General features: G+C 35.0%; 1 protein-coding gene across 1 annotated transcript; it reads right to left on the bottom strand.

Annotated features, from left to right (window-relative positions):
• Nucleotides 1-20,046: 20,046 nt before the first annotated feature.
• Nucleotides 20,047-69,543, bottom strand: LOC149531601 (mediator of RNA polymerase II transcription subunit 15a-like). The gene is made up of 11 exons (XM_089810613.1): nt 69,363-69,543; nt 61,164-61,275; nt 60,430-60,550; nt 59,118-60,233; nt 38,455-38,522; nt 38,012-38,086; nt 36,380-37,717; nt 33,496-33,840; nt 21,166-21,360; nt 20,805-20,893; nt 20,047-20,723 (listed from the first exon to the last, which is right to left on the bottom strand). Exons 1-11 carry the CDS (start codon nt 69,419-69,421, stop codon nt 20,519-20,521), a joined length of 3,723 nt encoding a protein of 1,240 aa, XP_089666739.1. The 5' UTR covers nt 69,422-69,543; the 3' UTR covers nt 20,047-20,518.
• Nucleotides 69,544-72,089: the final 2,546 nt, after the last annotated feature.

Raw genomic sequence — 72,089 nt, 5'->3', positions numbered from 1 at the left:
CCTATTTTAGCTTCTAGTTTTGGTAGCCATTGGTTAGGAAGTTGAGAACTAGTGTTCCCCTTTGTTTATGTTTGCTAGTTCTACCTGGTTGGATGGGTATGCACATTTTTCCTATTTTCAAGATAGGAGTTTGGGGTTTTGCACTATAATGTTGGTCATTTTTTCATATGGTGTCCAAACCCAAATTTTATTGAATTTTTAGAGTTTTTATGCCCAAAGAACAAATGGGTTTTAATTTTGAAAATTTTAAGTTTTGAGGTTTTTTGCCTCGACTTGTGTGCTGCCCAAGTTTCTTAGGTTTTCTTGGCATGATGTTGGTCATGGACTTGGATTATCTATAGGATGTCAGTCAAACTATTGTTTCACTTTTATGTTTGCATTAGGATGCATGCCACATTCATACCCATGACTTTTTGTTTGATTGAGTGATTTTATACTTGATGTTATTATTTCTTTTTTACCTTTGTTATTGTTTCATGGATGCTAGGATTTGTGTAGAATCTATACTCTAATATTGAGGCTAGTTGAGTGGGTTCATGATGTTTGGTCTTGTTGCATCATTGAGATTCATGTAGAATTTATACTCCTATATTGAGGTTGGTTGAGTGAGTTCGTGATGTATGGTTTTATTGTCTTTGGGATTCATGTAGAATCTATCCTCTTGATTTTATTTTTGATTGAGTTATTTTCTACATTGTGGTCTCATCTAGTCCTTGTGTTATGATCTTTGTCCTAGTGATGCACCACACATGAGTATGTGCATATACATTTGTTGGGTGAATTGCGAGGCCTAATCTTCTGTGGTACTTCTAGAAGTTATGATTATTGGGGTTGGATTTGGAATGTGCATGCCTATAGGAACTCATCATTGGATGAGCATGGGTAGGGTAGGGTAGCATATGGAGGGTGATTCTCTCTCACAGTTTGGTGATCATTGTACCTAGAGGGTTGGTAGAGGAAGTTCTAATTAAGTGATAACTAAATAAAAATACTAGGTGGTAATAAATTTAAGATAATTAAAATTGGATTATGTGCCTTCCATTGGGGAGAGCAACTAGCAATACTAGCTTGGGCTTTTTGATGCCAAGTGACTCTCCATGATCTCAGCCCCTACTTAGTAGCCCATTGAGTGTATGATCAGGATCTATACTTTATACATTTTCTTTGTCCTTGGTTTTTGTTATCATATTGTCTAGCATGAGTCTTAGCCATGGACATTTTCTTTATGTGTGTTTTTGGTTGGAGCATTACCTCCATCAACATGGTGGGAGTAGACCTATGGGTTCCATGTGGTTGGGAGGTGTAGCTACCTTCACCACTACTATAGATCGGTGTATAGAGATGGTCTTTTGTCCTAATGTAGCCCTTATTAGATGTTTTCACTTGGTACTTCAAGTTCTAGAGTATGTTTTGTTATGATTTATGCTTTCATTGGAATGCTTGCATATCATGTTTAGATAATGTTAGTTTATTTGACACATTCCCTTATTATGATGTTTAACATATGTTAGATGAAAAGTTTTATTTGTAGGATTATCTTATGCTTTACTTCTAGTATGTTGAATTTCCTTATTCTTATGTTATAGCACATTTTAGTAGTGACATCCTCATAAGATAGCTCCAATGATCTAGTTGGTGGTTTGGATGTTACATGTGGGGGATTGATAGGACCCATGATGGTCTCATGATGCTATTAGTGGTTGGGAGGAACCACACACTTAGTTTTTTTATTTTAGTACATTGTGATGTTATTTCTATACACTGCAATGTTGCTTTCAGTTATTTCCCTTTACTATTATGTTAGATGGTTAGATGCAATTTTTTTCTTTTAGTTATTTCATTTGAGTGTCTTTTCCTTGATAATTGATTTAGTACCCCTTGGTGTGGAGGAAATTCATTTCCTAGTTTTTTACCTTTATGTTTTTTGGCTTACTGATTTGTATCCTTGTGCAAAATTATACTTTCTCATGCAAGAATGCAAATGTTTGTGTGGTTTTTTGGGTTTCCTTGCACAGCTTGTGGTGAATACTCACATGAAACCCCACACTAGTTTCGGTGTTTTGGATACTGGGCCAAGCATGTTCTTACATGAGATGGTCTTTCCTTGTGTGGCTCAATGTACTTTGTCATGTGAAGTGATACTTCCTCTCATGAGATTGGTAGTTGTTATTCTATCTAATGAAAAATAGGGGGCCTCTCCACTATTTCTCAAAGAATGAAAGTTGGAATTTTGAGTACCCTTTACAAGTGCAAGTGGTTCCATGATTTGACAGATTGAAGATTTTGTGTTCTAATGTCATCTTTAGTGTTTGTTCATGAGTTTTTGTGTGTCAGTTTTGTAGAGGTGTTTGGAGATTTTTTGGTTGTTGGGATTATGTTTAAGTCTTTCATTGTGATCTTTGTTATCCCTATATTATGTTTTCATGTGCATTCATAGTTGTAAAAAAAATATTGGCTTGTATTGAATCCTTGTTCCAAGGATCTTTCGGTGAGGCATTACATTTGGTATCAGATCCTGTGTTCAAACATTGGGATCTCTATGTATATTTTTCCCATATGGTTGATGATGTGTTTGTGTGAGTGCAAGTGCCTTGGTGAGATCTCATGAGTTTTTTGCTTTGGTATCTACTTGTGATATATTTGCATGTTCAATATATGTGACTAGAGTAGTGTGAGGAGAAAGAAGTGAGTCTTTCCTTGTTTTGTAGATGGAATCGATGTGTCTTGCTTGGTTGGTTGCTTGTGTGACCCTTTTGGATGGGTCATTGATTGGTGTCCATGTGATTACCTTGAGTGCCTCTTTTTGTTCTCTTTGTGCATTAAGGTGCATTGTTTCCCTATTTTCTTGTAATTGTAAGTAAATAAATGGATCTTATTTGTAATTCTTTGTTTTGTCATTATAGTAATGAACTGGTTCCCTTCATTGAGAAATGAGTGTTATTGTTAATCATTGCAAAGAAGTAGTTGTTGTATTAGATCCTTTGGGTTAATGACTTAAGTCCCCAATATGATTGCTTCATAAGCTTATGAAAATTGTATTAAAATTGATGGATATCTAAATTTTGTATTGCATGTAAAAATAATTAAGGAAATTATTGTAGTCTACATATGCATGGGGTTATTGATGGTATATTGCTTGATGTGAGTGAGTGTGTTCTCTAATGTTGCTAGGATGATGTATTCCTTAACATTGTGTGGTGATTTATCCCTCTTGGGTGACTATTCATATTCATCACATGTAATGTGATTTGTTTGATGGCTTATTTTATTTGGTTGGACATATTTTCCTCATATTATTGGACTAGCACTGGTTTTTAGTATTTTCCTTTCTTGGACTAGTCGTCAAATTTTATCTATCACTCTCTTTGTGGATATTGTCACACTTGAATTATTGTTTAAATGAGCTCTTTTATGATTTACTATTAGAATTGACAATTCCTCATTTGGGCTTTTTGTTTTGGTTCATGACGACTATTTTGAATGTGTTTTAACTAGTGCCCATTTGTGTGTTGTGACTCTATCATGTTCATCTTGAACATTTGGTAGTACGTACAAGGAATGATATCATAGAAAATAGACTAGTGTGGCTATCATAGATGTAAAGATGTTAATGTAATTGGATGGTTTAAATGGTGATTAAACTTGATGTTTTCTCAAAAGAAATTTGAAATGATAGCTACTTGTTATATGGAAAGTGACTCTTGCACCCTTTCTTTGAAAAAATTTCAATTTTATTGTGAATTAATGCTTGTGTTATGATTAATTGATGAAATTATGAAAGAGAAGTAATGATGGTTTCATTGTGTGAATTACCTTTCATTTCATGTCTTATCTTATTTTGAGAATGTGTTCTCTTTGGTTATTTTGGACATTTTGTCCATTGCATGTCTTGGTAGCCAAGATGGTTTGAGTTGACTATGATGTTGTATCTTGAGTGGTGATTCAAACTCTTAGGTATTATGACTCTCTAAGATCCATCATGTAGTAGGCCTTTTCGTTATCTTTCTGATGATTTTTTAATAGAGTTAATTAGAGTCTAGATGTGAAAGTTATGGCCTCCAAAGTGAAGGCAATTTTTGTACTGATTTAGAATTCCCTACGAGAATCAAGTGGTCATGCACTTCGTCACTTGGTTCATTGCATTTTCTCACCTAAGAAACTTCACATGAGACTATGCTAATCCAAAATTCCCTACGGAACAACAAACAACTCTTTCACACTTTTGAATGTGTAGATTGATGTTCTAAGTACCCTTTATCAAGTAGAAGCCAATTCAATCATGACATCACATTTATAGCTATTGGAGAAGTTTCAAACTTCATGTTATTTTTAAAAGGGGAGTTAACAAGCCTTCATAATATACTAGGTATTTTTTGTGATTCATTCTTGGGTTTGTGCATTTCCTTTTCACTATCCCACCTTTGTGAAGAGAACTATGCACTATGAATGTTCCTTGCTTAAGGTGGATGTTGCCTTGTCATTTGATGATGACTCATTCATTTGGTGACTCTAGATCCTCCTTTTGGATGTTGAATTTGTCACATCTCTATATCATTTTTCTCTTGAGAAAGTAGGATAGTATGGTTATGTGACTAGCCTAGTTAGTGTTGGTTGAGTATAAGGATGGTTGGTGGAATTGTGAGTTTCCAAACGTGTCTTGGGCCATTTTAGTGTAGAGGTTGAGAGTAATTCCATCTAAGACCTAATCCTATGAAGTTTCTTTCTCTTTAAGCTTATAGCTTCATGAGGATTATCTTTGTCAAGGCTCTCTCTAACCATTGGGGTATGTGCAGGATCATGGTGTGTGCCAAAAAGTGGTGATCTAAAAAATTTGTAGTTCTAAAATATCTCAAACCATTTCAAAATCCATTCCAACTGTTTTCCCACCCACCCTAATACTAAATTAAAAAAATTAATATCTTTATAAGGTCTAATATATCTTTTGATACCAAACCTATATGGGCAACTTTAAAACATCCTAAAAATGAGCTTTTGGCTTGTTTTTATGTGATTTTTACTTCAAACATGTAGTTGATGACTTTTTTTTCACCAAAATTTGATGAAAAGAAAAGGGTTTCTTAAGAATTTTCTTATCTTTCCATAAATGTGAGGTTTGTCAAATTATGACTTTAGTAAGTAATTATTACTTATTTTCTAATGGAGTTAAGTATAAAGTTCTGACAGACACACTACTTGAAAAATAACTATAACTTTCAAATGGTACAACATTTTTTAAATCCAAAAGATGCATCACATTCTATGTTCCTTCTACTATAAGGGAAAAAATGAAAAAATGAATTTTATAGAGTTTTAAATTAGTTAAGATGGTCAGACATGAGAGTATTTTTATTCCAAAAATACTAAAGTCAAAAATTTATTATTAATTATTTATTTAGAATAAAAATACCCAAAAATATGTGTCACATTCAGGCGTAAGTCTACTACTTATACCTATAATATTATTAAAATTAAGTATATGTAGCCTATCCGATAATGACTCATTCAAACCAGGATTCCATCATTTCCCATTTCTTCTTGCACTTACACAGGTGAGGGTCCTGTTGCTACCCTTGTTTTACCTATTACTGTAGCATGGTAACTAATGATCTCTAGCACTATGGCATATCCCTGATGATAACAAATTAATCAAGTTTCAAGAATAAATGGCAAAATAATATATTGTAAATAGCTATAAATACAAAATAATTTAACGGAATAAGAGCAATATCTCTGAATCAAAGTTTGCTCAATTGAAATTGTGTACGGTAAAGCTCCAATCTTGATTTTTATTATATATTTTGCCACAGTGATCGAATTCAACTCTTTCTGATCATATTGTACATATGGGACACCTTTGGGATGCGAAATCAGCGGCAATTCTTGATTTGATCAAATATTGTCCCTGCGTTATAATTGATTTAATGTTGTAGTATCTCATCTGCTTGGCAATGTGATTTCAGATTTTCTTAATTGAAAATAGCTGGGATAAATTTTTACATACAACCATAACAATCAGTTGCTGCAAACCTACACCATGTTTAAAGGTACATATTCCATTAGGTTGGTTATAATCTTTTCACATTTCCCTGGAAACAATTAACTGTCATGCTATTTCCTTCCATGCATTTTAAAGCAGGCTATAATATCAATTGGATGATAATTTTAAAGAAAAACAAAAACAGTCACTTGAATATATAATACATAAAAATATACTTTATATCACATAAATGAAGAATTATCAAGCGTTTGTACAACTTTCCCATGTACCAAAATATGAGCTGAAACTCCCTCCTCCACTTTGTTGAGCATATTCAACTACTGTGCTCCGAGCACTCACATCCCAGGTTCTTGCCAATGCCATAATCGAGATCGGTTGTGGGAGGGTCTGCATTGCTGCATGGAACTTTTCTCTTGCTTTAGATGAGAGATCCTCATATTCCTTACTGCCACAGCACCCTCATTATTAGAAAGAATAAGTGCATCATTAGATCACAAAAAAGTTGTTCCAATCACAATTTACTCACCATGATCTAGTGGGAGCTTTGTCCAGAAGTATAGGAGAGCTATTTGGATAATCTGCTGGAATAAGTACAGGAAGTGGCGAAATAGGTGTCTGATAGGAGTGAAAATACAAGAAACAAAATTAAAAGATAATGTAAATGAATTAACGTCAAGACTTATTTCTAGTTGAATTGTGAGAGCTAAAATAAGAATTACACCTAGAAAACAGATCACTTTAAAAAAAAATTACGTTCTTGAAGGACAGCGTGCTCTAAAAACAATTTGTAGGAGATAGAAAGATTACAGAAAGGGTGGCTCATTAGGCTTGAACAGCGTGACACAATTTGCATCAAATAAATTTCAATTATCGGAAGCAGGGCTCACCACTTGAGAAGATCTGTAGCATGATTTCATGCTTGGGTTCAATGCTTCTGCCTTATAATAGCACTTCAGCACAACCCCATCTCTCCCTTCAGCTGCAAGTGCAGCAGCAGCAGCAGCATCTTCACTAATCTCAACTACAGTATCTATCAATTGATGATGAATTTCTTGTAATTCATCTTGGAGAAGAGGGATCATCTGCAGAAACAGAAACAGAAAGTACAATAAAAACATATGTATTTGAAATGATGATGTATTATTAATGGTTCGAAGATATGTGATATAATAATTCAACCCAGCAGGAAAGTTTTCTCCAAGGTTATGTACCTCTAGTTTGTTTATGTTTCCAGGTGTATTCAACAACTATGTTGGAATAAACTTTCTTTGCATGCATTTTGGTAATGTATATGTAACTTGCCAAACTATATAACCCTTGAAAACAACTTTTATAAACAAAAGATTCGTTATATTAGAAATCATGTTAGTATTTACCTAAGTTACCATATTCGCATTGGTAACTAGCAAATCGCAAGTTGGTTCGTGTGATAGTCGTATTTGATTTGAAACCGAATCCAAATCGCAATGTCTCTGTGATATTTGTAGAAAATTCGCCCATACGGACCCAGGTCAAATTTGCATCCAATTTGACCGAATGTCAAAACACGTGAACGGACCCAGGAGGAATTTGGAGTGGTTTCGGTGAAGTAGAACGAATTTGAGCGATTGTTATTTTTTGTTGAAGTCCGAGGCTATGCCCTCGCCTAGATTCAATGAAATTTATCCCATAATTTGAGAACGCAACATTACGTCGGGAGGAGATCCGCCGTGATTTATATTCATTGCACAACATTATATGAAGTTTGCGATTCTTGAAATCAGTCTTTGAAATGTTATAAATTCAAACTGAAAGATTAGAAAATTTAATTTTTTTAATGTATATTTATTAATTTTTGAAATGTTAATAATTGAATACTAATAAAAATAAATAAAAATATTAAATTTATTTTCATTAGATTTTAAATGTTAGTTTTAAATTAAGATAGTAAATGAAAATAAAAAGATATCTTATATTTTAGATAAGGTATTTATAATACTGGATTGGATTCATGATTAGTGGTGTATTTTGACATTTTGTCATGCTATTCGAACTAAATTGTGAATATATATGGTGGTGTATGTTGCTAAATTGCTATAATATTAGCATAGTGATGTATAAATTTATTTGCTACAGCATATGTTTACATATATATAATTTTTCTTTTTTTTTAAAAATCTTATATGAACAAGCCCAAAATGAACTGAACCCAGCCCAAAAAAAAAAATCGAGCGAATGTCGAACCTAAATATCAAACTTGCATAAGAACTAGAATCTGAACCAGCAACCTAAGTATTTTTTTTTTATGGAGGTCATCCACAAAGACGTTTTAGGTACCCGATACGGGCCCATGCATCCCTGCAACCTCTTCGGCTAAGAGCCAAGGACTGAGGAGCATCCACGCTGCCAAATTCGCCTAGGGCACGATCCCGGCCTCATCCCTTTTTGATGTCTTCGGACCTTGCACTTGGCAAGACTTGATCCTTGGTGGGCTCTTTGTGAGCCATTCAACTTCACCAGTAGACCAAGGGCCCATTGACACAACCTAGGTATTTACTAATAGCAAAAGTAGATAAAGGCTTCCACTAGAGCTAGGAAGAAAAAACACATAACAAGAATAACAATTTGTCTTCTTAAAAAGGGATGATTTAGATAATTTGATTTCAGATCTTAATGATGGAAAACAATGTTAAAAATAAAGGAGTTCCCAAAAAGTTATAAAATTTCCTCTTGTCTCACTCAAGAAGATTTGAGTATTCTTAATAAAGTTTACAACTCAAAGTTTGGAAATCAGACTGACAATACTGTTACTAGCATCAGAAAGGTACTTGTGCACTTTTTATAATGCACCACTATGTTGCATGGGTACACGTACCCAAGTACTAGGTACATAGACCGAAGTACCAAGTACTTAGTGGAGAGTGTCATAGCTAAGCACCTTGATAAAGGTTTCTGATTTTGTTTCAGTTTTTTGTTTGCATATCAACTTCTTGTTTATCAAGCTTAATTCAATACATAATCAGTTTGGAACTTTGACCTATACTGATTAATAGTAAAAACTTTATCGCTGTTCATATCAGAAGTTTATCATTTGCAATGTGTCATTGTCATATGACGTATGATTTTCTTGATCATGCTTAATGTCTTCCTTCTATGTTATGCATCTAAACCTTTAGCATATATTATTATTACAAACATATTGCAAATCTGAAACTGAAAATGATATTTGCAAACTTTACCACAGTTATTATTTTGAAAAACCATTGTGTAATATCCCTAACAGGATATTTGCTTTGAAACCCTTAATGGAAACTCTGAAATTTTAAACAAATAGCTTCCTGCATTAACTTTCAAATATTTCTAGCAAAACTTCAATAAACAACCAGGTAAAGCACTCCCAAAATATTATTGCATTAAATGTCCAACACAAAATACATATATCTCATTGAAGTTCTTAAATAAAACAAGCTAGAAATCCAATCGTAGATAGAGAAACTACAACAAGATTGGATAATAGGAAAGATGAACCTAGAATACAATGTGAAACACTTGCGTGATATCTCCAACCGACTATGGGGTTTCGTCCACTGTCCAAGCTTGAGGGTTTCCGTCCTCTCACCTATTGAAAGTTAAAGCTTTCGAAAAATAGCTCTCCTAGAGAAAGTGAAATCCAAATCACAAAACCAAGTTAATCCAAAATGAGTTTCATCTTCCCTTTTAAGAACAAACAGGGGACTCTTCGCATTCCCATTTTTGTTTCTTTATTTCCTTCATAAAATAAAACATTTTCCACTAGAGAAATAAAGTTCCCATGATAATAAAGTGATAATTAATGTGAACTTATTTTATAGTCACTTTATTAATTAATCAATTAAATCTGTAGGCATTAAATCTCCAAGAGAGACAGTGAAATCCAGATCAATAAACCAAGTTAATCCAAAACGAGTTTCATCTTCCCTTTTAAGAACAAACAGGCGACTCTTCGCATTCCCATTTGTGTTTCTTTGTTTCCTTCATAAAATAAAACATTTTCCACTAGGGAAATAAAGTTCCCATAATAATAAACTGATAATTAATATGAACTTATTTTATAGTCACTTTATTAATTAATCAATTAAATCTTCAGGCACTAAATCTCCAATCAGATGGACTCGGATATGCTTGTGCGATTTGTCGGAAAGCTCTTGAAGAGACTCTCCTAGTCCAACCCTGAAATGCCAAGAATGTTGAGCCTACTAACTTACTAAGAACAGTAAGTATTCGGAAACCTCACTAAACCAACCTCGATTAGCCTACAAATAAAATTGCTTAGAACAAAAACTGCTCTAACCACATAGAAAACCTAGTTTGCCCATGGGACCAAGGCAAAACGGGTTAATAGCGCTATAAAATCCACTAGCTAGAAAAGGGGACATGAAAGTCCTCCCTTGCCAAAGATTGCTTGCCCCCAAGCAATCTGCATCTGTAAGCAAGAACCAAATCCCTAGATCCTAGATTTGCCTCAAAGATGATACTCTATCTAACCACTGCATTGTTCTAGTGTAAACATCTCTAACCCTAGAGTTGTAAAACAACTCAATGTGAACCTAAACACCAATCAACTGGGTATCCAACATCCAAAATGTCTCATGTGTATATCCAACCAAAACAAATTGCCATGTACTACTATCATAAAAGGAAATGCTTTCTTGACAATTGAATACCTCCCTCCAGCTGTAACTACACACACCTCTTATATTACAAGGTGGCAAGAGATAAACAATATACCAATCTTCAACGAGAATGGAATGCAACAAACCACTCCCAACTCCTTGATCTGTAACTATACATGTAAAAGCTCCACCTGGATCCCAAGTGAAGACCTCTGTGATGTCCTCGATATCACCCACTAACTCCTATAATACATGTATCCATGAAGAGGATAATATCTACTAGACTACCTCATAAGCCAACCACCATGCTGCAAATCATGCAGTAATCCAATAATAGGTGCCACAAGAGTGAACATTTCAAAAGAGAGCAACTTAGAAAGTCATCCTATCTTCCCTCCCTCACCTGTGTAAGGATATACATCACACAACTATCCAAATTGTGCACACAAGAGGAATGCATCAAAATCAAAACATGTCCAAGAAGATCATCAGACTCCTATAACATGACTTTGACCTCATCTTCACCATGGCAGGATTGGCAAAGACCATCAATGGAACCCAACCAAGTTATACTGCTAACTCTGTCAATACTCGGTTCTCAAAGAAAACTACTCTCACATCCATCGTCCATAAGGAGATACAAACCACTTAAGAACCTCACAACTACATCCAACCGTTGCAAGACTCCTACGGATGTGCTGACTCTAGAAGTAACCCAGCTGGTAGGAACTGACACCATAACCACCCTGTAAGCCTATATTTGCATGAGACATCTGTGACATAGATGTAACCAATCCATTCAGATACATATCATTATAGTGAAAAATTGACTAGTCTCTGTGAAAGTAACCTCCCATCACCACCTGATCACGATACTTGCAACCTCTAATCCCATCTTGCGTAGATGGAAAACCATCATCCCACAACAAACGATACCAACTTTGAGCCAATCCATATCTGCGCCTCATCAAATCCTCCACGTGTGAATCAAACTTAAAGTGATGAGCACTCCTCATTGTATAGTCATACTGCATAACCTCGACCTCTGTCAAATGGTCATCATAAAGTACAATCTGCCCACTGGAAGTGCATGAATCCTGCTCAACTTGATGCGACCTCATGCTGTCATCACAAACAACCTCCTCAACGGTCATATCGAAATCTCGGGCTGAATTGGAGTGGGCCAAATCTAATTTTTGATTCAATGCAGCAATTTGATTTTCTGCTTCATGAAATGCCATTAAAGTAGCCTCAAGAGTGTCCTTGGCATTCATGAGCTCATATGTACACACATCTACTTCTACTTCCTTCTTCCTCAATGCTTTTGAGAAAATTTGTGCAAGGTCAAAGAGATGATCACGATCTGAAAGGTGTAGATAATCTGATTTCATAGTTTTCAGCCCTTCTTGTATTATTGATAGCTGTGGAAATTCCTCTTTAACTCCCCTTTGTCTCTCCTCCATCATTTTCTTTCAAAGGTGTTTTCCAAACATCCCATAAATGACATCAAAGTGTGATAAAGCTGCAATAATCTTATGTTCAGTTACTTTTATTCGACTCTCCAAATGAGGTGAACTAGTAGGTGTATGAGATAAGTCAAATGCATATGAAGTGGAAGAAAGTGTTTCATCATACATATCCACATTATCAATGCCATCCTTCATACCCAGTTGTGAAAAAGAGTTAGAGACAGCATTATAACATAATCAACAAATATGTCCAATAAACCATATGACCAGATATCATCATAGATCTACTGTCATCTCAAAATAGCATCAACATGCAAATATGATAACCTGAACAGCATAGCAGTAAGGCATCTATGGTACTAAATCAAAGTATAACATCTGACCCTTAGGTCATCTCAAAGTACAATTAACAATAAGAGTAACAAGTATCTCTCGAATCAAAATAGACATGGTACAGATTTCAAACACGAGAGGCACTACAAGTCAATTGTGTTGCATGCTCAATTGCTTAGTTTTTGCCAAAATTATAGTTTCTAGTGCATAACATAGGCAACAAGGTTAGTTTATACCCTATATTATCAATCTTAATTGATTTATGTCTAATTCTTGTCATTTAAATGCATTTGGATCCTATTAAGTTATCATTCGTGATTGAGATTCATGGTTTTTCCGTGTGAGAAGGGTAATATATGTGTTCACTAAACCATAATCAAATAATTTTAAATATTTTATGGGAATCAAGGAGATGTAGTTTACTTGCTGATTCCTTTATGTTTTTTTAATATTATTTTGAACACAATGGTATGGGAACCTACATGCATTGTATGTTGGGTGGCTTTCAATGGAAATATGTAGTCAAATTGATTCCTTCTACAAATTGGTTGCCTTCAAAGAAGCATTCCAATCCCCCTTTCAATATAAGGAATGGAAGGAAAGGATGTGCAACACATTTCCCTTAAACATTGATCAGGTCCATTTCCATTCCCAAATTAAACTAAATAGAATATCAAATAAGCATAACTTCAATCCATGAGTGCCCCTTATTAATAAACCCAAGTATTTTTAGGAATAAATCTTTCCAGGATACCTTAGCATATGCATTTTTCATATCTAGCATCAATACCATGCCCTCAATTTTCTTGTTTTGATAAAGTGCATAGCTTCATGAGCCACAAGGATAACATCTAAAACCTACCTACCCTCTAGGAACCCACTTTGTTCATCTAATGTAATGTGATGTAACTAATGCATTGTTTTAATTGTCAACCCACAACCTTTGTCACAATTTTATAAATCATATTGTATAGGTCAATTAGTTAGAACTCATCAAAAATATTTGAGGCCTTGACTACTGAGATGATTTCCACAAAGATAGTATTCAAATATTTGAGCATCATCTAATTTATCCTACACTCTTTTTCAACCTACCAACATCTCCCAAAATGTGTCAAAAGCTTTCTAAAATAGTACTTGAAATATGTTTGCATCTAGAACTTTCTTAGACCCAATAAAAGAGAGATGCCTTGAATTCATCCATTATAGAAGGATAAATTAGATTGCATTAAAAAAAAGTATTTGTACCTTTATTTTGGTTAGATTAGAGTTTTTGTCTTGTTTCCTAGTAAGGCATTATAGAATCAATTTTGCAACAAGAGCCTTATCCATCCTTCTAAAGTCTCTAAAATAAAGTCCAACTTTCCTTCCCTCTTTCAAGTTAGATATCAATTGTGTAAATTAATTTTTATGTTTTCATTTTCGCCATTTTATATGAAATTCCCATAAATGACAAAGATTGCCTTGCCAATACTCACAAGGGCATGAGACATTGCCTCGATAACCTTCCGAATTTTTATTTTTTTTAAAAACATAACGGGGAATTATTGGACACAAGGTTCCTTGGACATAAGGTTCAAACTATAGAGTGGAGAATCCTTGTATTTGGTTCAATTAGGTAATGCCCCACCAAGGAATCCTTGGACACAAGGTTCAATTACATACTAACATATTTTTTTGTTAAAGAAAGGTTGGAATGTTGAATCCTTAAGCATTAATACACATTACATATTGCAAGCAGAAGTCTTACAACATCACCAAAGATTATCAAGCATACTACTAAGTTTATGGGACAGTTACATGCGTCCACTAGTTCGTTATTGTTTAAATGATTAACATGCAATAATTCATCCAAGTTACTATGAAATAGATTTCCATAACAATGTTATTTTTAATCCCAAAGTATAATTCCTACCACGGTTAATCATACAAGTTCGTTTACCAATTTAACCACATAGGAAACCATGGATTCGTTTTTAATTACCAACCGATATGTTTGAATTGGGAAGATGTGCCTCCCAAAAGGGTATCTAAAAGTCCCATTCAAACTTTCTAATCAACGATGAATGTGCCCAATTTTTGAGATATGACAGTTTACGTCAGATACTCGTACGAGCCACGACTGGCTCCTATATAACAATTCTAATGGTTCCATGTGACAAAGTTTCCAAAGTTGAATGAGCATCCACTTGCTTGTATCACAAACTTCATACTCATACAACATGATGCTCTCTCATACAACAAAATACTTCTGTTGTGTGGTTATTTGTAGAGTACCAAAAATGCGTATATTGAGGATGTACACACTTGATTGCATACTAAACATAAATAAAACATATATATAAGAATCTAGATTATTTAACATATTAAATCAACAATCTAACAATACTAAGAGAGTAGCCATCATCAATAATAAGCATGTACAACCATATGAGGAAGAGAGAGAGAAGGGTGGACAAGCCCAAGTCATGTAACTGGAAGAATACCATCTATGTTCTCTAATCACCCAATCATGGTATAGGTTAGCAATGCCTCCCTACCATGTGGAACTTGTAGGTCCACCTTGTTGTGCTTATGGAGATAATGACCCGACCATGGTCACAAAGGACACACAAATGCAAGAGGCTACAAGCATGCCAACCAATGCATGACTCGAGATACACATGATCATGAATGCCAATACAATATTCCATGTCACTACTCAGAACATTCTATAGGATACTATGTAGGGACTCTAGTGGACTGTCATCACTTGGCTTGTGCTAGCCCAAGTGCTATATGGGTATGGTAAATCAACTCCCTTGAGAGACCTTGTACTCTATCCTTGCACTAAATTAAACAAAAAATTGGCTATCTTCTAGACACACACCCTTGCACTATCACCCTTAGGACACGTGACTCTTGTCGAAATGGGTAGATCTCTTATCTTGCATTAAGTTTTATTATCCCATGTGTTTATTTAGTTATCACTTATTTAGAACCTCTTCATATTACCTTGTTGACCACTTCTAGACTAGAAGAACTCTTAGAAGCCACTCCACGCGTCCACCCATACATACCCTTCTTGTCATACAATGACTACCACAAGGCAAATGCATTTCCCAATCCAACTCCAATTCTCAATCACTCAATTGACCTAAATCCAAGAGTTCGGGTCTAGCATGATCCCACAAGGTACGCTCACGTGTTCGTGGGTGGGAACAACCAATTCCACGCTTATCAAGGAAACATACAACGTGTAAGGGACTAGGTTCATGAAATACAACAATATGCAAAAAAAACAATTACACTTAGTCGAACACTTTGTCAAGATTTCCAATTTGCCTATGAATCTAAAAGCCACAAAGTAAAACAATGAGATGATTGGAAATAGGGACGACGTTAGCTCAACATGAAATGCTAAAATCACTATCTCTTGGTGCCACTATCAGGAATATAGGTACACACTCAAATCCTTCAACTTGAGATGAATGTACGTAGAACGTATTCAGTAAACAAGAAAAAATCAAGTGCAAATGCTCAATATAAAACTAGTTGAAGCACATATACACACATAATCATGGTTGAAGAAGAATGAAATATCATGTAGATCTCACAAACAAGTGAATATGACTTTGTTCCCACTTCATGCTAGCACCAATGGGAAAAATGCATAGCAGAAGTGCAGTACAACCTAACAACATATAATCACATAATATTGCATTTAAATTTTAAAAAATAGTGATAATTATTTATGACCATATGAGCATACATCTACTGAGAGTAAAAGAAAGATATCCACAACATAAAGGCACAATAATAATGAGTCTAATAGCATCCATTAGATATAAATATAATCCTCAATTTGAGTCTAACTATAAAATAAATCAAGCATCGCCATAAAAAATCATATCACATCACTACCATCATCATGCAATTATGATCAAACTAAATAGCAACATAATCTAACATCTTGTAGCTATGATGTATAGTCATTGAAAGTATCTCATCATGTAGATAGACAAATATTGATAGTCAAAGTATATCTTGGGTCAAAATAGCCATGGAACATAATGCAAACATTGGAGGCACTACATGTTGCAAGAGAAGATTTGATAAGTAGGAAACAAGCACCTTCCCTTCCAAAAGTATAGTTTGTTTTTTACATGATCTAGCAAAGATTCACAATCTTTGAAGTGGTCTTGTTATATACAAGTGGCATCTATGATACAATGTTGGTGCATGGTCGACCATTTGAAATCTAGGATTTTTATGTATTGAATGATCTCTAATGTCAGCCTCCCAAAAAGAGAACATTGGGCATCCTCCTACTGATCTTTTCACCAATAGCCTTCTCATAGTAATTTAAAACATTGGTTTATAGTTCTAACCTCCATAAATAAAGTTTCCCCCTAAAATAAGGGATCATATACAAATTTATAAGTGATTTGCATTTCCACTCTTAAAGGAAACATGTACTCAAATTAAGTTCCTTCTACAAAAATTTTCCTTCAAAGGAGCATCCCATTCCTCCCACCAGAATAAATAATAGGAAACAAAAGGAAGTCCAACACCTTTTCCTTTAACATTGATAAGTTGAAAAGAATTGCATTAGTGTCCCCCAAATTAGACTAAAATGAATGGAAAATAAGCACAACTTCAATCCATGTGTGCCCCTTAATAGTAAACTCAAATATTTATAGGAATGCATCTAAGACACATCCAAGATCTAAGAGGCCCTAACATATGCATTTTTTCATATCTAGCATCAACACCATACCTTCAATTTTCTTTTGTTTGATAAAGTATATATAACTTCATGTGCCACAAGGGTGACATCTAAAACCCACCCACTCTGAGAACCCACTTTGTTCATCTAATGTAGTGTGATGGTGATCCATAGTTTCTTTTGTCAACCCATAACCATATTGAGAATTTTATAAATCATATTGTATAGGTCAATTACCCTGAACTTGTCAAAATATTTTTGAGGTCTTGACTATAGAGATTGCCAAGAAGGTAGCATTCAAATCTTTGAGCAACCCTTACCTTATCCTACACTCTTTTGCTACCTACCAACATCTCCCAAAAATGTGCCAAAAGTTTTTTAAAACATAACTTAAGTCTATCTAGTCCTAGAACTTTCTTGGACACAAGAAAAAGGGAATTGCCTTGCATTCATCCATCGTCGAAGGATGAATTAGGTTACATTGTGCTCTATATAAACCAACAACAAGATGTTATTGAACATGTCTTACTAGAAATCTTTACATTCTACCAAGGGGTGTACTAGAAGATTTTGATGGAACTTTTATTCCATTATGACGATATCAATATCTAAAGAATGAATAAATAAAAGTATTTCAATGATGTCTAGAGGACTAATGGTCTAAGAGAATCTTATACACCAAATTAATCTATTTTTTGTAGCTCTTTCAATTTTTTATTTTGAATAAGAAACTATCTAATGAAACCTTGCCTCTTCAAAAAGCTCATTCATCTTGTCCACCTTTAAATCATTGTCCAACTAACTGCAAATTACATTGGTAGTGGTGACTTAATTTTGTCACATAGATTTAAATGGAAGTGCTTAACCATTTAAATCATTGTAGCAAATTCCATTGGTATTGGCGACTTAATTTTAACACATAGATTTAAATGGAATTGCTTAAACATTTAACTGTAGACTTTTGCATCCAAATTCATTCATGAGAGACGATTGAGCTATCGATTCTCCAGATTTTGGATAGCCCATTGGCTATAATTATTGACTCCACACTCGTTCGATCACCTGCAGACTTCGACTTGAAAAAAAACATATCCCCAGAATCTTCGTGAGTATTAGGTATCTTACACAATCTTAGAATTCCGATAAACAGAGTGAAAAAAGGGTACCTGCCAATGTCATATGTACTACAGACAAAATATAATGACCACCTCTTTGCCTAAAATTTATGAATATGATTTCCCAGAGTTTATTGAAATTGGCGAATCTCACAACCCTGACTGGTAAGTGCTCCCATCGAGATTTGGTCCCATTACATTGATTGTCACAGTTATCAAGAAATACATTTAAATCGGTACATTGAGAGTAATCATACAACTGGTTCAGTGGCTGGCGAGAGAACGCACCAGTGTGTGCATTGCTTGCTCACGGGAGCATGAAATGCCTCGGACAAAGTTTCCTCTTTGTTTGTCTTTGGGTTGGGAAGAACCTCCATTAAAATAGGCGATCTATGTGGCTACATTTAGTCTGTAGTCAAACGTATAGAATTATATTTTCTCCATGCATTGCGGATCCCAGCAGGAAAGAAGATTCAACTACGTGCCTATGATGTCTCCTATCCCCCTCAACCTGCTCTTTTTTGTTTCTACTCGGGTCCTGTGTAATCTAAATGAGCCCAATACCTCCGACTAGTGAAATAGATCACTTTGTGGAGATAATGCGAATGGGCACCGGGATGGATGGTTTTTAAAGAAATATTGTGTGACTATTTATTAGCGAAGTTTACAGTTGGTGGTTGATGCACTTCATACCTTGAAGGGTGACGTGCTTTCATTTTGCAATGAATAGGAAATGATGATGAAACTAGACATCCTTACTGAACAATGGGCGTGTCACAGTATACCTTGAGGGGTGACGTGTTGTTTTAATTTGCAAAGCACAGAAAATGACGACGAAAGTAGACATCCTCACTGAACGGGTGTGTCAGGTAAGTTGTCAAGCAAAAACCTCTTATTTGCATAGGCACTAAGGCTGCAAATGTTTTAAGCCATCTACATTCTAAAGAAATTGCTTTTTTAAAAACTATTTTTTGTTATTAATAAATGGAGATTTTTAAAATGGTCAGTAAATACTATAACAAAAACAATTAAAATTTAGAAACGCAAGTTGTTGAACAAATTCTAGATTAATTAATAACGTCTTAAAAATCAATTGGAATCTCTACTGCTGAGCAAGGCAGGAACTAAAAAGGATTTCCAAATCAAATTTGCGTCCACGACCAAATGTAGCACAATTGGATATTGAATAGGTCATGGATCCTTAGTTGTTCCTTCCATGGAGTTGATCCAATGGAGAAGTGAATGAGGAGGAAGAGCCAAAGACTGTGTAGGAACCAAATGTAGCCAAAATTTTAAAAAGGATCGTAGCTCTACACAGCGATCTCCACGTGACTTATGACCGAGTTCACTTGGGATGTGTGCAAATACATTAATGCTCTTGAAGTAGTGCCCCAAAATGGAGCTTTAGTAATGAGCTTAAATTTATCCATCCACAACTTTAGTGCAATACTAAGCTGCGGGTTACATTCAATGCGGTTCCAAAAGCAGTTCAAATTAAGTATATGTAGCCTATCCGATAATGACTCATTCAAACCAGGATTCCATCATTTCCCATTTCTTCTTGCACTTACACAGGTGAGGGTCCTGTTGCTACCCTTGTTTTACCTATTACTGTAGCATGGTAACTAATGATCTCTAGCACTATGGCATATCCCTGATGATAACAAATTAATCAAGTTTCAAGAATAAATGGCAAAATAATATATTGTAAATAGCTATAAATACAAAATAATTTAACGGAATAAGAGCAATATCTCTGAATCAAAGTTTGCTCAATTGAAATTGTGTACGGTAAAGCTCCAATCTTGATTTTTATTATATATTTTGCCACAGTGATCGAATTCAACTCTTTCTGATCATATTGTACATATGGGACACCTTTGGGATGCGAAATCAGCGGCAATTCTTGATTTGATCAAATATTGTCCCTGCGTTATAATTGATTTAATGTTGTAGTATCTCATTTGCTTGGCAATGTGATTTCAGATTTTCTTAGTTGAAAATAGCTGGGATAAATTTTTACATACAACCATAACAATCAGTTGCTGCAAACCTACACCATGTTTAAAGGTACATATTCCATTAGGTTGGTTATAATCTTTTCACATTTCCCTGGAAACAATTAACTGTCATGCTATTTCCTTCCATGCATTTTAAAGCAGGCTATAATATCAATTGGATGATAATTTTAAAGAAAAACAAAAACAGTCACTTGAATATATAATACATAAAAATATACTTTATATCACATAAATGAAGAATTATCAAGCGTTTGTACAACTTTCCCATGTACCAAAATATGAGCTGAAACTCCCTCCTCCACTTTGTTGAGCATATTCAACTACTGTGCTCCGAGCACTCACATCCCAGGTTCTTGCCAATGCCATAATCGAGATCGGTTGTGGGAGGGTCTGCATTGCTGCATGGAACTTTTCTCTTGCTTTAGATGAGAGATCCTCATATTCCTTACTGCCACAGCACCCTCATTATTAGAAAGAATAAGTGCATCGTTAGATCACAAAAAAGTTGTTCCAATCACAATTTACTCACCATGATCCAGTGGGAGCTTTGTCCAGAAGTATAGGAGAGCTATTTGGATAATCTGCTGGAATAAGTACAGGAAGTGGCGAAATAGGTGTCTGATAGGAGTGAAAATACAAGAAACAAAATTAAAAGATAATGTAAATGAATTAACGTCAAGACTTATTTCTAGTTGAATTGTGAGAGCTAAAATAAGAATTACACCTAGAAAATAGATCACTTTAAAAAACAATTACGTTCTTGAAGGACAGCGCGCTCTAAAAACAATTTGTAGGAGATAGAAAGATTACAGAAAGGGTAGCTCATTAGGCTTGAACAGCGTGACACAATTTGCATCAAATAAATTTCAATTATCGGAAGCAGGGCTCACCACTTGAGAAGATCTGTAGCATGATTTCATGCTTGGGTTCAATGCTTCTGCCTTATAATAGCACTTCAGCACAACCCCATCTCTCCCTTCAGCTGCAAGTGCAGCAGCAGCAGCAGCATCTTCACTAATCTCAACTACAGTATCTATCAATTGATGATGAATTTCTTGTAATTCGTCTTGGAGAAGAGGGATCATCTGCAGAAACAGAAACAGAAAGTACAATAAAAACATATGTATTTGAAATGATGATGTATTATTAATGGTTCGAAGATATGTGATATAATAATTCAACCCAGCAGGAAAGTTTTCTCCAAGGTTATGTACCTCTAGTTTGTTTATGTTTCCAGGTGTATTCAACAACTATGTTGGAATAAACTTTCTTTGCATGCATTTTGGTAATGTATATGTAACTTGCCAAACTATATAACCCTTGAAAACAGCTTTTATAAACAAAAGATTCGTTATATTAGAAATCATGTTAGTATTTACCTAAGTTACCATATTCGCATTGGTAACTAGGAAATCGCAAGTTGGTTCGCGTGATAGTCGTATTTGATTTGAAACCGAATCCAAATCGCAATGTCTCTGTGATATTTGTAGAAAATTCGCCCATACGGACCCAGGTCAAATTTGCATCCAATTTGACCGAATGTCAAAACACGTGAACGGACCCAGGAGGAATTTGGAGTGGTTTCGGTGAAGTAGAACGAATTTGAGCGATTGTTATTTTTTGTTGAAGTCCGAGGCTATGCCCTCGCCTAGATTCAATGAAATTTATCCCATAATTTGAGAACGCAACATTACGTCGGGAGGAGATCCGCCATGATTTATATTCATTGCACAACATTATATGAAGTTTGTGATTCTTGAAATCAGTCTTTGAAATGTTATAAATTCAAACTGAAAGATTAGAAAATTTAATTTTTTTAATTTATATTTATTAATTTTTGAAATGTTAATAATTGAATACTAATAAAAATAAATAAAAATATTAAATTTATTTTCATTAGATTTTAAATGTTAGTTTTAAATTAAGATAGTAAATGAAAATAAAAAGATATCTTATATTTTAGATAAGGTATTTATAATACTGGATTGGATTCATGATTAGTGGTGTATTTTGACATTTTGTCATGCTATTCGAACTAAATTGTGAATATATATGGTGGTGTATGTTGCTAAATTGCTATAATATTAGCATAGTGATGTATAAATTTATTTGCTACAGCATATGTTTACATATATATAATTTTTCTTTTTTTAAAAAAATCTTATATGAACAAGCCCAAAATGAACTGAACCCAGCCCAAAAAAAAAAATCGAGCGAATGTCGAACCTGAATATCAAACCTGCATAAGAACTAGAATCTGAACCAGCAACCTAAGTATTTTTTTTTTATGGAGGTCATCCACAAAGACGTTTTAGGTACCCGATACGGGCCCACGCATCCCTGCAACCTCTTCGGCTAAGAGCCAAGGACTGAGGAGCATCCACGCTGCCAAATTCGCCTAGGGCACGATCCCGGCCTCATCCCTTTTTGATGTCTTCGGACCTTGCACTTGGCAAGACTTGATCCTTGGTGGGCTCTTTGTGAGCCATTCAACTTCACCAGTAGACCAAGGGCCCATTGACACAACCTAGGTATTTACTAATAGCAAAAGTAGATAAAGGCTTCCACTAGAGCTAGGAAGAAAAAACACATAACAAGAATAACAATTTGTCTTCTTAAAAAGGGATGATTTAGATAATTTGATTTCAGATCTTAATGATGGAAAACAATGTTAAAAATAAAGGAGTTCCCAAAAAGTTATAAAATTTCCTCTTGTCTCACTCAAGAAGATTTGAGTATTCTTAATAAAGTTTACAACTCAAAGTTTGGAAATCAGACTGACAATAATGTTACTAGCATCAGAAAGGTACTTGTGCACTTTTTATAATGCACCACTATGTTGCATGGGTACACGTACCCAAGTACTAGGTACATAGACCGAAGTACCAAGTACTTAGTGGAGAGTGTCATAGCTAAGCACCTTGATAAAGGTTTCTGATTTTGTTTCAGTTTTTTGTTTGCATATCAACTTCTTGTTTATCAAGCTTAATTCAATACATAATCAGTTTGGAACTTTGACCAATACTGATTAATAGTAAAAACTTTATCGCTGTTCATATCAGAAGTTTATCATTTGCAATGTGTCATTGTCATATGACGTATGATTTTCTTGATCATGCTTAATGTCTTCCTTCTATGTTATGCATCTAAACCTTTAGCATATATTATTATTACAAACATATTGCAAATCTGAAACTGAAAATGATATTTGCAAACTTTACCACAGTTATTATTTTGAAAAACCATTGTGTAATATCCCTAACAGGATATTTGCTTTGAAACCCTTAATGGAAACTCTGAAATTTTAAACAAATAGCTTCCTGCATTAACTTTCAAATATTTCTAGCAAAACTTCAATAAACAACCAGGTAAAGCACTCCCAAAATATTATTGCATTAAATGTCCAACACAAAATACATATATCTCATTGAAGTTCTTAAATAAAACAAGCTAGAAATCCAATCGTAGATAGAGAAACTACAACAAGATTGGATAATAGGAAAGATGAACCTAGAATACAATGTGAAACACTTGTGTGATATCTCCAACCGACTATGGGGTTTCGTCCACTGTCCAAGCTTGAGGGTTTCCGTCCTCTCACCTATTGAAAGTTAAAGCTTTCGAAAAATAGCTCTCCTAGAGAAAGTGAAATCCAAATCACAAAACCAAGTTAATCCAAAATGAGTTTCATCTTCCCTTTTAAGAACAAACAGGGGACTCTTCGCATTCCCATTTTTGTTTCTTTATTTCCTTCATAAAATAAAACATTTTCCACTAGAGAAATAAAGTTCCCATGATAATAAAGTGATAATTAATGTGAACTTATTTTATAGTCACTTTATTAATTAATCAATTAAATCTGTAGGCATTAAATCTCCAAGAGAGACAGTGAAATCCAAATCAATAAACCAAGTTAATCCAAAACGAGTTTCATCTTCCCTTTTAAGAACAAACAGGCGACTCTTCGCATTCCCATTTGTGTTTCTTTGTTTCCTTCATAAAATAAAACATTTTCCACTAGGGAAATAAAGTTCCCATAATAGTAAACTGATAATTAATATGAACTTATTTTATAGTCACTTTATTAATTAATCAATTAAATCTTCAGGCACTAAATCTCCAATCAGATGGACTCGGATATGCTTGTGCGATTTGTCGGAAAGCTCTTGAAGAGACTCTCCTAGTCCAACCCTGAAATGCCAAGAATGTTGAGCCTACTAACTTACTAAGAACAGTAAGTATTCGGAAACCTCACTAAACCAACCTCGATTAGCCTACAAATAAAATTGCTTAGAACAAAAACTGCTCTAACCACATAGAAAACCTAGTTTTCCCATGGGACCAAGGCAAAACGGGTTAATAGCGCTATAAAATCCACTAGCTAGAAAAGGGGACATGAAAGTCCTCCCTTGCCAAAGATTGCTTGCCCCCAAGCAATCTGCATCTGTAAGCAAGAACCAAATGCCTAGATCCTAGATTTGCCTCAAAGATGATACTCTATCTAACCACTGCATTGTTCTAGTGTAAACATCTCTAACCCTAGAGTTGTAAAACAACTCAATGTGAACCTAAACACCAATCAACTGGGTATCCAACATCCAAAATGTCTCATGTGTATATCCAACCAAAACAAATTGCCATGTACTACTATCATAAAAGGAAATGCTTTCTTGACAATTGAATACCTCCCTCCAGCTGTAACTACACACACCTCTTATATTACAAGGTGGCAAGAGATAAACAATATACCAATCTTCAACGAGAATGGAATGCAACAAACCACTCCCAACTCCTTGATCTGTAACTATACATGTAAAAGCTCCACCTGGATCCCAAGTGAAGACCTCTGTGATGTCCTCGATATCACCCACTAACTCCTATAATACATGTATCCATGAAGAGGATAATATCTACTAGACTACCTCATAAGCCAACCACCGTGCTGCAAATCATGCAGTAATCCAATAATAGGTGCCACAAGAGTGAACATTTCAAAAGAGAGCAACTTAGAAAGTCATCCTATCTTCCCTCCCTCACCTGTGTAAGGATATACATCACACAACTATCCAAATTGTGCACACAAGAGGAATGCATCAAAATCAAAACATGTCCAAGAAGATCATCAGACTCCTATAACATGACTTTGACCTCATCTTCACCATGGCAGGATTGGCAAAGACCATCAATGGAACCCAACCAAGTTATACTGCTAACTCTGTCAATACTCGGTTCTCAAAGAAAACTACTCTCACATCCATCGTCCATAAGGAGATACAAACCACTTAAGAACCTCACAACTACATCCAACCGTTGCAAGACTCCTACGGATGTGTTGACTCTAGAAGTAACCCAGCTGGTAGGAACTGACACCATAACCACCCTGTAAGCCTATATTTGCATGAGACATCTGTGACATAGATGTAACCAATCCATTCAGATACATATCATTATAGTGAAAAATTGACTAGTCTCTGTGAAAGTAACCTCCCATCACCACCTGATCACGATACTTGCAACCTCTAATCCCATCTTGCGTAGATGGAAAACCATCATCCCACAACAAACGATACCAACTTTGAGCCAATCCATATCTGCGCCTCATCAAATCCTCCACGTGTGAATCAAACTTAAAGTGATGAGCACTCCTCATTGTATAGTCATACTGCATAACCTCGACCTCTGTCAAATGGTCATCATAAAGTACAATCTGCCCACTGGAAGTGCATGAATCCTGCTCAACTTGATGCGACCTCATGCTGTCATCACAAACAACCTCCTCAACGGTCATATCGAAATCTCGGGCTGAATTGGAGTGGGCCAAATCTAATTTTTGATTCAATGCAGCAATTTGATTTTCTGCTTCATGAAATGCCATTAAAGTAGCCTCAAGAGTGTCCTTGGCATTCATGAGCTCATATGTACACACATCTACTTCTACTTCCTTCTTCCTCAATGCTTTTGAGAAAATTTGTGCAAGGTCAAAGAGATGATCATGATCTGAAAGGTGTAGATAATCTGATTTCATAGTTTTCAGCCCTTCTTGTATTATTGATAGCTGTGGAAATTCCTCTTTAACTCCCCTTTGTCTCTCCTCCATCATTTTCTTTCAAAGGTGTTTTCCAAACATCCCATAAATGACATCAAAGTGTGATAAAGCTGCAATAATCTTATGTTCAGTTACTTTTATTCGACTCTCCAAATGAGGTGAACTAGTAGGTGTATGAGATAAGTCAAATGCATATGAAGTGGAAGAAAGTGTTTCATCATACATATCCACATTATCAATGCCATCCTTCATACCCAGTTGTGAAAAAGAGTTAGAGACAGCATTATGCTCACAATTAAATTCATCACAAGAAAAATCCATACCATATGTTGAGAACCTTAAATCTAAATCTAAATCAACATTAGTAATCTCATAAGATGTTAGAGTCCTCATCATGGGCTGCTTGGTTAGTCTCCTCCAAAGTAACAACCCCTTTTTTCACACCTTAGCTAACAACTAGCAAATCAATGAAATACAGTTATTAAATCATATTCATGAGAAGGCAGTTATAACAGTTATGTTCATGCAAAAGAGATTAACAATTACAATCAGTTTAATTGAATTATCATAACAATCAATTGAAGTCATCATCAATAAATCTAAAAAGAGGATTTTAGTTTTCCATGCCCTAAATTCTGAAACCGGAATCTACCTAGGGAAGCATCTGCAAAAACTCGGGTTAGTCCACATATACCACTTATGGCACAAATATCATTGTATCATAATGACAAATGCCATTTAGGGCATCAAATACAACTGTATCATCCCTTTTATTTCCTATTGCTAACTGCGACAATAATATATAGTTAAAAGATACGTTCGTATTCATTATTCACATAAATGAAAGACAAATATAACAACCACAAGGTATGCCTATCTCATGCATACAAATACATTTCATGTTCACTTGGAAAATCAACTGATTTCACTATTTTCCAAATACATTAATAGGGACTGATTTCCGATATTAATCAATCTAACATATCTTAAACTCAAGAAAATAAAATACATGTTATTAGTAGATAACTGAATGCATAACTTATCTTTATCTTATGCGTGTCTTGGCATCTAGTGGAGAGAAGCATTCTCAAGGGCTTTACCTCCCAACCTTAGACCCTTGAATATCCCCACACAATCTCAATCGAGAAAGGACCTCCCTACCCTGGAATTAGGCATGGGGCACCACTGACTAGTCATTGAGCAACTAGTAGCCAAAGTGACAAACCATTGCTCGACTTGACAACAAGAGTTCTTACAAGGATTTCAATGAGCTATCTTTATACTTGGTTTAGATGATAATACTGATTATATTTATTCTTTAATTGCAGGAATTCTTCACACTCTTTTCTCCCCTTAGCTCGACCATAAAGGTCCTCATTACTTAGGAGGAAATTTACACCAAATCTCTAGATTTCATGATCTCTTATTCCTTTGCTATATATCATGCCTTTATCGGCCTATGGCATCATAAGATAGTAGGCTCTTAATTATATTCTAATGTTGCAGAGAGAGTATACCATCTTAGATACATATCAGCTATGCCCTTGTATGGAACTATTATTTAGATCTTTTATTAATACAGTATGGTAATATCTGGAATGCATAAACAGATCAACATAATATTATTTTAGTTCAACAAATCATGTGCAGCAGTGAATCTTCCAACAAGCATCGAAGTATTCAATATGACTGATAAACATGACGCAACTCATATGAATGACAAGGTATTGAAGTAATAATTCAGGACTGATAATCATGATGTATCAAATACGAAAGACATGGCATAATAAATACAAGGAAACAAATGCATGACCTGATTCTTGGTATAGGTCTGAAGCATTTGGTGAAAGCAAAACGATCCGGCACTAACAGTTTGATTGGGTCAATGAACAATACATAGCCTAAACTTATGAGCTTAGGCTCTAGCAATGGCTTCAATCGCACCACCTCAATGTGATAAGCATCAATATCATAGTGCAAATAATTCTCAATGCTCAGAATGTTGCAGAAGAATAGAGAGAGAACAATGAATATCGTCTTGAAAAAAGTTTGATCCACAGGTATCAAAATACACATTATAAACTTATATCGGCCAAGATGCTAAGGCCTCCCGCGTGGTTTAGTTAGAATCGAGATGGACACGATGCAAATGTTGCAAGATTGCCATGCTCTTTTGAAAATTCAAAAATGAATAAATATATAAATTATTAGCCCAATGCCATGAGGTGGCGGATGCAAAATACAATAAGGTTGATCAAGCAATTAAATTAATTACCATGCCGACAAGGGAATATAAAAGCAAGAGAGGCAAAAATGTCTATCACATGTCTTGGTATAATAATGTCACTTCCCATATATTCATGCTTGCCTAAGTAATACAATATGTAGGTACATATATGCATACATACATATATATATGTATACACTAGTGATAATTTAGCATACGCATTATATATGTGTCTGTGTCTGTGTGTGTACATACGTACATAATTCATACCCGCACAAGTATGAGTATAGATGAGATTTTTATACCAAGGTATGACAAATTGCACAAAGCAATCAATACATGATAAAGGTAATATTCTTACTTAACTTATTTATAATGCTTCTTTTTATTTGTTTAAACTTTATTTGAATAGCTCATGGTCATCCTTTGTTCTTCTTTCTTGTCTAGTCATTTTATCCTTGGTCATAGTGGTTTAGGACTTCCACCTATTTGCTCATTAGTAGGTGATGCCCCCCGTACCTAACTCCTTTTTGACAATGCTTTTCCCCTTCGACGTGCTCCTACAGGGAAGAAATTCTCCATGATAATGTCATATTCCTCAATATAACCATAATTACAATAACAATTATTATTCATAAACCATCATAATGGCTAACCACCATTTCACTTTCCATGAATTCATGATGAATAACCAACTTTCCAAGATAACATTAAAATATCATCATAACGGTTAACTAGCATGCCAACTTCATATGATATTACAATGATTAATCATCTTACCATTTCACATGATCGTAACTAATTTTACTTGTCAAATGAGTTCACATGGAACTCTTCACCTGCCACCTCAAATGGATCCTCTCCCAAGATCCTTATCAACACTGGGTGTACCTCCACCATGTTTGATCACTCACTTGTTGATTCGGGAATCCGCTCTCCTCTCCTTCCCCCACAAAACCACCTCTTTTTCCCACATTCCCAGATGAATTTGCTTCTTCCCTACGAGCCAATTGTTCAATGATCGCAAGTCTTTCTACCGCTCAGTTGGTTCTAACGTCTCCACCCAGTCCTCTTCGTTTTCCCAGCTGATCCTCTCCTACTGCCACTTTCTTTTCCATAAGAAGCAGTTGTTCATTACGATGCAATGTAAATCCCTTTGCACTTCACTTTTGCAGTCCCCCAAGCTCTTCTGGCACACCCTTTTTCCTAGCCATCCCGCTTCACAATCTTTAAGAGTCAATGCCCAAGACTTTGAGACTCACTCTTAGAACGGCATTCAAACCTTTTACAACTAATGGATCTCAACCTTTCTCACATGAACAATGCTGGCTCTTCTAACCAACAAAAGATCTTAAATTGTTATCAAACTTCAGTTATATCAACAATTTTCACCACCTAATGAAGTTCACTTGTACACCCATAATGAAGTTCACTTGTACACCCAGTATAACTGATTTGTCTACATTTTATAACTGCATTTGATCTGCAAACTGATGATTCCTCTATATTTTATAACTGATCTGCTAACTGACAATTCCTCTACATTTTATAACTTATATACAAACTGAGGATTCCTCTGCATTTTATAAATGACTTGCAGACTGACTATGCCTGACCAAACTGCAAACATGCTCACCTAGACTGTACATGGGGGATATTCCACATTTGTGCCATTCTGGCATAAGTTACCTAGAATATTGTCTTCTGATATGAACAGACAAAAACTAGACTTGTGTCCCATCAGCAACATAACCATAGTGACAACAAAAACATCAATAAAAAATACCAACAATATCTTCTCTTTCTATTTTGTGAGAAATGGCCTCAAATTGATTGTGAATACCTTTGATATTCATTAAATGGTTCTACAGAGATACCTAGTCATTCATCATGATCAAGAACATATTTTTAAGATAGAAAGCTCTACCTTTAGCTACATTCCAACATGATGTTACATAACAAAGCCTCCCCTCACATTATTTGAAGGCGCGAAAAAAGATGAAACTACAACTTTGCTGAACAACAAAAAAATACCTTTGATTTTTATGGATAAAAGTTCAACAAAAACTATGCAAGCTGAAAACGAACAAATCAAGAAAAAACTTTGTGGAAGGAACACAGTTTTGTAAAGAATCATCAAAAATCACGCAGTTTAAAAAAAAACCTCACAGTTATGTAAATACTAAATCCAATTGGGCAAAACAAAAATCATATTTTATGATTTATGATTTAAAAAAGGGCGAAAATGATATCCCTCCATGCGCTAGACAGATCCATGAACTAGTCACATGGAAAAAATAAGACCTAGATGGGAATACTGATAGCCATGAAAAACTCTAGGTGGGTTGAATACTAATTCCCAATTAAGCCAAAATACCAAAAGGAGATCAAACAAATATAGAAGAAAGGATGCTGTGAAAGGAAAAAAGAAACGCTTTTCACACAAGTAGGTAAGCTTAAGAAGAACCGATGAAGAAAACAACTATGACACTAAGGGGAAAAGCATGTCCACACATGTATTAAATTAATAATTCAATTATACTCAAATATTAGATATCAACTAATCAGGCTAGATGCATAAATCATGTAATGTTAGTACTTACCAACTTTGATGTATGGCAACATTGGTATTGGCTAATGAAGTCAATGTTCCAGAATTAGGAAGCGATGTATTATTTAAGAACATGTATTTTACAAGTCCCCACCTTTCCTTTTCAGAGAATATTAGTTACTCAACCAATCAAACGTTGGAAAAATGAAATTGAAATGCATATTGTAATGCGTAGCATTTGGAGAATGACAAATTCTGGATCCATTGTATCAAAGGGAATTTGGGGAAATTGTATATGGAGAATGGATTCTAAGAAGTGGGGAAGTTAGTTTGTATCTACTTGTGCATTTTCAAAGAAAAGATTGGGAGCTCAGTGAAAGCTCACGATAGCCAGTAGGAGCTAGCATGTACTACAGTTGCTTTTGAATACCACTCGGCATGAGCTATTCTTATGATTATTTGTTCTCTCAACTGAATGCATGTATATATCAAGAATAAGAGTATTGTTTGAAGGAAATACTTCATTATATAATTTGAAAAGAATAATAGCTCACTCAAGGTAATATCTTGATGGTTCTTTTCATGTGCTGAAATATTTCTAGAGTTTAAAAACTTGAAGAAACACTTGAAAACAAGAATGCTGTCATATTGTTGTTCTTCCATAGTGTTCTGGAATTTCTCCCCCATTTCTTGTTTGATCATATATGGCTTTTATTGCATTGAGCTTTTATATGTTCTGAAGCTTCTCAAGAATCTTTATCAGCATAGAAGAATAAACAAGAGGCAGATTCTGGAACCTTAAATTCATGTTTGAATTAAGTATCGAAACACTATTTAACCCTGTCTACGGGGTTCAAGTTCAACCTTTACAACTCCAAACTAATTTCCATAAATATGACGATACGTCTTACTGCCCAATCTAATACCAAACTATGCTAATGGTAAACAGATAAAGAAGCCATTCTTACTTTCTGATAGGAAGCTGAGGCAGTTTTATATGTTGAAACAGGATGAGATCCCACATATCCACATCTTATACGTGAGAGATCTCTCTTACTTGTGAAATCACATATTGACATATGATCCTCACAAATGTCAGATCAATCACATGCTACGATCACACATTCCGATGATCATTTTCACAAGTTGGAACTTTTATTTTCCACCCTCTGTTCAAACTAAAACAATCTAGACCATCTAAATCTTTTTAAATTGTGCCACTTGGAGGATTTCCATTTTTTCAAGCTTCTTATCTTATTAATCCTTAACCATTGATCTCTTGAATCAGAGTCAATTCTTGATTGATTATCATCCCAATCTATAAATCAAACCATCCCCAAGCCAAAGAAAGGAGAGCCAGTTGAATGCAAAATCATGTATCAGGTTGAAAGGGTGACCAATATATCATCTCAAAATCACGATCTATTGAAACAAGATCACACACATCTTGTGTATGCAACAAGGAGTTGATGAGAGAACTTTAGTTTTCTTTTACCTCCTTATACAATTCCTTTGTTCAATCAGAGTACAATTTGATGTTGATTACGACTTGGAATGCATGTTTGAATCCTTATTCTATTTTCTAAATATTTATTGTTCATAACGTTGTTTATTATTCTAATATACCAGTACCTACATCATCTAATATGTATGCTGATAATGATGTTTTTGAGAACCCAACCGACACTGGTTCCTAATCAGTGATGACTGATTAGCGATGACTTCTGACTTCTGACTTTGACTGATTGACAATGTTGTGTTCTAAATTTTTATGGTGTTTGGTCTATTATATGACACTTTGTGGTATTCTTCACTTAATTACTGCTGCAATTATGTATATATTTGTGAATTTTATATGCTTTCAAATGATGAAGAGAATCCCCCGGAAAAAAACTCTTTACCAAACCCACGAACCCAAACTTTTATTAGTACCAATATCAGTAACTCAACCTAAGAACGTAAGTGAAACAGGGAACTAAGGATCAAGGGGTTAGGAAAATAAGGTAAAACAGATTTGCAAACTAGAGGATGGGTTTTGAGGCAGGAAATGTAATTCCACTGTCCTTATATTAGTATTCTCATTCTGAATATGCCTTGTAAGCTGCACCCTTGAGATGCTTTTATCTGTTCATTTCTAAAATTCAAAAGGCACTGTGACCAAACAATGGAAGATGGACAAATCTGAAACTACAAAATATTTTTATCAATAACACTGTTTTCCATTAAAGGCACACATAAGCTGAATATATGTAATAGTTTTCTAAAATTCACAATGGAGTTTAAGGGCAAGAAAAGGCATGTTGGAAGATAGACCTGACACAAAATTAACATCCATTTCCAAATATGAACAGACAAGTGAAGAAAATGACATCTATATGCGTCAGGATATGCCATACCTCCAATCTTGGCCTCTTGGTTCTGGAAGATGCAGTTGAATTTATCTCTAGCGGCTCTTCGTTATAGTGCTGTTGGATACTGCTGGTTACAGCTCCATCTGAAGATACAGTACTTAGGGGAATGGAATTCATATGGCGCTTCAGTTTCTTTGTTGCAGCAATGCCATCCTGGGACATTAAGTTTCTTTCTTGTAAACAAGACTTTGTTATAGCAGCCAGATTCTCCCCTACAGAAGCTCTGGAGCCATTTCCTGGTGCAGATCCAGCCATCGTATCCATCAAGCTTACTACTGAGCCTATGTCATTCACAGCAGAAGCCAGGGCCTTATGTGACACCTTAGTTATCTGAAAATTGGGAGAAGCAAACTGGAATTTAGATAGATAGCAATCGTAGGTACATCTCAATGCAAATTCAATTGATAAAATTTTGAATAACAATGACTCGTATTTGATAATCCCCTCCAAAAAACATTTTGCGACTGTCTGGGGTAAGGATGCTTGATTCTTAAAAACCATAACATAAATAAACAGAGCCAATGTGAAAGGAAAATGGAATTATAATTGCACCTTCTGCATTGTGAATCAAGCTGGTAATAGGAAACTAATTTTCAAACTAGGCCAGACTGTTGTGCACCTATTGAAGCTGGTAATATAGTGTCGTGCGTGACTTGAAAACAGACAAATTCACTGGTACAAATTTCCTCAAACACAGGGTTATGTGATTAAGATTGTAAAAGGATAAGTTGAAGATATTTTCCGCTGCAAGTCAAATTGTAATATTGCTATCAAGATTCAACTATGTAGTTTTTTGAGTCAAAGTCATTGACCCATATTTCATGACGGGCATGGAAACCATTGATAGGGAAGTAAAAATGAAGCAAGAGGTCAGCTGGGATACTACAATGAATTCTAAGATTGAACCACTGGGGGAGTGTCTTTGAAAGTGATAAGACTGAATGTAGTACTAATATTATCGGGTCATGGAACTGATTATGACCCCTTGTCTGTGTCTATTTTGTAAATGTTCAATTTCATTTTTATATTTTTCATATCTCTAGATGCTTGGTGATAAAGTTTGATCTTGGACTGGGACAGTAGCTCCTTATGATGTACCAGTCTTTGTACACTATCTTTAATATAAAAAAAAAATTAGAATATCCATTGGACACTGGAAACTAAATGTTAAACTTATATTATTATTTAAATATTGAACTTGAAGCTTGAACAATTAATATATGTTTATTTCATCATTTATGTTTGAAATGGCATTCAAGTCTATGGCAATTTCGTTGTTTGTATGATTGTCTACGGTATTCAAATCACATTTCCTGCTTTTGCTTGTGTGTATGTGAACTTAACCCCCGAAGAAATTCCTCAATCATCTAATGCCAATGATGATGATAAAATTAATGATTTAGAAAATGCATTTAATGCTGAAAACTAGTTGTTGAACTTGATGTTATTATTATATCATATTAATATGGAACTAGTGGTTGAACTTGATATTATTATAGTTAAAAATACATTTCACGCTGAAAATTCCTTCTTTTAGGATATGTGTGTGTGTGCATTCATGCTTTGTATGAGCAAACCCAAACAAAATAATAATAATTGTTGGATCCACAAACCCAAACCAGGATCCATACAAAATCAGCAAGTTAGTTAATATTTAACAAATTCAATTGTCCACTAACATTCCAACCTCAAAGATAAAACTATTTCAACACAAAGGTAATTATTGATTGTCTGTTCTCAATAATAGAGAACCCTGAAAATGGCCTTTGCAACCATAACAATTGCAGGATGGTCCCTTATAGCTGTTTAAATCTATGGTATCTTGGAAACTGCATTAGCTAACCCTAGATATCTATACAGTGAGATTGGAGATGGCATAATCCAAAATCGTAAATCTATGCTGAAAAATGATAGTGATGTTTGCCACTCAGACTAAAATGTAAATAAGTTATTTTGAGCTCCTTCAGGTTTTAATTCAATGGACATGTTCAGACCATAATCATAAACTGTCCAACAAGCTAAAAGTATAACTACCATTATGAGTTTAATATAGCAGTTCCATGTCAATTTTAATTTATTGACAGTCTATTGTAGCTATATATTGTGTGCTTCCAGATTTGATTGTAAGATTTTTTTAACATCAACATTTTGGGTCTCACTACATGATCCATCATCAAGATGAGAGATAGCTCAAGGAGTTCTAATGTCTAAAAAACTCTTACCCAATCAAATCCAAAAGCACAAAACAGAGAGCTATATAGATTGTGGAAATCTGTTATCATTAGTTTATCGAAGTATCACCAAAACTATGCTTTCTTAACTAATTTGTTTATATTCAACTCAAAAAAACTTTATGAATACTTAATGGGAAGCTATTAGTCTCCTTAACCCTTACTAAGAGATGCTAACATGGACAAGGCATACCCCCTAGAACTGCTAAAGGCTAAGAATAATGAAAGTATAAAATTGATGTGCTTACCTATGTGTACCATTTTACAATTATGAATCTGTCAATGTCAAGCTCAAGTTGGCATGATGTTTAGTTATTAAGTTGCTGTGTCCAAGCTTCGGTAGTTCTTACCAGTTTGATCATTGTTTAACTCTTTTCATGACCAAGGTGCATAATGATAAACCCAACAGAAGAGTCAAGGAATGTGACTGATGTATATGCATTTCTACTTTTTTGGGACAAAATCCCCTGAAAATAAAAATTGCTTATGCCCAGCTATTACCATAATCGTTGCTTCCTAACTAGTAACAATAAACAGACTGACATCTAAGTTGTCCCTCGTGATTAATTTCAATAAGCGGCTAGACAGGGACAACCTCTCTCCTTTCCAACACTAAGGTGAAGTTAAGTATTACAGACCGCATTTATCAAGCGCTCAAAAGGGGATTCCTTCGTTCTTGACTTGTCTTCCCCAAGAAGTGTAGCTGAAACATTTTGTTCCTGATTGACAATATTGTCAGAATGGGTAGGCGAAAAACCATCTAATAAAGGTGAAGCAGAAATTTCTGGTGCACCAATCACAACTGCAGCAGCTGTCTGCTGAACTCCCTGACCACATCCAACATTTGAAATTGAAGAAAGTGCTGAGGACTGCTTTTCAGCATCTTCTGAAGTCATCTGTTGCAAAGGAGTTCCAACTTTAGGAAACTGAACTTGAACTGATGATGCCACTGAATTTTGCTGACCTATTTGTGGAGAGGATTGCTGGGAGGCTTGAGGAGAAGCAGTTGAGAGGAGTGGTGATGAAGACACAGAAAATGGCGTCCCTGTCTTAAACTGCTGCTGCTGCTTCTGTTCACAAACTGGATGCTGAGCTAATGAATTTTTTTGCTGCACTAATGTTTGATTAACAGTGGCAGCGTGATTGGGCTTTACATCATTTCCCATATTGTTAATTTGTTGAAGTTGAGGCATTTGTTGTGCATGGAACTGAGCCTGCAGCTGAACACCTTGTTGCTGCTTCTGCTGTAACTGATGTTGTTGCAGAAACTGTTGACTTTGATGCAATGGCTGCCGATGTTGATGCTTCTGTTGTGCTAGCATAAAACTCCTCTGTTCTTTTAACATCTCTCGCTGTTTTATTGCTTGCTGGTGATGTGAAGCATTGACATTTGATTGTACAGGAATTATATTGTTTTCTAGTGTCCTGATCCCACTCTGCTGAAAGGAGTTGCTGCTATTCTGCTGAATCACAGAATTGTTGTGCTGAAGGGCATAACTATTATTATTATGCTGAAGGGAGCTAACTGGACTCTGCTGAAAGATACCTTCTCCAGTACCCTGTGTTGAATTTAGATTGCCCACAGATTGCATTGCAGTTTGGATATTCTGTTGTGATCTTTGAAGGCCAGACTGAAGCAACATTTGTGTGGAACTATGCTGGATGGGTAGCACAGTGTTTGATTGCATTGGAACATACCTTTCTTTCTGAATCTGAGGTATTTGAAGTTGTGACTGCTGAATAGATTGCACCTGACCTCCAGCCTGAGGTAGAACTTTTTGTTGTCCATCATGTTGCAATGCAGGTCTTTTTAACCTACATAGGCTTAGAATATTTTTAATTTGCATCTCTATAGCGTCCACCTTTTCTTCTTTCATTGTTGAAAAACTGCCCCTTGGATTTTGAAAAGTTTGAAGGATATGGGTCATTATATCATTGTAGAGCTGATACCTACCTGATTGTTCAGGTGGGATAGGCTGCCAACAAAACAGTTTGTGAGAAATCATGCATTCTTAATGGAATATGTATCTATTATAACCATAAATATGTCTTTATTAGATGCTACAGGAGTGTCCTGATGGCCGAAATATACGTTAGAAACTAGTCACCATGTTGGGAAATTCACTATTGTGGGCATTTTGTATGTTGTTAGCTAAATCACTTGACACTTTGTGCATCTTACATGGTTGTACAAGAGTTGTTTCTGCCATTCAATTTGAAAAAATTAGATGATAGAACAAGGAAACAATTAGGGAGCTACATAAACACACCTGCTGCAATCTCATACGAAGCTTTTGGTAAAACTGTTGTAATTCCGGTAGATACATTTCCTTAAGAACTTGCAGCTGCAAGAGAAAAAAAAAAATCAGTCTTTTTCATGATAATAGATTTCTTCTGGTAAGCTCATGATTGATCAGGGTAATTCAAACAGTGATAAATATAATTACAATCATTTAAGGGTTGTCAAAACATCTGTTTGTATGTATGACTAATGAATGCCAATGCTATAGCATCAGGATGCAAACTGAGACATGGGATCAATACAGGTAAAACAAAAAATTGTCATTTTATCTACAATAAGCACACTTGAGCATCAACATGCACAAAGAACCATTTCTAAAAAGTATCAAGCCATGTTTCATAAAGGAATGCAAAGCTTTGGAATCTCAAAAAATATTTAAAACTGACAACTAATAGAATATAAAAAGTTTACCCTCCGATAATTCCTCTCCTGCATCTCAACAGCATTTGTTTGTCCTGTTTGAGCTGACTCCATATTTGCTGGAAATACCAAAATACCACAGTTTCCAGATACATTAAGATATCATATGCCTCGTATAAGCATTAGTACTGAGGAATAAAATAAATGCACAAAATGAGACATATAGCATACCAATTGCCCTAACAAGCAAAATAAATAAAAATGGAATACACTGAAGTTCAAATAAAATTTTCCTTAAGTAATCACTGTAAAATATCTTATGTTAAAAGATACAAAGAGGTTTGCTTCTATATCTACAGCTTGAAGGTATTTTCTCTGTTTCTCAATTTTATTTTCCTCTAATTGATGTTCTTTATCTTCTAACTCCACTCCTTCAACTTCTTCCAGCTGAACTTGATAGCTCCCATAAAGATGTCCCAGCAGTCCCTTGCCTCACTTTTAAGATAAACTTCTACATTATATTTCTCAAGTCTATGTTGCCAATTCAAGTACGGGAAGGGTAAAAGAACCTAGCACGTGTGTGTCTGTGTCAGAGTATATATATCTAGGATGCCGGTTTAAGTTCAGGTTCAGGTTTGAAGAACCAGTTTGCCGAAATGGCAAAATTTTGAAAAGAGGTTTGGTTTGTTTGGTGTTTATACACACACACACACACACACACACACACACACACACACACACATATTTATGAAGCCTAGAAGCATGAGTTAGCAATAGAATGCCACGTAGTACCATAAAAACATTTAAACATCATTAAATTTCTAACCATAGCATCATGAATCATGATCATGCATCATATTGACATATCTCAAGTTCAAGATCAAAGATTCAAAACATAAAAATGTCAAGTGATAAATCATAATTCAAGTATCATTATTTCAAGTTCAACTATGGATTAAAACTTTATTAATATTATTTGTCGTCATCGTTGTCATCATCATCATCTTTTATCCTTCTAGATTGGCAACAGTTTACTCACAAACAGAAGTAAGGCCAATGGGATCAGCTGCACCAATAACATTAATGGTGCCAAAACCTTCAAATTCATCAAGTGAAAGCTGAGAATTGGAAGCCAGCATAAACCTTTAGAATCCAGTTTTTAAGGTTGTGGATATTGTTATATGGAGCCTAATCAGGTTCAAAGGTTTATTTTTCCCACTTTTATTAGCTCACCTTCCCCCAAGATTTTTAACAGGGGTTTGAGGGTAGTGCCCCCAAGATGGTGTCAAGGGGCACCGGGAAGTTTTTTAAAATTCTTTGAACCCTAATAGTGGATATCACAAAATAATTAAATTTGCAAAAGACTAAAATCAAATTGGTCGCTGACTTTGACCATCTGCAATACCAAATTCGTTGGTGGTTCAATGTTTTCTGGCTTGGTCTGTCTTGGTCCAAACTGGGCGTTGTCTAGTTTGAATCAACACCCTGTGGGCAAGACTCTGTCTAGACCCTCACAGACCAGACCAGAATCACGAACCAGTTCATACAGTGACTGGCCTAGGGGCCCATAGGGGCAAATTGGACATCCCAGATATGTATACAAAATATTTTTAAAAACATAGATAATTGTAAAACTAAACCATTTCATAGTACGATGCTTCATCATTGATCAATGGCAGATGCCAAAGAAAAATATTAAATGCCAATTGAATAAACCTTAAGGACACAGTAACATTATCAAATACTCATTGTGCAAACTCAAAATTGTAGTGTGGTTCAAAAATTAAATGAGGGTCAAGGGACAGTGCCCCCAACAAGGTCAAGGGGCTCATATCGTTTTATGTACTCTAAAGGGCCATTTTAGATTTTTCTCAAAAAAAAGAAACCAAAACTTGTGACTTGTACTTGAGTGCATTTCGACTTGGAGCAGACCAGCAGGGTATGCATCTTGTAACTAAGTCCCAAGTCTCAAAGTACATGTCTATATCTAAAATAATACCACATCATTTGGAACAACGACTTGTCTCTCTCCGAAATATGAGGTATTCATCTGGAGGAGTGTTTCTATTTTCTATTTATATAAAAAATTAGGGAATGTAAATGCTTAGCACACCTCTTATATTGTGCATTTTGGATATATTTTGGATTTTTTCTTATTAGATACATATGTTTAACAAGTAGTATCAAAACATGGATTTGTGTTTTGAGTTTACCATGCTTCTAATATCATGCATTTTGCATACATTTTGTTTTTTTTCTTATTAGATTTTTATTTTTGACAAGTAGTATCAAAACAGGGTGTGCAAATATGAAATTTAAATTTATTGTGGTAAAAAAATAACTAAACACTCAATTATTTAATCTGTAATTTTTTTTTTAATATTAATAGTCATTTAGTGCATTTAATATTTCTTTAGACTTCTCATATTAAAAGATGTAGTTGCTATTTTTAGCTTCAATTAAACAGTTTGGTCTTTTTATCTAACACCATCATGTAAATTACCATATATACCTTGTATATTTAGTAATAAGATCATGCAATTAGTTTTTTCATGGTATCAAAGCCATTTCAAAAAACCTTATAATTTGCATGTTCTAAAAAATGTGTGAAATTCGTATAAGTTTTTTTTGGCAAGTCATGTTGTTCCTATTCATCGGATTTTTGCATTTTCATTGGTCATTTCTTATCTGCAAAATCATTTCTTTCCTTTTTTTAAGCGAAAAAATTGAACACATCTTTTGTTACGTTTCTGTGTAGCCTGCGCAATCTATACTTTTTCATATTATTTAAGCACATGATTTTCAGCATGATAAATCTCTACTTGTATTTTTGCATTATTTTTGAAAAATTTGTGACGTGTTTTCCTTCTGTAACCATCACGTGAGGCAATTTCTCTCTAGGCAGTTCAAGAGATTGAGGGTTTGTGTTTGGCATCAACTTTTCTTCCAAGTTTGAGCACATTTGATCTGCACTTTTGCAGTGACAATGGTTTGTTCAGTGACATTTTGTGTGGCATTTTTAGCACAACTAGGAGTTGGGATGGCATTTTCCGAAACTTGTATAGGGCTTATGTATGTTTTTCAGCCATGACCTAGTGCTTGTGGGTCCCTATACCTACAGCTAGGGTTTTGACCCTATTTTTCTGCCTTGGAATCTATGTCAGTTGTTTTTACAATCAAATTTTCAATCTAAATCTTGTCTCATTGTTTGTACCTTCACAAGATTGACTTGCTTTGACCTCAATGTACATGAAGGCATTTTGACCAACAGAATGTTAGAACATGGTACAAAGTTCAACGATGACAACTACAACACTGTCAGAACAAGCGCATGATGACAATATCTGAATATTGATGCCTTGATGAAATCATTTTGGGTATAGAAATTCATCCTACAACAGCTAGAACAGACCAAGACAAATTTGATGAGCACAAGTGGGAAGTTGGGTTGCTTATCTTCAGAGATTACTAGATTCAATTGTTTGTGTTTTTTACATCTTGATGATGGATCATGGAGTGTGATCCGAAAAGTTGATGCTAAAAAGCACACACAATCAAATCCAAAAATCTCTAAAGATAATTATGATGGAATGTGGAAATTTGATATCTCTAGTTGGGATGCTTATCAAACTTTTTATTTCTAATGATCAGCTTCCTCAAATGCCATTTTGCAAAATAGCTAAAGAGATTTGTATCGCTTAAATGGATCTCCATGAAACATTTGACAAGAGCAAAGCATTCCTTTTGAAGTATATGTTGTTTTTAATCGTGACAGATGAAAAGATCTCTCCAATCACATCTTAGAAAGACCAAGGACCTTTGTGACCATTTAGTTGGAGGTGTTGATGTGTGTTTACGATCGCTCCATCAACAAAATAAAATACCAAAGTACCTTATCCTCTCTTGATCAAACTCTTGTGTTTGATATGATTGCAAGAGATCATATAGGTGACTCCTAGGTTCTTTATTGTCATATGTTGGTATCACAAAGGGACTTACATTTGAATTGTTCATCACTTATTGTGAAATACTGACAAGAACTCCACCAAATATTGCAATCTCATTATGCTTCTTTAAATAACACAACTAAAATGAACTCCATCTACTCATAAGGGCAATGATATCAATGGATAGTGCTTCAATGGACAAACTCCAAACAACCAAGCTTTGCTTCGCCAAGCCCAACTACAACTCCGTAAGCATTGGTGCAATATTCTAAAGGTTATGCAAAGAATTTTCACATCACACATTCACCAACAGTTTGAGCTAGTTGTCAAGGTTAGTAGAGTATTTAGTTGTCCTTTTAGTTATAATAGTCTTCCATATTGGAGACCTCAAAAGGAATATAAAAAATGTAGAGGATATTGACGAGCTTCTCATGGGCAACCAAATCAAAAGCCTCACCGTATATTTTCAAATTAATTAGAAGAATTTTTTTATCTTTGGGCCACAAAGTCATTAAATGAGAATGAGGTTAAGAAATTTAAAGCTTGAAGCAAAGGATTAATGATTTGTACCAAATTATTGCAATTCTTGACAATCTTCTTGTGATAAGGTATACTAAGCGAAATGGTATTTTTATAAAGTGGACTGGGTGACTATTCGCTTTATATTTGAACAGGCGAAGGATCATTACATTATCATCATCTCTAATTCAAGGTTTTGATGCATGTGTATGAGGATGAGGATATTGGGTTCAATCTTTTCATTGTATTGGTGATGAAGGGACAATGATTTCTGACTAGGATAATTCTAAGAAGAAATAAGGATTTGAAGTGGTTGGGACTTGAGGTTGTTCCTTGTAGTATAAAGCAAGATTCATTTGCCTGGTCGAAAAATAAGATCTGATTCCTTCTATACAATGTGATCAAGAGACACAATAAATGGGATGCATATTTGAAGATGGGTGGTGTTAAGGTGCACTAGCGCCCAAATGACAAAGAAGCTTTCTAGATGGAAGCTTGTCCTAGGAATTCTTGCCAGTTGTGTTGTAAGAATGTGGAGGACTATTTAAGGGGATTCTAAGGGTTGGAAATTTGTTTCTTTTTGAAATAGTATTTTTTTCTTTGATCCTCTCAGTCTTGAATTTTTTTTGTGGGCCAATCACAACACAGAAGCCATCCCAATTTTCCTTAGTAGATATTGATGTCGAAACACAAGTCCATTGTTGTTGATTTTATGAACTATTAGTTATCTCATTAAAATGCTTCCAGGATGGATCAACGACCATACGGATGATGAAAAAGAGCTTGATACATCCTGTGAGGAAGTCATGTAGGCTAAAGAATGGAGATACAACTTGATGTCATAGGGCTGAGTTGGTGGACTTAATTGAAGTCAGCTATCCAAGAATAAGAACCTATTCATATTAAGAGGGCTAAGTCATTTGCAAAGGATCAAAAAACTCAAGAAGTATGACCTCAAAAGTTCATTGTTTGGTCAAACATTGGAGCCAACTATAACTTATTGTGATAATCAAAGTTGTGAAAACCCCTTGCTGAGAAGGAATCTCTACTGAGATAGAGTCTCAACAATTAATTGTTCTTATTAAATGCTAAAACGCATATTTCTCTATGAGAGAAATATGAGGTGAAAGCCCTTGTAATGCATGTTTCTTTGTGAGAGAGACATGTGAGGTGAAATCTTGTGTAATACATATTTCTTTGAGAGAGAAATGTGAGGTGACAGCCCTTGTAGTGCATTTTTCTCTAAGATAGAGAAATTTGAGGTGAAAGCCCTTGTTTTCCTCTGAGATAGAGGTAATGCTCTTTCCACTCACATGAGTAGCCATAAAGGATGTCATGTTGAGAAACTCCATCACAACATCACATTGAGTGAATATCTGATGAGAGCTTGTATTTATAATTATTTCACACATAGGAGTAGCCATGATGAACATCATGTTGAGTGATTCCATAATGCTATCATGTTGAGAGATTTTGTGATAAAGTTTTTGGGTGCAGCAATTGTGAGTGTCATGATGAAAGACTCCATGACATGAGAATTTGAAAAGATTCCTCACTAGCTAAGAGGGAGTGTTGATGTTTTATAGCTAAATGAGTGTAGGATTAAGATTCTTCTTATCTCCTATTGAAGATGATTCATTTTACCTTCTTGGTTTATGATGTTGCTGGTTAAATAGTATCTAATATTCCTAGTGGTGATTGTCTATTTAGCTACTCTTTAGCAATGGATGAAGTGGAGTTTCTTACAGTGGCTGTCTATTCTTTATGCTTCTTGATAGCTGGCAGTCCTTTCACTCTCCATGAAGACAATGAAAAGTCAAGTATTATTCATATGCAGCTTGAGGTTATAATCAGATGGTAATTTTTGTGTGAAGGACATTTTGATATTTCTCATCTTCAATTCAGTTCAGCGTAGAACAAAATTTTATATCATGACATTCTATTTTACTTTAATCGAAGTAATTTTTCTGTGTGATTGGGTTTATTTTCTTAATAACAAATCAAAAGTGTTAAACAAGTTTCAAAAGTTTGCGACCTAAGTGGAAAAAGAGTAAAGCTATTAGAAAATCATTCTTTGATCCCTTCCAATATTAGCTGTCCATAAATATCTATTTTAAAACTTCCAATAACCAATGGAGTCTCCTATTCTTTCTCCAAGAGGCTTATCAAACACGAAGGTTAATTTGCAGCAAGAGGAAGTGAGCACCAAGAATGAAGGGATTTTAATAGATTAAAGCTCCAATAGTTGGGGTTAAATATTTATTACTTGACTTTAATCCTTTACATTCTAGGATGTATGTCACCCCAAGTTCCCTACGAAAAATAATTGTCGTGCCTAGTTGTGCAATCTTTGACATTTTTAGTGGCTTAGATCTTACATCAATATGTCCTTGCTAGTATAGCCATCAATTGAGTATCGATCTTGATGTGAACCAATTGAGTCTTAAATAGATATGTGAATGATCCTAGCAAAATATACAGTACTGTGTGTGTTTTGCATCATAAGTGCTATCCTTTCAATGTTCTCGGTTTTGATCTCACAATTGTAACCCCTCTCAATGCAGTCAAACTTTCTTTGTTGTTTGTGTTCCCTTCAAAACGTAGTCAGTAGATCTTTGAAAATTGTAACTTCTTGAAGTGGTCTTTGTATTTGATATTTTGTATCATTTCATCTTTATAACCGTCACCATCCTTTCTTTTGACGTTTGGAGTGTAAGCATCAGTGAGTGTAGAGTTATTTGGTTTATCAGAGTTGCTCAAAATTACTCAAGGTTGAGTGCATGCTTAGGACGTCATTCAGTATGTCTTGCCAGTGGATTGTTCTTCCTTCCATCTATGTGGCCTCTATGTTGATTGGAAGTGAAATCATGTAATGGAAAAAGTTGTAAAATGTATGCCTTTTTACGAAGAGAATTTATTTCTACAGGAGTCTTTTGAACGTCTTATCAAGTGTCACTTAACACTATTCATATCATCTGAACATTGTTGTTGTCAGATTTGTCTAAGGCATCTATAGCACTCATCAATAGTCATCTTTAGATCTCTTCATCCATTCTAAGAAGGTTGTTTGTTCGACTTTGTGCTCATATATTCTATGGCTATTATTATCAATGGATTCATCTATGTGGGTGTGTCTGGATTTCAAATTTATTAATGACTCATTATGCAACTGTGTGGGTCTTTGCATTCCTCAAACAGTTGAAGTTTTGCTGGAAGAAATCGCACGGTGGAGAGATTACAGTATCTTGAGCAAATGTCCTCTGTATTTTATGCGATGATCACAACCTTCAAAGAGGAGGATGTTCTCTATCGTGTTGGTGTTTGAAAGTGGAGACTCCAATCTATTGATAGTGGCCACTATGGGAAATAGCTCAACTGTTTTATGAAGACTATTCGCAGTCCATCTTGCATTTTTGTAACCGCCAAGATAAAGTTGTCATGTCGCTAGTTTTGAGGATTGTCATTGTTGTGATTTATTGGTAGAGAGCACGTGGTAGAGTGTGAAGTGCTATGGCAGAAATAGAGTCTATATTGAGTAAGGCATTACTTGCCTTGCAATTGTGTATTGGATTTTGGTAGATTGTGAAGTTGACTCCATTTGAAGCATTCATAAAAGGTTTAGTAAGCTGGTGCATGAACCTGCTTCCTTGCGGGCTGGGGACTTTCCTTTCGTCAGCTTACTCCAACCTCCGACACAGGTTAGGTTGTATCTTCAAACAAACTGAGTGCAGAGTGTTCCACCCAACGGATTTCTTTGCTAGGCCGCCCTCACAAAGTAACATCCCTAATCTGCCGCGATGGCATCACCTGAACATTGATTACAACCTATAGAGAGTGGAAAACATGTTATTTGTCAATGGTAAGATATCTAATTATGTAACTGATTGAATCTAGTTCAATGTATGGAAAATGCAATTTATGTATAGAGTACCTAATTGTCCACAATATCGGTTCAAGGCTATAAGAGATTTTGAGAAGGCGTCGCTATAGATGGGCTGAAGAATTTGTCAGAGGTGTTGGATTGTTTGACATTGGAAGACAATTAATCAAAGACATAACAGAGGGTGTTCAATTGCCCACAGATTTATATGTGATCGTCAAAAGCCTAGAAAATCCTCTAGATTCGTTTGTTTATTGTGAGCTTATAAAACATTAGTAGGTGCCTAAATTTATAAAGGAGGCCTTTAATATTTTTTGCCCTAGCATACCAAATTTGATGATGAATAAATTTTGATTGTGGCTACTATTTTATAAGGCATGGGATTAATTATTTTCAGTACAATGTATTCTTTCGTGTCTAGTTTGAGTTCCGGATATTAAAATGTTGTCATGAAAGTTTGATGAAATTATTTCTATGCTTTGACACTGTTGTACATCGCAAAAGGCACTCTTAGTAAGAGTGTGTTCAAACTACTGAAGATGCTACAATTCTTCTAAGTTGGAAAGAACGTCAGTTGGGCAAAGATTGAATCTCTAAATTTTCCATCTCAACTATTTTGGTGTTGAAATATTTCAATATATATTGAGTTCTGACTTTGAGGGAAGAGTTTTCGTGAATTTTAATTGGGCTTGGACTTTATTGTTTGGGCAAGGGGATTTTCAATTTCTATTTTGGTTTGTTAGGAGCTATCATATGTTTGGGCTTTAAATACTCGCACCTTGTATCTCCTATTGAATGGGAGAAGTAAATTGAAGATCCATGGTTGATATTTGCTATGAAAGATCCTAAATATTGCCATGGCTTCCTTCTAAAGGGCATTGATTTATTACTGTTTGGTGATCAAGTTGTTTTGTTTCTCATTGTGGTGTTGAAGATTAAGAGCAACTATTGGAGTCTAAGAAGGAGCTTCCAATATTGTTCAGTTGTGTGCATATTGTCATGGATACTAAATGGAAATTCTTTGAAGATTGTCGTGAAAAGCTGATCTTGAAAAACATTCAACAACTTGAACAATCTTGCTTCATCCATAGATTTTGGCTAGAGCCATGGGTCTCATTTAGCATGTATGCATGAATTGTGCTTCCATAATATGGACTGCTTAATATTTGAAGGTGGGTTGAATGAACTATAACAAAGCCCATATACGAAGATACCTAAACCACTAGTATTTATTGGGGAGTTTGAAGTGTTCTCCTAAAGCAATTTCATTGTTGTTTCCTAACAAACTCTAATGATAGTATTGAAGCATGGATAGTGTTCTCCAATAGCACTCACAACATCGAATGTATCACAAAGCCAACGATCAATAGCAGAGGCTTCTAGCTTGGGCATCTATTTAACACCTAATTTGTGTTAGTCACCTTTTTTCATTCGAGTTGTCTAGTATTTATATGCATTGCAAGTTTGAAGCAATCCCATCTAGTATTCTTGAATGCTTTGATAGCACGTGTATTGTTATTTCAATCTAGCGATCAGCAAATCGTAACTTTTGAAACAAGAAAAGAGTTGCATTTGGAGGTTGTAGTTCTAATTACATTACTTGTCAGGACATTACAAACTCATAATGGTAGCGCTGAAGGAGATTGGCAAGTTCGGAGGCAGTCACAGAGCATCCACTGGATATCAGAATTTCGCCCAATGTTGGGCACAAAGCGACTATCAGATCAAGGGATTCAATACCCAGCTCCAACATTAAAAGGTGAGACGAGTAATCCTATAGCAAATTTTTCTCTGCTAGGTTGCAGGCAATCAAGGCTTTTGGGAGTTGGTTTATTGACAATAAGATCCTACTTTCATTGAGAATTGGAAGGTTTTGCGTCTAGTAAGAACGGAAGGTATCCTTGATGCTGGCTTAATGAACAATGTTACCACACCAATGTCTACTTCATGAGAGACCATTCTGAAACACTGGAGGCTGAGATCGAAGCAGCGAATGAGGTATAACAGTATCCATCAGTTGATCGACTATAGTTTCTTGTATCGATGGGTGGTCATCGACATCAGGAAAGTTTTCTTTTGTTTCTTCTCTTTATAGTTTTTCATTTAGGGGTATCTATTGAGAATGTTTTATTGGTTTTTTGATTTATTTATATATGCTTATCATATGTTCTCACTTGATATTATGCAAGAACTTGCAACTTCTAACTAGGTTACTAAAATGACTTCAAGGCTATACACTTGGAGATTTGATTGATATAAATTATCTTTGTTTTGATGAAATTCTGAGGATGTGTGACAACTTTATCTCATATATATGTTGAGTTTAATGGGTTTTTGAGATATAATTCCTTACTATTGAGGTAAACTCTGAGATCCTACTTTGTTACTTGTGTTCATTGATTTTATTTTTCAGAATCATATATTTTGTATTAGGTGTATGTTGACTTGACATTGTGCAAAAGCCTATAATTTGACTAGCAAGTTATTGGATGATGTTGATTATTATGGTGACATCTTTATTCATTAAGGTCTATGATTATCATATTAATATTGGTTTGCAGTTATTCAAATATTGTGTATGTGTGTTGAGATCAGACTTCAAAGAGATAAGTATTCTATGATGCTTGTATATAGCTGGAAATAGAGTATATTTTTAAAATAAATGGATCTTATGAATCTCTCTTGATTGTAGGATGCAATGGGATGACGAGAGATTATGCAATGTTGTTTGCAATTTTGATACTAAATTGGTGGCACACTACTAAAAAAAGAAAGAACATATTTAGAGTGAGAGACTATTCACTTATGCCAATAGTGGCATGTTGTGATGGTTAAGTTGTTGAGTTGTTATCATTGCCATCATTGTTCAAATCTAATGGGGATGAGGTCCCCCGTTTGTGACCTCACTGGTTCATAGCTCCAGGTCAAAGCGTTTACCCCTCTTAAAAAAAAAAAGAGACTATTCACTTCAGAGGGAGGTTACGTAACAGAGGGAAATGTCCAACCCTTTGCAAGTTTATGCAAAGTCAACTATCTTATTGTGGTGATTAAAAGTTGTCCATGCTGAGAGGGAGTCTCTGTTAAGAGAAAATCTCACTTATTAATGCATTCTTCTCTGGGAGAAGTTCTAGTTGAAAGCCCTAGTTCCACCCTATACAATTAGGTATGGTGGACCACCCTCTACGAGTAGGCATGGTGGAAATGCATTCTTCTCTATGAAAAGTTTAAGGTAAAAGCGCTCGTTCCACACTTTTTGAGTAGTTATGTTTGACCACCCCCTGCGATTAGGCATGGTGGAAATGTATCCTTCTTTGGGAGAAGTTTTGAGGTAAAAGTCTTCATCCTACCCTCTACGAGTAGGTATGGTGAAAGTCATGTGTGTGACTCCATTCTATATGATTATGAAGTAACTATGGTGGATTATGTTATGCTGAGATAACATGTGTTATGTGAATTTATCATCTTTGGTTGCAGCTATGTATGCATGCCTGGCTAAACATCTCTCCCTCTCTTGCTAAGAGGGAGTGTTGAAGATTATATTATGGTTATCTTCAGCTGAAAGAGATATTTGTGATTATATTTAAGTTAATTAATATTATGTAAAAAGACAAGCGGCATACGTCATGCGAAGAGGCATGTGTATGGAAATATGAAATGGTCAATATGTGGAAATATGATGGGCCTTTGTCGATTTTAATAGGATGTACTGCAAATGTATTAACACTACCATGATATTTGGTATGTGTTTTCCAAATGTCAACAAACTCTTATATATATAAGAAAGTGAGTAAAGAATAGACATTCCCATGAAGGGACATGTATGTTCGTTAACATAATTACAATCTTATAATTAGTTAATTATATATTACCTCTTATATATATATATATATATATATATATATATATATATATATATATATATATATATATATATATATATATATGTTACAATTTATCCGAGTGAAGCTACAAAACATCAACACTCCCTCGTAGCTAGGGAGGATAAACATAGGACATGTATTACACCATTGGTAATATTAGGTATGGAAAAAAATATATCTTTGATCAGATGATATCTATCATTTTGATATCACAGTTGATATTACGAGTATTGGCCTCCCAAAATATCAAAGATATCCACCAAGTACTCAAAAGGTTTTGATATCACATCTGATATCAAGAGTATTGGCCTCCTAGAATATCGACATCTGATATTCTCCAAGTACTCAAGTAAGGTGTGATATCACATTTGACATCACAAGTATTAGTCTCCTAGAATATCATGAGATATTCACCAATTACTCAAAATAAGGTTTGATATCAAGAGTATTGGCCTCCCAAAATATCAAAGATATTCGCCAAATACTCCAAGTAATGGTCTCCCAGAATGTTGAGATGCATAGCATCCACCATTTACTCAATTTATTTGATCTCATAATACAACCTATTGTAAGATCGTCACCTTACAATAATTTCTGCTTATACAAGTGACATCATTTGGAAATCGTTACTTCCTCATGATGTACACAAGGGGTAGGCCCATTAAAATCACATAGGAGGAATATTCATGAATCATTGTCCTCTTGTCTGCTAGAATTTATTGATCATGGAGAATCATCACAACATGATTTACTCCCTCTTAATCAATATGATCAAGATTATCGAAGGTTGACTGAATCATTTCATCTATTTGCTCCCTCTCTTTCAAGGTTGCCTGAACTATCAATCTCCCTCTCAATCTCCCTCTTTTTCCTGCAATAACATTCTCGAAGGAAAAGATAAAGGTACATACCTCTTATATAAATAAAATAAGAATAATATAGATAAATGTTTGATTGAAAACTTATATATTCACATAATGAATCTCTATATATTTTGTAAACATTATCAAATTAAATATAATCTTAAATCAAATAAGAATGTCAATTAGAGTATTAGTAATTTAACTCATGCCTGTCACTAACAACAACATTATGATTGTGATGATTCATATTATAATTCTCAATTGTGAGTGTGTGTGTATATATCAATAATCTACAATCATATAAATGATTTCACATTTATAAAAGATGAGAATTTGTAATGCTTTAATTACATATAATATTTAGAAGAACGTATATAAACAATTAATATCATTCTAAATATATATAACACATTATATTTGCAAAATTTGGCATACCTCCTAATTCCCATGTAAGTTTCATCCTACTTACATTGATGTACTCACGTCTTCAACTGATGGCTTTTCCAATCGTTAGGGTTCCTCCTTTCATGTTATAATTTTGAGGGCCATGGTTATTTAGTTCAAACCCTTTTCTTACGCGAGTCTTGACTTTTAGGTCTTCCTCTAGCCTAGGGGAATATTACATGGCTTTAAGAATCATCAACCTATACTTGCAATGAGTCCCACATTCCAAAAGCCTCTAGCCATATCATGATGGTTTCCCACGGTTTAGAAATGCTATGTATGTGAGAAAATGATGAAATGGGTATTGTGCACCATTTGTTTTACATAACCTCCAACTCATATCTTGTCAAGAATCAATAAGGCAGAATCCAAACCCCATGTTTGTGAGAATTCGTTGATTCTATTTTGCAAAGAATTATAAAGTGTTTAAAGGTTAACACCACAAGAAGAACTACAACCGCAAACTGTTTGTCATAAATACCTCATGAATAAATCACCTCTTGGAATGCAATGATTGTAGAGCACCCACACAATCGGCATGACAAAATGTTTGTGGAAATGTTGTGGTAAAACATTTTTTTGTGTAATATGATGCCACACTTGTCGCATCCTCCCCGCCAATGCTATATTGGTGGTTGTATAAAGGATTGTGAATCTCATTGAAAATAGTAGTATTACTTATGTCGTGATGGGGATGGAGGTCTATGTCAGTACTTGAGTATGGTGCAAGCACTGCCTTCTAGCATAGAGACCAAAAGTTGTGTCATTTCATTAGAATCCATGGCAAAGTCCTTGATGGGACTATCCACAATGTTGGTTTAGTTGGTAGTGTTACCACAAAGCTTACTAACTGTGTGGTTACTATGAAAAGGGCGAGAGAGGAATTGTGACACTGGTTAAAGGCATTGAAACTCATTTGGGCAGCGAGGAGGAGGAAGAGGCCCGCTCCAAGGCCTCCAACCAAGGAAGTGACAGTTCCCTTTCTCATGAATCCCACCAGTCCTCCAATTGCAACCAGGGCTCCATAGGGGAATGTAAAGCAAAAGTCGTGCATCCTCTGTGCCTGTCAAGTACTCGTTCCTTGAATTCATCTACCTCTTCTCGCACTTAATCCATTTATATTTGTGACATCCCCCTTTACTGTAGTTGACACAACAAAGTCAACCGTGTCTTTTGTTCATTGTATCAAATTAAATTTCACAGCTTCTTGTCTTGAATCTTCAGACATAAAATTTCCATTTTTACTTTCAATGGTTGCTTTTCTTTATTTCCTTACATTCGCAGTTTGGCTCTGATACCATGTTGATTTTAATAGGATCTACTGCAAATGTATTAACACTGCCATGATATTTGGTATGTGTTTTCCAAATGGCAGAGACCTCTTATATATATATAAGAAAGTGAGTAAAGAACAAACATGTCTGTTTGTTAACATAATTACAATCTTTTATATATATATATATATATATATATATTGCTACAATTTATCCAAGTGAAGCTACAAAACAGCAACAGCCCTATTTTAGGGATTCAAAGAGACCTTCAAGTAAAAGATGGTCTTATGCAATCTATTTATGTGATTGCTTGGTATATTGAAAATCAATCAAGTAAAAGCATTGTACTCAAACATTCTTATTATCAATAAAACAGATATTTTGCTGGTGTGGCTGGGATTTTCCCTTCAAGGGGACAGATTTTTCCCAGGATAAATGTATTGAATATTTTGTGTATTGTTTGTGCTCTGTTTCTATTGTTTATCTTTACTTCTGGGCTAAAAATTTAACAGCTATTGATAGATATTCTCCACGGGTGAAGTGCATGTAATAAAAATGTGTGTCTCCCTTCTTCTTAATTCTTCCCCTAAGAAGATAACAATACTTGTTTGTTGATTATTTTTCTTTAATATTGATTCCTGACTAGACCACCCTTTTCCTTGTTTTTTGATGTTATAAGAGGCTCAATCTTACATAGCACTAATAGGAGTTCTTTTTTTTAGGTGACTGTATATGCTGAATTGCTGACTATATATTCTTCTTATCCTTGCCATATTCTTTGTATGCTCCCTTATATATATCATGAAAAGATGGGAGAATAAACAATCATAGCTCTCCACTATTCTTCCAACCATCTTAACCAAACCTTTGATAATCGATATCCGCTTAGCTATATCGATTTATAAATTCTCTCTTCTTCCTCCATGTAATAATATTTCAATGAAGGGGAATTCATTATTTAGCATTGCACAATAATATAAAGCTAGGCAAATGATGCAGTCTATTTCCAAACACAGTAACATCAACTATTTTATATTAGCCCACATTTGGTATTTCGGTGATTACAATGTTGATAATATACTCCCCTATCCTTAATGAATGCAATTTTGAACCTAATATTATATTGTGGTTTAATGGGCTATTAATCATTTTATAGAGTAAGGTTACAATAGATGTCTGGTATTTATGTTGTCTCCATCGTATTTGATTCTATGGTTTTGAACATACCATTTGTTTTGCTAGATATCCTTCACCGACTTTAGTCTATTGGTCTTGGATGGTAACCAAGAGTTGCATATGGTATTAATTATGAATGATAATACATATTGACTATTGAATGGTATAAGAATTAATTATTAATTAACATAATTGAGGGATTAATTATGTAAAGAGATGGATATATATATATATATATATACACACACACACATATACATATACATATATATATACACATATAAATATACATATATGTATACACATATACATATATATCCAACTATGAGTCAGTACACTGTATTATATATTTTAGTATTATTTATCTATAATAGATTATATTGTATTATACTATTATAATATTCATATTATATGGTACTATATCAATTGCATTCTATCATTTTTATATTTCGGTGTTACACCAGTATGGGGGTACTTCGGGATGGCGGGACGCCGGGGCGAGTTTTCACTACACCGGGGAAAATGGGCCTCATTTTCAGGATGGTGGGGGGACGGCCAGGGGACAACAGCAAGGGAAGGACGCGCTGGAGAGGGGTGTTGTATAGTATACATATAGAACTTGAAATGCTAGTTATGAAATGATATTTCAGTAGTTCACTAAATCATACCAAATTAAAATACTTGAACATAGCAAAATTGCAACATGAATTAGAACCATTGACATTCAACATAGTAACGTATTACATAGCCAATGGTAACATTCAAAAATCAAAATTCAAATAGAAATTCAAGTACACATCCCAGTGGCGGCCTGGTTTCGGAATGGTGGAGGTGGGGGTGGTTGGGTACTCAAGTACCCGGTGTAGGGATGTCCCGGGGATAGGTGCTTCAAGGTTTGGGAAGGGGGTGCGAGTCTCCAGGTTAAACTATTATATTTAATAATAAATTATGTTATAATTTATTGTTATTTATTTGTTTATCTTTATTATTTATTATTAAATCCTATTTTAATATGGGGACGTTACATTACCACACCATACAAACCTTAGCAAAATAGTGTTGTTAAGCACAAAAACTAACCATATTCTCTCCAGCAACCCTTAAAATCTGGTTCAATTCTGTACAATGTCTGGTCCTTGTCAAATTGTCTCCAAATTCTCTTGTAGAGCTGCAAATTTGCTGCAAAATCTGTCAGAGGAACCAGGGAAGAATTTGCAGCGAATTTTGATGAATTTGTTGTCTAGACTTGGGCTAAATTTGGTCTCGGAACATTTTTTTTAAGACTTTTTAAGTGTTTTTTTGACCTCTCAACCTTATTGTGACCACTAAAAAGACCAGAAAAAGATGTTTATATGTCATTTATGCATTTGTGTATGAAAATGAAAACTTGCTTATAAAGGAAATCCAAATTGACAATAGGTGACATCTAAATTGATGATTATAGAGGAATGTCTTTAAAAAGATATGATATGTTTGAATCCGAGACTTCAAATTTGTATCACCTTTTGATATAGCCTGGTTAGAAATGCTTTAACCAATACAAAATAACAATTCAGATAACTGCACTTCTCTTTTGACAATTCGTTTCATTCTCAAACTGTCCCGATTATATGGAAATATGTTCCATGCATGTGACCAAGCAAATGAATCAAGTTGTATGTAGTGCTAAATGTGCAATTAAAGCCCTGTTGAACTGAAACATAAATTTGATGGTGTATTTTGCTATGTTCCTTTACTATTAGCAGATTCAAGTATGATTTATCTTTTGTTGCATATATATACACACACATATACATATTTTTAAAAAACATATGTTTTTGTATGGATGAATCCAAAACGAATCCGAACCCAACCCCAAAAAAATTTAGACGAATTTTGAACCCAAATCTCGAACCTGCATCCATACCAAAATATGAACCGGCAACTTAGCACAAAAACCATACAGTCACTGAGATGACCCGGTCTAAGCTAAAGCATAAACATGTTTCAAAGAGATTTTGGGCATAAGAAATCTACACTACAATTTGTCTTTTGAGCTGGTCTTCTACACCATCAATTAAGACAATGACTCTAGAGGAAGCTCGATCTAGAAGGAAGCCCAAAATCAGTCATCTAAAGGTTTTAGCTCTACAACTTATGCTTGGGTTCTAGATGCCAAGCACACCTAACTGGATCCCAAGAGTCATAAATTGATGCTCACACGCTATAGTGATAGCCAAAATGCTTCTCGGTTGATTGATGTTGACACTGATTGTCTCATATTCAGTCAAGATGTGGTGTTTGATGTACAACAGTTTTAACCTTCTCCTGTTTTGAACCTAAGGCTAAGGATTTTGGTGTCTTGACTTCCATTTTGGTCACTTGATGGGAGAGATACAATTGACTCTACAATTTTGGAGTCTCCCAAGCAACATTGCAGCACCTAACTTCCCTCGGGAAAATCAAGATCTACATCGAGATGAGTTTAATGATGTTGTTCCTACCAGAGCTAGTGTTGGTGCTTCTACTCTTTGGCCTAACCGGTAGGCCAAGACCATTGGATATCTTCATGATGATGAACATATTGAGGGTCGATCAGCTAGGATTAAAAGTAAGCAGAATAACACACAGTTAATTTTGCTCTTATTGCCCATATTCACAATATTTATGAGCCATAAACATATTCAGTGGCTAAAGGCGTTAATTGAGTGGGAATATGCCACAGCAACCAAACATCATAGTCTTCTAAAGAACAATTTGGTTCTTTCTGATCTTCTAATCAATAGGAAGCCCATTGGCTGCAAATGGGTGTATCGAGTCAAGTATAAGGCTGATGGTACTCTTTATTAGTACAAATCTAAATAGCTAAAGGGTTTCATAGAAGGAAGGCATTAACTATAAGGAGACATTTTCTCCTAAAGCCAAAATGAACACCATTCAACTTGTCCTCTATTTCAGCCCAGTTTGGATGTAGAGTCCATCAGATGTAAGCCAAGAGTGCATTCCTCAATGATTAGTTGCAGGAAGAAGTTTATATGACACAACCTCCAAAATTCAAAGTCGTCTGCAAAAAATACTAGGTATGCTGGTCAGTGAAAGCACTCGATGGCCTCAAATAGGCTCCTCATGTGTGCGAAGTAAAAATTGATTAAGTACTTGATTGATCAAGATTTTCAAAGAAGTCCTTTGGATCCCAAGTTGTATGTCAAGCATACTAGTGGTAATATTCTTCTTTTTCATCTATGTTGATGATCTGATAAGAAAAAATCATATTAAAAAATCATCAAATAGAAGCAAATACAGCCACTGCTCAAGAAGAGTTTCAGATCAAGCATAGGAAAGCAGAATACTTTTGAACATCTCAAATTGTTATAACAGCATCTAGCAATCTATTATCTTAATAATTGCTACTGTGGAATACAGATTGCATATGCTTTATTTGTCAACATTTATCCCTTCCAGACATTTTGTATGATTGGATATGATGCATATGTCTATTAATAGACCAGCTTGTAAACCCCCATCATGTAGAGATGGAAGAAGGTGTAAGGAAGAGGGGAAAGTAAGATTCTTGCCTCTAGGGCCAAGAGGGAAAAGATCCACTTTTGGGCTCATAATAAGACTTCTCTTTGCCTCTACCATGATTGTTAGCGGACAAGTAGAGCCCCCCAAGTGGATGTCCACGCTGCTTGTCACTAGGGCCAAGAGGATGAGTGTGTGCTCTTGATATTAGTGTAGATAACTTTGGGCAAGCCTATCATTGCTTCCTGCAAATCACCAAGTGCTTGGATAGTACAAAGTGATACAAATATTGATTTAAAGATACTACATGTTAATAACTAACCCTAATAATTGAAAGTATACACACGTACATAAATACATATGTATATGTAACCATGGTTATGGTTGTAGGGTCTAAAGCTAGGCCCATTTAGTTTAAGGGGATATTTTATTTGGTAAAGATATAACTCTAATCCTAACTTGATGCAATTATAGGACAAATTCTAGGGCAAATTCTGAAAGGGGACATTTCACTACAATTGTCTTTATTTTTGTAGCTACATATTTTATGAAGTATTGGAGTTTAAAGAGTAGTAAAATTGTGAGAAACATGTCTGTTTTGGATAGATTTGACCTTATAAATTTTTATTATAATGAGCAAAATGGACAAGTTATTAAATAAGTTTTTTTCTTGTTTATCAGTTTGCAACCTATGAATCAGGTGGGTTAAGGTTGTTAAATAAGATTGATATGATAGGAAAATGGAGCTATATATAGAGGCATTTATCATTGTATTTCACCATAGATTACAGATCATAGATCAGATGGCATTGTAGATTTGGCTCTCATAGTGTAATATCTCTTGAAGTCCTTCAATCTTTACAGTACCAGTCCTTCAATCTTTACAATACCACATGGTCAAATCTACCTCAAAGGTGCTGTGCATTTTGGTAATATTCCACCATTATTCTCTACATTGGATATTTGTATTCTCGACATTGGATATTTAATTCTTAACTGTGTATCTTTAACTCTTGGTAAATTAAGTTAATTTGTGACCTGAGACATTGAGTCAAAAAAAGCTTACGCAATCAGAATCCAGAAAGACAGAAATCATTTCAATATAGATTGTTGAAATAAGTTAACACTTAAGGTTGAAATAATGTGATAAAATTTGCATGTATATAATATAATTTAACAAGAAATAAAATATACATATGAAATGCAAAATGATAGGTCATTGAAATTACTTGTAGCAGCAACTGACATCGTATTGGATTGGACCTGTAAAAACTGCTTTTGCTGTTCAGTAGAATTTTGTTGCTGCTGTTGCAGTAAACCAGAAGAACTGTGAAGCATTGGCTGAAGTTCCTGCTGTGCAAGAGTTGACTGCAATAGCACTTGTTTCTGTTGTTGCAATTGTTGAGGCTGAGGTTGCAGATTGGAGAGGAGTTGCTGCTGTTGTGTCTGTTGCTGCAACTGGTCTGACTGTGATGGTAACAAGGATGATAATGCTTTCTGTGTTTGTTGCTGTTGAGCATTTTTGGCTTGCAGAAACTGCTGTAGATGTTGTTGCTGCTGCTGCCTCTGCATATCTGAAACATTACTGAGGGAAGGTGGTTGCTGCTGAATAATAGATGCTTGTTGTGTAATAGCTTGTTGCAACTGCTGATGTCTAACAACAGATTGCTGGTGTAGGAAAGATTGAGAAGTTTGTTGTAAAGTGGATGGTTGAGTTTGTTGAAGGACTGCTTGTTGAGGAGATTGTAAAACAGATGTCTGAGAATGCGGCATGAGTGATTGTTGAGTTGATTGAAGAGGTGGTGGTTTTATTGGTTGCAGGATAGAATGTTGTGACAGCCGGTGCTGGTTTCGTTGCACAAGTTGTTGATTCTGGATGTTTTGATGCTGAAATTGTTGTTGTGGCTGCTGAAGCATTGATGGTCCATTTTGTGACTGTTGTTGAATCCTCTGTCCGCATATAGCTTTTTTCTGTTGCAATTGCTGTTGTAAGATTTGATGTTCGACCTGTGACTGTTGTTGTGGAATCGCTTGCTGCTGATGTTGCTGTTGTCTTGTTTGCATCTGTCTCTGAGCACTTACAAGAACATTTTGAGCTAAACCTTGGCCTGTGGAAATGTTTCTTGAATATTGAGTGCCGTGGCACTGTCCACCTGTACTTTGAGATAAGCTTGGTACTGGAGACAAGGCGGATGCTAAAGTAGCTGCACTCTGCATTCCACAAGCACTCATGCCGTTTGGAAGATTTTGTTGTAGCTGCTGTGGCAGTCGAGATTGACCAGCTAGTGGAAAATCATTTGCTAATGTCTGTGATGGATTTTGCAGCTGTGATGATATTGTAGGTCCTGCCACAATGTTGAAATGGTCAAAAGAGTAGGAAAAAAATCTATAATGTCAATCAAATCCTCAATGAAATATTGATGTTAACACAAGAAATTGTGCATTTTGTATAGATATCAGAGACATGGTACAGAAATCTAAAGTGTGTTGACTTGTAGAACCATTAGTGTTGAAATATTAGCATCCTGTGAGATTTCATACCAGGATCCAGAGGCTTCTGGCCGCAACCAGCAGAACTAATTGGCAGAGTATTCCCTCGAGAAACCTTGGCTTTTGTTTCGAAAGATATCATCTTTGTAGAAATTCTCCGTAGATAATCTTCCTGCAGAATTGAAAGGTTAGCACGTATACATATGCACATGATAATAAAATATCCATCATGATTAGAAAGCATATACCTGTCTAGCTCATACTGGGGACTTACTAGATCAACATTCACATTAAATTACGTCAAGTCATCCAGTCAACATGGAGATTAGGTCAAGGAAGCTTTGAGCTTGAAGTCGGGATAAATTTAATCACATTACTCACAAGGGAAGACACTTGGTTCAACGGCAAAGTACATGTCCAAAGCATCTACATGGTGCTGAGTTCAAATCTTCTTCAATACAAAACAAAAAAATTATATCATATATACCTACATAAGTTGTTCACTTCCTGTATTTTTAAACTGATTGAAATGTATCATATTTTATGACTCATCACTTCCATTCCTTGTGAAGTGGTAACTAAAAGATGGAGATATAATTGTACTGTATTAATTATCAGCAGGAAAGCTCAAAGGAAACAACGCATTAAAACACATTAAAATCTTGATTACAGTAAAATTTGACAGAGTGACAAAATGGAATATGCATTCCACTCTTTCCACAGAAAACTCATGAAAAAAAATTAGATCTACTGGATTTTCATGTACTGGAACAGAAGAAACACACCTGGTCCGCAGCATCAGCATAAATCTTCTCTTCAAACCGCACAGCAAGATTTTTGAGATCATCCACGCCTTCAGAACCTCTGACTGGCACGAGTTTTTGAAGAATATCCATTCTGCACATAAATATCCACACAACCTTAACTAATTTCTATTAACAAACAAACTAGTTGCAAGCACTTTTGCAAATAAGTGCAATAATATATTGCTTGTGGGAACAAATCTTTGCAAGAAAAAGCAAGCAGGTGAGGGGAATCGCTAGCACAGAATGGACAAAAATGTCATACGGCCAGCATTTAGAAATAATGAACATGTCAGGAAAATGAATCCACAGAACACAAACATTTTCATTTCAAAATTTAACATTAATCAAATGTATGTACCAACCATTATCATACTTTGTTGTGTTCCTAAATGAATTGCAGGAAAATCAAATGCAGAAAGTACTGAATAAGAGGATGAAAATAGCAAAGAATGGGAACACCTGCTCATCCACAATAGAATGCACCTGCGAATTCAGCAGCAACACGAGTACTCACACAATTACAACTCTTCCTACATGCCTTTAACAAAATAAAACTGACAACATATCTCATTTAGAATGCTTCTGGACATATCTGTGCAGGAATCTTTTTCCTCACTATATTTCATGACATATCTTTTACAGCTTCCCCTCATTCTATGGTCAATGGGTAAGGAAACTCTAATTCACCCATGGTTTCCTCTTAATGCATGATATAATATTTCATTAATCATAGATAGATGAACATTGCTTAAATAATAACACAAGGCTAAGCATGAACAACATATACTAGGAATGCACAAAAAGGAGAGTTAGAATTTTGCATATTGATGAAGATATTAGGAAGAGAACACACTACCACCAAATGGAACTTTCTTTTACTTTTCGGCTGTCTCACAATTGTTTTGCATATCCTCTTATGTCAACCCACATTTTAGTGCTTATTGTTCATAAAACCTTAACTTTTTATACTCACCTATAGCTGGGACAAATACATTTGTTGATCTTGGAACACTACCTTGTACATGCAAAGTAATTCTGAATTTTTGTAGCCTGCCTGTGGATCAAAATGATTGAGTTCATAATGTACAAGTGACCCATATATCTGAAATGAACTTTCTCTAGAATTTTATTCATTTGGATTAAATCAGTAGTTCCTATTTTCCTCAGGCATAAAGATTTAATAGTATATAGAAAGCAATGACTGTACACCCAACACAACATGTGCTCCTCCAATATCAGCAAGATAATCTAATCCCTAAACACATCCAAGAATCCAATGAAACATAAATATGGGAAAATACTCAAAAAAGTCTAGATGGGACCCAACCTACAACTTGTTTCTAATCTAGAATATTAAAGGCCCTACCAAGGTCAAACATGACCAAAACCAAATTATTCCTTACAATGCAAAAAACCTGAAGGTGTCAAAATAATCCAAACTTATCATTTCAGAATGGGATACTAACAACCCACTGCTTCAACTAGTGGAATAGACTGACTTTCCATTTCCCACTCGGCATTACCTTAGCCAGAAGTATGTTACTTCACCATGAAATTTTAAGCTCTGAAGGACACATCTTCAGCCACATTAAAAAGAAACAATTATGATCCTTACTTCAAGGGGTGGAATATTTATAAGGTTTGACAATTGCGACCTGCAAATGTAACAATTGAATAGCTAGAGTATTTTGACAACATACCAATCTTCTCCCCTTACTAAAATTTTCTACCAACAGTATTTCCTCTATTCTCAAAGCTTTATTTTCTTCTTATAATATCTTTATGGATTTCTGATTTCCTGGCCATACAAATAATATTTTTACAATTTCTTCGGTTAACTATCCTTACATCAGTTCAGATTTCTAACCACAAGCTGGATATGTAGATATTGTGTTCAGGCAGAAAGGCCTTCATATACGAAAGTAGAAGCCCTCTGTATTCCTCCATAATGATATTTCAATAAAAGTGCATGAGATAGGTGCAAAATGGGCTGTCTTTGATTTAGTCTGCCCTTTGAGTCAGAGCTTCAGGAAACTAGGTAAACCTATCCATAGGACTTGGCAAAGCTCATCCATCTCCCTATGTGTCGGCAGCCACATTTAGTTTCCCCTCAAGGTCATAAGTTGCACTTGAATGCTACAAGAATCTTACTCGACCACGTTTGGACCTCCACTTCCTTCCAAAAGTCATATTGCAAGATCTTCATCCACAAGTTAAAGGAAGATTTTTATTGCCTTCCTTCTGCCTACACCTCCAGGTCTCGCTCTATAAAATCAGAGTCAACCCAATAGCTAACACCATCTTCTAATTCTCAATTCATTCACTTTTTTCCCAAAAGATAACAAATCTATGAGCAATCTTCTTGGTTCCTGCTTTGTCAAGATTCACAGCTATTGCTTCATTAAATCAGTCTAGGCATTTTAGTAAAGGCAACTATAAGAATCAACCAGAGATGTGATACAACTTGTTTGTTCCTGAATAAATCATCAGAAAAACAAAAGCAAAAGGTATTGAATGACAGAATACAAAAAAATGCTCAAACATGATGAAATGCACCTGCAAATCTGACTATTATTCAATAGTACCAACATGATAGCACCTACTTATATTTACATAAACAAGAAAGATATTGAAAAAATATGTCACTGAGGCTTTCCCTCACTATTTACTCAATGGTGAACAAAATATTAATTGACCTCTGACAAAATCTTATCACGTAACCTCAGTCTTCATGAATCATAGATAGACAAAGCATTATTTAAATAATGAAACTACGCCTAAGAAGCAGTTGGTACCCTTTCCAGGAACTCATGTGCCAAGAAACTGCATGATTTTTAATTTTAAGGTCATTGGTACTGGGTATTTTAGTACCCTTCATGTTCCTTACATTTATTGGTAGGCCCAACCATATCTATTATCTACTAATAAGACAGATTTTTATGATACATTGATACTATGTTTTTTGTATTTGTGGATGTGGGGACTTGATCCTTTCCAAAAGAGTATGATACAGAAGGTGGCATCTACCCAATTTCATTGATATAATGGGCTATATTGTTGGTTCTGAATGTCAGTCATTTTATTTGGTTGAGCCATTGGTCTATTTTAGGTTTTCCGTTTTTGTTAGTTTGGATATGTCATAGCACTTTTTCATTATCATGCTTTATTATTCAACTAATGTGTGACTACTACTGTTTTGGGGTGGATGCTCCTATCAAACTCCGTACTTTTTAATAAAGCAAAATAATGTCCCAAGCCCACATGAATGATATAATGTCCTGCATCATTATAGTCTGCACGTGACAATAATATTTCCCTAAAATACCCCATTAATGGGGTGATAGACAAGCGAGAAGTTACATAAAGATTCATGCTGGATGAACCTCATGGCTTTTGTCCATTTAATTTGATGGTGCCTCTAGAGGTAATCATGGATCAACTGGGCAGCAGTAATCAAAGGCCTCTTTCCGTCCTCAGATTTAGGCTACAAAAATACTATAATCATTCTCACTATTAATCTAGGGTTAGAGAAAAATGGAATCTCCAAGTTGGAAAAGAGACGTTTGTTGTATGAGGCTTTGGCCATCAACGCCATAGAAGCAAAAACTAGGCACTGAGGGCACCCAACACCTGCCAACTTCCTCATGTCCATCAGAATCAGAACGTCGGGTTTGATCAATAAACCAATCTCCGAGACATTGCATATACCCAAAGACTTCAAATTTGGGTGGAGACTTCGTGTCAAAGACTCCCAATGTCTCCAAGTCTCCGGCTTTGATGTCTCCCACACATCTCCAGAGGAAAAAAGCATATTAAAAAGTACAAAAAAAACAAAACATTTTATTTTTTATTTGTTTGCAATGTGAGTTTTGAACTATTTGACTCTATATGTTACAATATTAAATGAGTATATGACATTACTATTAGTATTTATATTACTATTAGTATTAATAAATTGAATTTCAGATTTGAAATTTTGATTCAATGGATTTAATGTTCAAACTAAAAGCTCTACATTGTTCTTGTTTTCCAAGCTCTGTTATGATATTTCTGGGAAGTTATTAAATTACATTTTAAAAAATGCAGTCTCCAAGTGCCCCCATCTCCTATCTTATGAAAAATAGCCATACCCATAACAGTACCATCCTCCAAGATCTCCAAGTCTCCCGATCTCCAGGTGACTGTTATTTTTCACATTCAGGGTGGGGTCCCATGGAGGGGAGCTTCCTAAAAAAATTGAGTGGGTGCTGCAGAGATTTTTAGGAATATTTTTAACTTAGTTGTCCCCATGAATTTCTAATGCAGCTTTAAAATTTAAGCTCCAAAACTGAAGGAAGTTGGGAATTATGAATTTTCTTCTAATACTTTTAAATAAAGAAACATTTATTTAAAATATATTTTTTTATTGAGAAGAAATAGGCATATTTGATTTTACTTCTAAAATTTTATTGGGGCAGGAATGTAAAATTGGAAATATTTTCCGAAGGTGGTGAATCTAATTGTAGTCCCACATTTTTATTCTACTCAAATATGCAGCCCTAAAATGTAGTGGCTCCTTTTTTTTCTGAAATTAAACCTGATCACAATTAAGAACAAATCATAGCCAAACAAGCATAGCATTTAAATAATATTTAATTAAGAAAATTTGGATATCTTTAATGTAGTTAGGGATGACAATGAACGTTCTCACATGCAGTAACAGGTTGGAGACACGTAAGCATTCACTTCTGTTTCACATCTCTAGTCATCAGTGCCATAGAGACTATCTGGTATATAGCATACCTTCATTATTCCTCCGTAGCTCAGTGGTAGAGTGGTCGGCTGTTAACCGATTGGTCGTAGGTTCAAATGCTATTTGAGGAGAGCCTTTTTTTCCTTCAAGCCTTTGGTTCCATAATTATAAGTAAGATAATGTCCACCATAAAAAAAAAGTGAAAAATTTGCCGATTTAGCTGAATTGGAGTAAACCTCTCCTACGGTGGGAAATGAGTGATGAGGGTTCTAAATGCCCATCAAAATTGTAGGGCAGACCCTACTATTCTATGGGCCCTAGTATTCTAAGGCAAGCAAGCACAATATAATGGGCCATGGTCGGATGAATTTATTATTGCGTTGAAAAAAAAATACTACCAAAGCCTACCAATTAATTCATTAGTGCCCTACTGCCTGAGCTCATTGCTATGGCAAGTGCCCTGCTAAGTAACTAACTTCAGTCATTTCTTAACCAACTAGATCTAGTTTGTGAGCGAAGCAACTCAGATAATTGAGCAAAGCAAGCCAACCTCCTGTATTTCTGTACAAAGATCATCAAGCAAAGTGAGGACACTAGAAGGAAGAAAAGGCTCTCCGACAGATAGCCCCTACCAACTATCTCCGGAGGCCCCTACTGTTCTATGGAAAGGGCATTAGAGAAGGTGGTTGGGTGTCCTGCTGGCCCATTAGAATAGTAGGGCCATATGGAGGTGGTAGCTGGTACTGAGCGAGGGACCTAACTAACAAAATGATACATGGCTAGAACCGGGCAACTCTAGTACTCCGTGCCATAGAATTGTAGGGGGATGGACGGTTAAGAGGAGTTCTAGCTTAATTAAATAGTTGGGAGGCAGGGCGGATGGATGGTTGAAAAAATGGATCTTTATATAAGACTATGTACTCTATGACTGAAAAAAAAATAAGGAGAATTGAGGAAAACTGGTAACATTGAATCTTCATTTATGTCTTATAATTGATGTTTGCAAATTGTTTCTAAATTTCATTATTTCACATGGAAAAATAATTGCAATGTTTTCCATGTTTTTATGAATACTAGTGTTTCTTGATTTTCCGTGTTATTTTCACTTTAGAACATGTAATTAAATTCCACTTTAACCTTTCAGTTTGTCATGCCATTGTCATTAAGTATAAAGCTACTATGGTCTACAAGTCTTCCAATGGTACTTTTTTAATTGAATACTTTGGTGAATGTAATGAAGTTACTGATCTTTTAGCTGGTGTTGGAGTTGATCAACCCTGGTAAGTTGGAGGCAGGTGACTTAAGATAGTTTGGATGATCTTCTGAATCTCAACTCACCACCTTAAGTTTGAGTTTTGGCATTACTAGCTGGTTTTTAACTCTATTTTTAAAGGCCCACGTTATCCTTATATTTTATTAAACTATTGAAAGAAATGTTTTTCTAATAATTAATGAGGTATAATCCATATTTATGGTTTGTAGACCCATCTTTGATCATCATTTTATTTTGTTGACAAAGAGGCCAAGTTATTGTCACATATAAAGGAGGCATCGTATGTATATATCCTTACATGTGCAAGCTTTTTGACAAGCCAAATCTTAAGGCATGGCAATGGCTATCCTTCTGTGTATGTTCTTTTCATTTACTTGGCTGGTACTCCTCCCTAAAGTTTCTTTTGTATGTTGGTTTCGTGGGCAAAAGTTCTATGAGTGTATAGTGCACAACTGCCTACTTTACTCACAATCTCCACCATACATTTTAATACTTATTTTCATGTATATTCTTGCATACATTCACAGGACTCATTGGTCCATTTGTCAACCTAAACATGTCACTAGCATGACTCGCAAGCATTTTGGGCTATCTTTGTTGTCATATACCTACCTCAGATGTGTAGCCTCTTGAATCTTTAAAGATACTTCTGCATATGGAAGCTATTTGCAAGAATACTTTTGCATTTTGACACCGTAAACCTAATGATGCCCTAAATTTCTAATGGAACTTTGGCCCTATACATTATATGAGTTTACCCTCCCTCCCTCCATTACACATCTTCCACCCACCAATTACACCTTCAACTAGGAAACACAAAGTCACATTTTCTGTGCTTGTTAAATTTTTAGACCATGATGAGCGAATTCTACAATCGAAAACTAACACTGACTGCATGGTAGGTTAAACAGAACATTCCAATCAGAAGAGCATATCTGAGTGATGCATATAGTGCCGAAAATAATATTTTGAACTGAAAATACTTTTAATATTAAACTGAAAATACTCATTTATCGTAGCCCTCAAAACTGTATCTATCTCTTATTAAAACTAAAAAGAATTGCACTGCACTGGCTCAACACTCAAAGAAGCTCTATGCTTAGGTTGATGAACCTCAACCAATGCAGACGTAAGAATTTACCAGTGTTGCCAAAAGGATTGACAATAAAGCAGAGCAACAACCACTTAATATAATCAAACCTCTATAACGAATAAATCTTAAGAGCATCCTACAATCTTTGGAGCAAATCACTTATATAATATATTCTATAAGAGAAAGCAGATTTCCACAATCCATAGATAATCTTAGAATGTTTCTGGATTCAATTGTGTCACTGTTTTTGCATCAACATTTCAGATCACACTCTGTAATCCATCATCAGGATGACTGATAGAGAACATGATGATGGATTATAGACTGTGATCCCAAACAGTGACAGAATTGAATCCAGACACATTCTAAGATTACCTATATTCCATTCAGCCTAAGTCCCAAGAAAAGGGTAAGCCTAAGAACACCCCATAATCCTAAAACCATATATAAAGACCAACAGCATAGAGACGGGGACAGGAAAAAAAGGGCAAGAGATAAATGGCAGAGACTCATCCTAGTGGAGCACGGAATTTCCAATTTCTGTCTGCTCAGAAATTTAGCCACGGGAATTCAACCTTGATTCGAATAGACTAGTTCCTTGAATGGATCTTCGATAAATAGGACTATCTCTATTCTTACACAACAACAGATTTTAAACCTTGTCGCTAACTGCATAAATGTAGAGACACCTAATATGAGAAAGAGGCGGAAAAGAATTGTGTTTGTAACAGTTGAGGATTACATTTCTGCTAGTGGTTGTTCAACAAGAATCAGCGCCTCCATTTTCGAGTTTTAAGCACACCCATATCATAAAAAACACGATTTCGAATCATTCTTAGCAGAGACCTAATTAATCAAAACAAAATTCGGCGGTATCCTCCCAGCAACGAATGATCAGATTTTGTGTGTTGGACATAGAGAAACCATATATTTCATACGATTGCACCTGAAATTCTGAAACACAGGAGAAGGTATTCTCCGGAAATGGTAAAAGAATGTTGTAATAAGAACTAGTTTTTGCAGCAACATGCAGCCCATAGAAGGCAAGGAGAAAAGAAGAATGAGAGTTAAACAAATTACATCATCATGACCAACTTGTTTCTGGCATTACGGTCGAGACTCCAGCTCCTGTGTTCCATGGTAGAATTAATGAATTGTTTCGTGTAATCTGCAGGGCGCTTTGTGAGATGGAGAGCCTTTGCATGAATTGAAACTAATGAATTTATGTGAATTGATAACGAACAAATATAATCCGGATTGAATTCCGTACCAATTTAGAAATTGTGAAAAAATCTTTTACCTCTTTCCAAAAGGAAAAAGCGGGTTGCAAAAACATAACCGAAACTAGAATTAAATTGTCTTCCAACAGTCAACGGACACTCGTACGAATTTCTCTGAAAGCTCAGAGAATCAGGAGATCTCTACCTTTTCCATGTGGGACGTTGTAGGACCCAATAAATAGTTGGCACCACACTTATGTTCGCATGTTTCTTGAATTTATGGGCTCCACAGTTACGGTGACACCTCAAATTTCCTTTTATAGCAATTACTATTATTAAATCTCTAATTTAAAGACGTTTTCAAATATATTTTAGAAATGAAAGGATTTTAAATATAAAAAAACGCGTAGGTTTATAACGAAGAGAGCTTAGATTCAAAAAATATGGGAAAAATTCGTTTTTCATTTAAAATATTATTATTATTTTAATATAAAATTAGTGTACTTTATAAAAGTTTTCTCTTTAAAAATTAAGAAGAAGTTAGGAAAAACATGCATTCGTTCTAATTAAAAATAATTGTTTTAAATTTCTAATTTAACGGCTTTTTCAAATATATTTTAGAAGGGATTGGATTTTAGTTTAGAAAAAGCATGCATTTGTTCTAATTAAAAATGTTTTTTTTAATTTTTAATTCAACGGCTGGATTTTAGATTTAGAAAAGCTAGATTTATAACTAATAGACTTCCAATTCTAAGAATTTGGGAAAAAAATGTTTTTACATTTAAAATATTATTTTATTATAAAATTAGTTTTCTTCAAAAAAAAAGTATTTACTAATTTTAGGAAACAATTCCGAAAAGCATGCATTTGTTTTATTTAAGATTAATTATTTTTAACAAGCGTTATGTGGGGATTAATATATTAAATTTATATTTCAAAGAGTTCTTTTTTAAATAGTTTAAAAAGTAAATGTATGACTTACAATAGACTTAAAAATATGTGAAATTATTATTTAGTTATAAATCAGGGTTATTTTTAGTAAGGTTATTCTTGTTATTATAAGAAAATGGTTTGAATTAATATGCATTAGTATTATTTTAAACTTATTATCTTTTTAACAAGTATTATATGATGGTTTACAGGACAATATTTTTTAAAGAAATTTTTTTGGTATATCAATTTAATATATATTAATTAACTTGAATAATTAGAAATAATATTAAGATTTAAATACAAATTAACATATTTAATAATATGTATATAAAAGATATTAAAATTTTAATTATTTTATTTATTTACTTATTTTGAAAATGATACTTTCTTAAGACAATACAAGGTCTTGAAATCCTTCTTATTATATGGTATCTAATCAAATTGAAATTGTCTCCAAATTGAATTGAGTGAAGTTTGAGTGCTATGCAACAATCTTTGCATAATCATGTGCTTAGGTCTTTTAGGGTTATCGTATTGTTTTCCCCCACAAATCCAAATATTCTACATTTATTGTAGGAATTATTCAATTATTTTCTATTGTTCCAACCACTTTTAGTTCGCATCTATTGGTGTTGAAACGTTGTCTCTTGGTGAGCATGCCTTCTCCAAGCAAAAAGCCATGGAAATTTGTCGCCAAGGTATTTCATGAGGTAAGACATTTTCAATTCCTAATGTGATTTTATCATTGTTAGATTTTGATAAAGCTTGTGAATGGTTTGAGAAATTTAGTCTAATTGGGTAATTTGTTGGTCTTGTCCTTTTTGAAAGTGTGCTAAAGGATTGGATGAATAAGGCTTGGGTCCCCCTAGGGATCTGCCTTGATGGCATTCAAAACCTAATTGAAGTTTTTTTTTTCCAATTTTGTTTTGGGAACCTCTCTCGTGTTGAGGGTGTTTTTAAAAATAGCCCTTGGTTTGTTCGTACTTCCCTTCTTGTGTTTCAATCATGATCACAAGACTTTATTGTCTCCGACAAGAAAAAGCTTGAAGTCCTTGTTTGAGTAGATTTCCATGATTTTTCCTTGTTATAGAATATTACACAAACCTTTAGTCCAGTTCTGTGGATGGCGCTTGATAATTTCTATCATGCTCACCCTTAAAAAAAGGGTTTGCGTAGAAAGTGACCTAGACAAGGACTTAAGAGAAACTGCAGATATTCATATTGGAAGTTAGTATTTTCCTCAGCATGTCATGTATTTACATATGCCTAATACATGCATCTATTATCACAAGGAAGATCATAAAACTAAGCATTATCCTTTGGTTACACCAAAGACCAAGCCTCGTACATAGTCATTTATTGCTTGCAGACTGGAGCCTACTACAAGGTTTACTTTAGTGGCAAATCTTCGCTAATTTACAAATTTCACAAATTGGTCTACATTGATTTGGTGATTTTTTTCTACATATGGGGTAGAGTATGTTGCCCCAACCTTACCAAAATGGGTCACACCCCCGGGCCCATCTCCACACAATTTCTCTTTTTTTTCACACGATATAGCCAATCATAAAAAAAATTCACACAACAAATTAAAAACACTTTCCTACAATTTTCGAAGGGAAATTTTTGGATAACCTAAATTCGCATGGTTTTA

The sequence above is a fragment of the Cupressus sempervirens genome, chromosome 11, assembly GCF_028749045.1.
Source record: "Cupressus sempervirens isolate cs-2001-9-10 chromosome 11, ASM2874904v1, whole genome shotgun sequence".
Classification (NCBI taxonomy): Eukaryota; Viridiplantae; Streptophyta; class Pinopsida; order Cupressales; family Cupressaceae; genus Cupressus; species Cupressus sempervirens.
Note: the sequence above shows the minus strand (reverse complement) of the source record. Positions and strands in the feature narration are given on the sequence as shown.

Bases quoted from the DNA above. Each gene is read 5' to 3' on its own strand.
- LOC149531601 (XM_089810613.1), bottom strand. From the start codon at position 69,421: ATGGAACACAGGAGCTGGAGTCTCGACCGTAATGCCAGAAACAAGTTG. The intron at 21,361-33,495 runs GTATGGCATATC...CTGTTTCTGCAG, and splicing joins CCAAGAGGCCAAGATTGGAG to ATGATCCCTCTTCTCCAAGA. The intron at 20,724-20,804 runs GTGAGTAAATTG...GTGCTGTGGCAG, and splicing joins AAAGCTCCCACTGGATCATG to TAAGGAATATGAGGATCTCT.